This window comes from Pimephales promelas, chromosome 6, assembly GCF_988280905.1.
Source record: "Pimephales promelas chromosome 6, fPimPro1.hap1.1, whole genome shotgun sequence".
NCBI lineage: Eukaryota > Metazoa > Chordata > Actinopteri > Cypriniformes > Leuciscidae > Pimephales > Pimephales promelas.
This window is the reverse complement of record NC_142774.1, coordinates 15086767-15158855: the sequence shown is the minus strand read 5'-3', so window position 1 is coordinate 15158855 and position 72089 is coordinate 15086767. Positions and strand designations below refer to the sequence as shown.

At 37.5% G+C, this 72089-nt stretch overlaps 1 protein-coding gene across 1 annotated transcript; it reads left to right on the top strand.

Annotated features, from left to right (window-relative positions):
- Positions 1–28453: 28453 nt before the first annotated feature.
- Positions 28454–30087, top strand: pou4f2 (POU class 4 homeobox 2). Its single transcript, XM_039668893.2, has 2 exons — positions 28454–28753; positions 29060–30087. The coding sequence occupies exons 1-2, from the start codon at positions 28541–28543 to the stop codon at positions 29993–29995; spliced, it is 1149 nt and encodes a 382-aa protein (XP_039524827.1). The 5' UTR covers positions 28454–28540; the 3' UTR covers positions 29996–30087.
- Positions 30088–72089: the final 42002 nt, after the last annotated feature.

The following is a 72089-nucleotide window of genomic DNA, read 5'->3' as shown; positions in this document are numbered from 1 at the left end:
TGTGTGTGTGTTGCACATCCATAATTTCAAAGAGTGATTACGCGATTACAACTCTATAAGTACATAAATGTATCAAATAACCATACCAAGATGTCCTGGTCCATTCTCATTTGTGTTTATTTTGCCGGAGTCTCTTCGTCATCTGGGTCTGATCAGAGACTATTTATATATTCCAATTCAAACATGTACGGCTGAATGACATTCAAAACAGCGGGTCTCTTACTCTCAGCCATTCTGCTTAGACCGACTGCCATAGGTATGCAAGTGACGCCCAGCATCTTTCAGTCCCTGGCAGCTTCCAGTTGTCCTGGGCGAGAATTGGTGTTAACACCTTTTCTTGGTGGTTGCTCGCCTGGGCGGAGTAATATTGTCTTCTGCGTGTAGAAGTTTTGCTAGAACAGGCGGCAAAATGAACAACATTTTATGAAATCAATTCAGCAAATGCATCAACTATTATAGAAAGTTTATTACACATTTGAGTGATTCTGAGTTGGTAAAGTTGATGAGAAATGAAAAAAAAAATCCAGTTAGCTCTAAACATTTGTGTTCAAAACTATACAACCAAAAGTCAATTTTTTTGCAGTATCTCTTCTTCTTTATAACCTCCAATAAACACTGCCTGTAAGTGCTTAAGCTTTGGTCACCGCTATACAGAAATCTAGGCCCATTCCTCACTTGAAAAAAAGCTTCCAGATGACTGAGAATCTTTGGTTTTCACATTACCGATACTTTCTTCAAATTCCACCAAACTTTTCAATGAGATTTAAATCTGAAGACTCTACAGGCCACTCAAGAACATTCTGTCTATTTACGATCCCTGAAACAGGCTTACAATGTTATGTAGAAAAGGAAATCCAAGGCACTCTTCTTTGGAAAGTTAAAAAGCCTTTATTAGACTGGCTATATCATGATAGAAAAAAAAAATGGTTAAAACATGTGGGGGGAAATACAACCCACACGTAGCGGCACAAACAGCCTTCTTCAGGGTACCAGGGAAATTTCCTTTTCTACATGACATTGAACTCCCGACCCCAAAGACCCGACTCCCGACCTTCTAATACCTTTTTGAACTCCCTGAGCACCCTGGACATTTTGTCTCTTTCCAGGCTTAAAAGGTTATTTCACCCAACAAGGAAAATTATGATATGATAAACTTAAGATTGAGCCACTGTCACTTGGACTATTTTAACAATGTCTTTAATAGCTTTTCTGGGTCGGCAAGTTTCAATCCCTTAGAAGCCTATGGTGATCCAGCTCTCAGATTTAATCAAAAATATCTTGATTCGTGTTCCGAAGATGAATGAAAGTCTTACGGGGTTGGAACAACATGAAGGTGAGTAAATACTGACAGAATTTTCATTTTTGGGTGAATGAACCATTTAAGTAGATTTGGATGAGGGAATGGCTATCCTGATGTCCTTCACAGTCAATATTACCACTTCCTGCAAAAGCAAAGCACCCCTATAAGACTATACTGCCTCCACTTTCTTCTGCTCATAAAAACTTTTTTTATAAAAGTACCAGTTTCGTGCCATCACCCAAAAACATTTTTCCAGAACTCAACAGGTCTATCCAAATTAATTTTAGTACATTCAAGTCAGCCTTTGGTGCTTGCCGGCGCTTGCACAGACAGAAGCACCCTCACCCTCAGAGTACGTGATTACAAGAGGTAAATACATTATAAGTACTGTTCGTTTTCTCACACAAACCTCTCGTTTCGTGTCTTAGGCCATTGATGTGTGTACTTACATTTACGAGTCATTAAATCATGTTTAATTTGGACTTCTCTGTGCATGCTCTTTGAGGAGGACCCCATATCCCTCCATTATATGACTGACAGACAAGAACAGTTTGACCTAAAAATATCAAAATTGAAAATACTGTGGAAACAAAGACACCTACATCTTGAATGCCCTTGAGGTAAGCTAAAACATATCACATAATTTAATTTCAAACATAATTTCAAAGTGAACTATCCCTTTAATGATACTGTTAATGATATTCTTCAATGGCCTCAAATATTTTTTGGTACAACAATTGTTTTTTATTTTGTTTTTTTTACTTATGAATAAGGCTGCCAGCTTGGTCTCTAGGAACATTTAGTGTTTTGGAAATCTTGTAGCCTTGGACTTTCTAATGTAATAAAACAATTTGTACAGCTTTTGTAAGGGCTCTTTTGACTTGGCCATATGTGTTACTCAACTTGAGCACAATAATTTTATTCATGTGTAACTGCACAAGCTAATTCAGTTTAAGGCTTAATTGTGTTTTAACAAAATTGTGTACCATATTACAAATACGTGGCTTAAAAACAGCAGCGCTGAATAGGGGTTGAAATATTATGAGATAACTGTATTACAAAAAAAAAAAAATCCTATAATAGAAAAGCATAACATTGTATACTGACATTATCACTTTTACTTTGCCACTAAATGGTTATAAATACAATTTTTAATGTATCTTTAGGAAAACTCTCCAGGGGTTGAGTAATTTTGATTGCAACTTTTTTTATATATATTTTACATTTATAAATAACTACCTCGTTGTAGTATTATTTATGTATTTTTTACTCTGGGGTGAAAACTGAATTCTATAATGTAATGGTACAATTTAACTCACACCTCACTGTGAAGGTCAGGAAAAATAGAGTCATGTGACATTTCTAATTCCATTAACACACTTCCAGGTTCCTATGTGTGTTTGTCTCCTCAATTTACTCTCAAAATGGACATTCATAAACACCTGTGTCAAAATGTCATTCGATGGACTTTTTTTAAGAGCATCATGTGATGTGAAAGGGTTACTTTTTGGGACCACAATTCCATGAATGTTTGAAACACACAGGAGGAGTGATCAGAGTGCAGACCATTCAGTCGTACCAACTGAAATGTACTGTGACATACTGTATATTAAATATTATATATTGCATCACTCCTACGCCACTTTAGAACAATCATTTTTGACTACTGAATTTTTTTACAGCTCCTATACAACTCTATAATTTACACCAATCCCGTCAGAAGCGCAAGAATCATAACCACTAAAAAGAACATGTGGCCCACCCTTGAGATTCAGAGTAGAACAAGCTGTGGTTTGATGTCACTACCAACTTAGTGAGGAACTGGCAACGGCTATTAATAACCATGATGGGGATCAATGAGAGGAACATCTCAAGATGATCAGAGGAGCATCCCAGAATGAACAAGCAGGGCTGGCCTGAGCTGACTGGAAGCTGCTACATGTATGCCCTTTAATAAAGCAGTAAGACATATGGAGCTGCATGGAACTTGGCTCTGCAGTGGTCAAGCTATGTAACAAAGATGACTGTGTGTGGAGCCGAGGACCCTCTCTTACCTCTCTTCCTCTATCCCAATTGGATTGCACTCATTATGAATTATTGACCCTGTAGCCCGGACCCTCTTGATTACTGGGGAGAATGTCAGGCCTGGTTTGCAGATACGTTGGGCTGGGTTGGCCGACCATGTCGACGTGCTCTATCTTTAATGCCCTGAGCAAACCGGGCGGTCTCCGCGTTTCATCAGGCTAGCCGTCAGGAAGCATGTTCATGTCCAAGTCTGAGTCCAGAAGCTTGGAGAGCACCACCTGGGAGCCGACTGTGCCTCATGTTGTTTTAAAGTTCTGGATAGCTGTGTTTGCAGAAGAGGAGATAGATGTAAAGTTCCCCCAAAACTTTTTTCCACATTTTCACAGCATTTTGACAAGAAACTGTCAAGTCTCATTGGAAGAAAGTGCAACTACCCATATTTTTGCAAAATTGTACCTACAGTATGCATACAATTCACAGCACTGTCCAGAAGAAATGAACATTAGTGGCAGTAAAACACCAACAACTTTTATTTCTTTTCACACAAATTATACTCACGGGGCATGTTATTGATTAAAGGAATAGTTCACTTAAAAATTAAAGTCTGTCATCATTTACACACCCTCAAATTGTTTCAAACCTTTATTAACTTATTTCTTTTGCTGCACAAAAGAATATATTTTGAAGAATGTCAGTAACCAAACAGTTGATGGACCCCATTGACTTCAAATTATTTATTTATTTATTTATTTTTCTGTTTGATTACCGACATTCTTTTTAATATTTTGTTTTATATTCAACAGAAGAAAGAAACTCATACAAGTTTGGAACAACATAAGAATGAGAAAATGATGACAATATTTTCATTTTTTGGTGAACTATTTCTGAAATAAAGGCTTATTTTTGCGCAGTTCCTTGTACAATACCTCAAAATGCTTACAAACAAATACATTTTTGATGTTTGTATCACATAACCAGTTCAAGATGAATGGCTTTTGTAATAATTTTGTAATAATTGTGTAGTAAACTTACTCAGTAGAAGCACAGCCTTGCACTTAGCAAAGTGGAGTGCTCAGGTACGAGTCCCTTCACATTATGAAAGAGCTCAAAGAGAAGCAAACTAATGGCATGGCTGCTTCAGCAAATACATTTTATCTCACGTTTGTTTTTTTGTTAACACTGTCAGTTTGGTTTGGAATAGGTGCTATGATATTTTCAAATGCAATAGAGCATTAACTTTTTAGTGCCACTTCCTGCTGCTATACATCCAACAATCAACATTATAAAACATTTCCAGATTCATGTTCATCTGTTTCGGTTAAATCTTAACATGCTTTTAGAACAGTTCCCAGGACATTTCACTGATAAAGTGATCCAAAACATGCAAGAAGCAATGTAATATCATTTTGCAATAATGTCACCACGGGTATGTTTACCAATGAGCCTGGTTTGCATTTCAGGTTATTGAGTTATAGTGATATTAACAACCTTAAAGGGTTGATCTTATTTTCTAGAATGTCAATCTTCAATCACAATAAAGCAATGACCACTGGACTCATATTATAACGCTTACATGGATGGTTGTAAAATAATAAATTCTGCATTCCAGCTAAGGAATCATTTCGACCTGTCTTGTGCTCCCCACTTTATTGAGCTCTGTTAGTGGGTTTGTCAGGAATAATACTGAGCTGAGCTGTCAGACATCCTCATCTCTGAAACAAGCTCCTGTCTGAATTGAAAGTGAATTGTAAAAAGAAAAGAAAAAGTTTTAAAATATCTATATATCTATATATAAATATCTAGCAGTATTTCTAGTCTGACTTCGTCATACTCATATTCTAGTCAGAATGTGAGTCTGATACTGCTCCATAGGAACCAGGAAAAAAAAAAAAACAACAACAACAACAACAACAAAACCTTTGCACTCATTTGGATAGCCCTACAACCAATCAGAGCAACACAGTAAGTGACCTATGTTGAGCTACACATACTGTAGTTGTCAACAGAACCAGAACTCAACTACACGCTTGCTGGAAGAAGTAGTAAAATAATGAGTGTTGCTTCTTTTACTTGGTCCTCCATGAGTGTGACCAAAGGAGAAACCACAACGACCACAGGGTTTTCATTGCATCCAATCTTCTTCGAGACCATCGGAGCCACCCAGACAAGCAAAATAGTGTTGGTCCACATCTGGGCCATGTGGAAACAGTGTGTACCGGATATGGGCCGGATCTGGGCTGACACTATGTTGCTGTCTGGGCAGCTGATAAATTAAAATTTTGCCGAATCCCGTAGGAAGGATGGCAAACACATCTTTCCGATCGAAAAAAAATTGCCTTTGATTGCAGTTCTCTGTTCATCTTTAAAATTTATGAGCTGTCTATTTTTTTTTTTTTACATCAGACGCGATAGATGAATCTATACATCTCAATTCTCCAGGTGCAGTCATCTTTGAGGGAAACCAGTTCAACCCAAGCGCTCTTTGATAACGTGATGATTACGTAACTGCAGATCATCTGTCCATCATTGTAGAAAGTCTGTCCTGGCAATTTGATTGGCCCAACGATTTCTGAACCGATCATAATTACTCCTCAATGGATCTAGTCCAGACTGAACTTCCCGACCAAAAAAAAAATGTTGTTCGGGCTGGCATCCAGGCTACACTATTACAGTTGTAAAACTAAAGAGAAACATTTTAGTTCAATTCAGCTTAATTTATTTTTAAAGCACATTTTACAATAAATATTGTTAAAAAGCAAATCAAGTTAACACTTTAACAGCCCTAAAATAACTTTTCAAAAAACTCTTATATTTTCCTTAAATATGAGGTGAATAAACTTTTTTGAAAGTCTCCATATCCATTTTTCATGTCGCTATTTTTTGTGCTATCAATGGGGTCCTTGATTTTAAAGTCATGATAAAACAAGCACAAGATGTTTACTTCCGTATTATGTAACACAGTCTCATCCCAAGTCGTCATATAACTGACGTCTTGGGACGTCTTTTGACCATACGTCAACATCCGCCTTTTTAGGGTACCCTTAAACGTCGATTAACGTTGACGATCCCGGGCCATCATACAACTGACGCTTTACCTTTTAACGTCAGTTAGGTGATGGGGTAGGTTTAGGGGTGGGTTTAGGTCTGGGGTCCAACTTCATCTAACCGACGTTTAAGGGTACCCTAAAAAGGCGGATGTTGACGTATGGTCAAAAGACCTCCCAAGGCGTCAGTTTTATGTGACGTCTTTTATGACATACAAGAAGTGTAATGGATTATCAAAAAAAAAAAAAAAAAGTGGGACTAGGGACTTGGTTCTATGCATCAGTTGTTGATTAGATTTTGAGATGGCATTTTTGGGATCTGAAATTAAAAAGTTGCAGACGAACATAAAGTTGTCAGGCATACATAACCACAATCTAAATCGACATCTATAACATGCCTTTAGAAAAAATAGTTTCAATTTAACATTATGAGAACATTAAAACTTGATTCTGTCACAGTCTTTTTTGTGGACTCTGTAAAAATGATAAAATCGGAGTAAGCAAATATTTAAATGCACAACAATTATTTGCCTGCAGGACAACACATAAGTGCCTGTGGTTTCTGCATTATCTTGCTAGCAGCTTTTAGATGGTGCATCAGACCTACTTTGCCACAGGAAAAAAATAAATAAATAAATAAAAATCACTAAATGCAACTGCGCCTTTTGAGCACCACAACCTACTTGCAGCCTTTTGTTTTTATTTTATTTTTCCTGACAGTCACGGCTAAGTATTTACCTCAGCAATTACCCACTGACATCCTTCATCTCTTTAGCAGTGGTGTACAGTCACCCTGAAAAATAGTGAGATGCTATAAACATGCTTGCATTCCCACAGAAAAAGCTTACTGTGATTCAAACATGAAAAAGGAAGCGTACTTGGGCCTATAAAAAACAGAGAAAACAGAGAAAATCGATTAAAAAAGTAAACAAACCAAAAAAGAACACCAGCAGCATAAATGCATGATAAAATGTGTAGATATAATGCCGGCGTGTTTGCTTCTGATGAGGGGAGATGAAAAGACATGCATTTTAAAAGGAGACAAGAAGATGTCATATTCTGTTTGTCTGACATATTTACACAATTACTGCACTATAAGGCTGAGCTTCCTGGATCTCTGTGCTTAAAGGTTTGAAGTTTTTTGAGGGGGACTTTTTTTTTCTTCCTATTTCTTTGGTGTCAGCGAGATTAGTCTGCAGTGTGGGCAAGGTACAGTATGTTAATAAAACAATTCGATTTTGTGGGAAGTGTTCAACCACGTAAAATACAGAACAAAATGGGCAAAACAATCACATAGACATTCACAGTCTGCCCGACATTTCAATGGCATGGGTAATTAAAACCTATCCTACCTCACCTTACACCCTAATACATATTCACTTACCCCAAATCTACAGGAACTACAGAATCTGTCCGGCTCTCTGAGGTATCGGCACACAATGGTGCTTTTATCATATGCTTATCAGCATGACCTCTTTCTCTCTTTTTAATGCTCAATCTTTTGCCCTTTCAATCAGGAAGCATATTACTCCTCTGTCAGAGCAAAGCACTTCCTAACGACAGCAGAGCCAGCTGGGATAGAGGGCGAGGGCAGGAGGCCTTCGCATTAACATAATAATCCAGCCATGCTCCCACAGGCCCTGGGGCCAGACAGCATATTAGCTGGGTCCCCTTTGTGAGGGTCCTTGCAAAGGAGAAAGAGCCGTCTTATTACTTGCCTGTCAACCTGTGGAACCTTGAATTCTGCCTTTTGGAGTCACTGTTGTTGGTTGTGAGGACAATTGGGTGGATTTTATTTTTTTTTAAATTTTGTATATATTTGTAGACACATTCATGCTAAATTTACATCTCAATTTGGAAGAGGTAGACCTATGAAAATACCTACTGTCTGAATTGAAACTTCCATGCATCTTCCTAATGACAAAATCACCTGAAGGATGGAACAATGAGCAATGGATACTTGGAGAACATACAATAAATAAACATCACATGCCATTTAGTCTGAAAAAGGCTACCCCAGGCTAAGAGATTTTTAAAATCCTATCCAAATTTTCAAAACGTGACCACAAAAAAAAAAAAAAAAATAGATTTAACAGTTTTGTACCTATAGTGTGTGGAGTGCCGTGATATGACCAAGACAGCACACTGCCACACACTATTTCAAGAGTTCACACTCACATACAATTAAAGGGAATAAAGTATAATGCGTGTTTGGCGTGCTGTCCCGGGGGAGGGCTCCGACCTCTGAATTCGTCTCTAACCCAGAGTGTGTGTGTAAAGTGGTTTAGGACTAGAAGAGTGGAGAAGGGGTGGTAGAGGGACGCTGCTAAACTGTCAGAGAAATGAGGTGAGACTGCTGAGTCTATATACACACGCTTTAATCGTGATTGCTGAGTGCTCTCCACCCTTGTTAATTATCTGAATGTTCTTCTCCCGAACTTTGTTAATAAAACATCATTTCATTTAATTCACAAACAACCAAAGTCCAGACTGTGAACACAAGAAATCTCTCAAAATCTCTCGTGGTCAAACGTGCATTTAGAGTAAACAAACATGTTGGACGACGGAAAAGAACGTAATACTATGTCGGGAGTGCTTTTTAGAGAAAATTTGCGGGGGAGAAAAAAGAAAAACATTTGGATCAAGTCGTTGTTTTGCTTCCGTCTTGCGTCAGCACGCTTTCTGATTGGATTTCATTTCGGTCCACGAGACAATCTACAGTGTGCACGCATTTGTCTTCGGGGTTCTTCCCACTCAACAGGATTTCTGATCGCAAACATGTTGGATGTTTATGATTTGAGATATGTGCTTCTTGCAAGCAGATTCAATTGCTCTAAACGCCACAGGAAAATCTGATAAAATAATCTGTAGAACTAACAAGATAATTGAGACTTTACCGAAGAATGTCGGAAAGGGAGAATTGGTCCGATTATCTTATAGTGTGTGTGTGTGCTTAGATATGTTGTAAGTGGTGTGCATGGACACATCTGCTATGGATATTGTCTCGGTTATGTATGTAAACCTTGTTCCCTTTCAGTTCGTTCACATTCGATGTAGTCAGACGTACCGTACTGATTGGGAACAACAGTGTTTTTGACAGTCTGATATTTTCTCCAATACCCTTCTCACCAAATGTTGGAAAAATAGTTTTTCCAAATGTTGCTGCATTCTTTACATTTCTCCTCTTGCCCCAATTTGGGAAGAATAAAGTCACATTGATCTGAAACAACATGAGGGTAAGTAAATAATCATTTTCATTTTTTTTGGAGGGGGTGAATGAATACAAATATTCTCTGAATTGTAGTTTAAAATAAAATACAAGTAAACGTTACCCAATCATACAAATGCACAAGAAAAGGATTACCTTTCCATTCCCTGTTTTTATTTCTTTCCAAAAGCTTTCACTGACCACTGTTATGGCGCTTTTCCACCACACAGTACCAGCTCGACTCGGCTCGGCTCGCCTTTGTTTGGTTTTCCACTGTGTAAAAGTTGTACCTGTTCCTGCTTTCGGGTACTTTTTAGTACCACCGCTAAGACGAGCTAAGATGATACTAAAATGTCACGTGAGAACAATGCCGACTCCTGATTGGTCAGAGAGAATCGTCACCAACCCCGCTATTTTTTCAAATAGTTTTGCCAAAGATAGTTACTAAACTAACTACTATTATTATGGCAACTCGGAAGACTACGCCGTGGTCAAATGAGGAGGTGCAGACTTTCCTTTGTTTGGTGGCCGAAGAGAGGATCCTGCGAGAGATTGATAGGGCAACGAGGAACGAAAGGTGTCGCTATGACGACCGGGTACTATCTGTGGCGGTACTGTCTGCAATGGAAAACGAAACGAAAAGCGAGCTGAGTCGAGCCGAGTGGAGTCGAGTCGAGCTGGTACTGGCAATGGAAAAGTGCCATTAGAAATATGCACCTGTAACCCTGACTTAATTTCAGGATTAGTTTAAATCAATTATAAGGCTAATGCTAACTAATACCGACAGTTCATTTTGAATCATGTAATTGATGTCACCCGCTACACACCGGATATGTGATCTTATTCACCAATCTCCATGCACACAAATTGTGAATAAACGTTAATTTTCTCAAGAGGCCCTTGTGTGACAAGTGGCTCTTCACACAAGCTTTTTGAAGTGCCTGAGTGCTTGAAGCTCTTCAAAAACACAAGCACTATGCATGTAACAAAGTACACAAGAACAAACCCTCCCATTGTCCTTCTCACTATAAAGACTCCTTAATTCAAGTTTCATCAGTAGTGTTGAATTTAAATGGGCTTTAAGCCCAACAGTCAATGAGGAAACATCCATGTAAGGCTGCTGGAGAGAGAGAGAGAGAGAGAGAGAGAAAGAGAGCAACGGGGAGTCTGTCGGGTGGTTTAGTTTTAAAGGACCTCAGATAGTGGATGTGATAGTGTGCACTGACAGCTCAAGAGCAGAGGAACAGATAGACAGAGGAGGTGGCGTAGAGGTCTCGTACTGAAGTCTCCCAACTTTGAGATGTCAGAGGAGGAAGCAACTCCACAAACAACCGGATCAAGCCACACCATAGGCCCCCCTCAGTCAATGCCCCCTTGGGGGCAGCGCTCTAATTGGTGGAAAGGGCAGCCCGTCGCTCTCAAACTCAGATCTCTCTGAGGACATCCGAGGCAACGTGCCAATTACTGCCAATTGTTGGCCTCGTCATTGAGATGTGGACAGTTGTCCACATGGAATATGACTGGGGTCGGAGAATATTCCAGTTTTTTTTTTTTTTCTGAGGGAGGGCGGACAGATTCACATTTGCTGAAAAAACAAACTCACGCTTATGACCCTTACTAGATAGTGCTCATTCATGTTAAATCCACTGAGAATGCATTCTCTGTTATGAATATTTATGGCATACAATAAGAAAAAATCTAAAACTTTTGCTTTCTTTTCTTACATATTAAGATCTGGTAAAATGACAGTTTCATATAGACTGGGTGAGTTAATGTGAAGTGATTCTAACTGACAAACCTTGTACTTTTCAAACCCACAAGTTCAGGCAATGTTTAAAGAGGGAATAGCCCATTATGGACTGCTTGGAGGGAGTTCAGCACACATAGTGGTTCATCCATTATCCATAAGCTGTTCATCATGGTTAGGGTCAGGGGAAGACCACAACCCTTCCCAGCAGGCAAAGAGCATACCGGGGAAGAGGAACTCCAATCTCTGGGGTGTGTACACTGTAAGAAAGAGATAACAAGGATGATGAAGAAATCTTAAAATTTCAAAACAATACTTTGCACAGCTGAAATATATGTAATCCATTTTAATTGTTAGCAAAGATCTTGGCAAAAAGAGACCATGGTAATTTTATTCTGATAAATTATTCAGCACACATTAATAACAGTCCACGTCCAAGCAGCAGAAGAGGAAGCTGTTTTAAGAGTGATGAACGGGTGGTGTTTCCAGAGTTTCTGCATGGCAGTAATTCTTTGTTTTTTTATTTATTAATTTTTTTTTTTAAATTACATGAGAACTTTAAAAAGTTCAAAGCATGTTTCTAATGCACATAAATGCTATGGTTCCAAACTAGAGCAGGCTATATGTTAATACATTTGTGCATTGACAAAGCAGTGCTATGGCCAATAAAAGGTTCAACGTAATAATATGCGAAACCTTACGTATCCTCATGTTATTTGACAGTAACATTACCTGCGACAACTGTGTTTTGCATTTGCTTATGAGCAAAGTTAAATCAATGATTCAATGAACCATCCTCAATAAGAATGTCACATATCAACAATGGGTTGTTAGTAAATGTGCCTAGAAATACTCTTCATGTTTGCTGTCAGTCACTCTGAGGTTTATGTTTTCCAATGGAAGATGACTGTTGGGTTCAAGGCTTAACGCACTCCTTGATATGCATTTCATGTCTAATCAATCACTTCAACAATCTATTCGCCATCTATGTTCTCCATCGGTTTTGATCTCACCTATAGAATTGAACGGTATTAATATTTAAAGCCTGCTAACTAGATCTAATCAAGAGAGCCAACCCTCACTACTTCCTCACTGAGCAAAGACAGCATGTCAAGAGATGCCTTGCTCATCTAGATGGGAACCTGCATGATTCGCACATCAACACAGCCACTTAGTTATTCTTTTTCTTATTCATAACTAGGAGGGAGGAGGGACTCCCTCCCATCAGCCATGGACATGAAGCAATACTTTCGATGCTCAATAATTAATAAATTACCGAGTGCATGTGGTACATCACCTCCAAATGCATAACATCTGTACATTAAACAATGGACTTAAAAGTAGACAGAGAAATATGCATGAGATTCTTGGAGATAAAATAGGCCGCATACTTCTGTGAGCGAAAAAGGAAGCAACAATTGCCTTCCCAAAACATGATGCAGAGCCGGTTTTGTTTCTCTTCCTTAAAGGCAGTGCTCTATTCTAAATATTTACAAACTGAATAGTGCACATGAGATGGAATAAGTGGATGAACTCAATAAAAGTAGTCCAGGGCCTAAAGGAGAAAACAACAACTTCTTAGAGCTGGTTGAAAGAAACACTGACAATGGAAGAAAAACAAATGTTCAACTTCAAAATAATTCAGAAGCGACTGGAGAACTGAACGTTCTGGCATAGATGTACCCATAGCAGTATAAGAGAAGTGTGTTCATTTACATAGACTGTATATGTGGAGAGCAAAGATTATTTTATTCAAATCTTTGAAATGTTGTCCTCAAACATCTCATCTCAAACATCATATATACATGATACATTTAATAGTGATACAAACAAACTTTGTTCAAACAAGTTTTAAACCCCAAATAAACACTTGCAATTTTTCAATGAATCAATAATTGATTTATTGAATTTATACTTGCAATAAATCATTGCAATTTTTATAACAGGCCCAACAACACCACAAACGAATTTATGTAATTTTTGGTTATGAGATTTAATTGGTTGAAATAATTGTTTAGTAAATTGATTTATACAAACTTTTTAACATTTTGTTTTTAATCTTTAAGATAAGTTAGGACTTTTATAGTTGTTATCTATGTACAGTAAGTAAATGTATCAATGTACAATGTATTTGTCACAGTCCTCGTCTGCACCAGTCTGTCTTGTCATCAGCACTACACTTCCCATGATCCTCTCGTCTGCACACCTGAACTCATTCCCATCCTGTTTCATCTGTCTCACCTGTTTGCACCTCGTTATGTTTGATTCATCTATGTATTTAGTTCCCTCTGTTTTATCCAGTCCTGGTCGGTCGATGTTAAATGTTACTCTGTGAAACCCTGTCTTCCTGCCTGTATTTTGAAATAAATTAGTATCTTCGTGTTCATCTGGACTCCTCCTGTTCCTTCTGCCTGCACTCCTGTACCAAACCGTGACAGTATTTTACTTCCAAACTATTTTGTAAACTTGTGCAAAAGTTGTGAACCCAGAAGTTCCCTCAAAAAAATCCATTGCCTGTTGGGTTATTGCAGAAAGCAATCTCTGTGACCAACAAAAGTTTATGATTTTTACACATTATAATCATCATACTAATTTTCGCTAATTTGATTTTTGAAGCCAAATACAATTGACATAAGAAAAGCTAAACAGTCTCTGACAGCTCTTTAACTTTGTAAATTAAAATATGTTCCCTGGAAGTTTGTGATCATGAACATATGATTATGAGCACAATAAGGTTATAAAAACAAACTGGTGACAAGTCAACCTATTTAAAGGGATGACTTTTAATATCCTTCTGTAGTCCCATTTAGCCTCTTGTTAGCAACTGCCTTTTTCAAGACAAGAAAAATTTATTAAAAAATTACTGCTGTATTTTATGTCATAGAATGAAACATGAAACACTTATTTCAAGCATTAAGAGAGGAAAAAAAACAAAAAAAAAACAAAAAAAAACATTGACTTCAGGACAATTAAAAGTATATAATTGTAAATGTCCATTCGTCATTTAAATCACTGAATGATTTATAAACAAGACATTATGAGATGATATTGTGAACATTTCCGATGAAATACTGCTGAATATTGTTAGTGAGAAACTAAGCAGTGAGACTAAGCAGTGAAAAGTGTATTTCTATGAGTGTACATTTAAAGTCAACAGGGCCAAAAGTGCTCATAGTTTGAAGAATAGGCATTTTATCACTCTTCCGCATTCGAAAATCAGAAGCTCCAAACAGTAGCTTAACGTCCGTTGTAGACCGTATACATGGAATCGTTGTGTTTTATTGATGGACAGTTAATATCTGATACTTCACCTAAATAGATCAACCCGTTTACAATCATTAATCAGGTATTATGAAAATTTGTAACATGTTACTCCAATATTTCATGGCTTAAAAGTGAACGCACAAGCCTACTGTATGTGTATGCACAGCACTTCAGTTATAAAAGAAATGTAACAACATAAAACAAACAACATAAAGAGCATTAGAATTAGACTAGGATATCTCTTAAAATATTAAGAACTGATACAGTCATAAATGATTAAAAAAAATATTTCCAGCACAAAGTTGATCAATCAAAAATAACTGGTCTGATCTTCTTAATTCTCTGGTTCTGAGTGCAATGATAGGATAGTATTATATTCCAGACAAGATTGGAGATTACTCATGAAATATGCCGCAACATTAAAAACAAATTAAAAATAAAATTCCCATTGTATTACAGTAACACACCGGCAACATTGACAATTGCCTCGCTCACATAATGTTGCATATTAAAATGTAAAAAATGACACATATATGGGATGTTACATGTATATGTTCTGTTTTCCCTATGTTTGTCATTTGACCCAGTTTCTCAGTTTGTTTGATTAATAATCCCGTTCACCTGTGTTCTCATATTATCTTGTCAGCTCTTTTGATTTAAGCCCTCAGTTTGAGTAAGTTCCCTGTAGTTTTGACTATTTATCTCCGTTTGCATTATAAAGACCTTTATTCTTTCCCTGACTTGTGCGTGTATTACTGTGACTAGGGTATCATGAAAGACTAAATAAAACTTTTGAAATATATATATATATATATATATATATATATATATTGTACAAGTTCAACAAAGTTAGTTTATCCATTGACAATAATGCAACTTCGATTACGGATTTATTAGAGCTGCATGGGTGAGATGACACGCAGACTGTGATTGAGGCCTAATATATATATATATATATATATATATATATATATGTATATATATATACAGCCCATTCTCACTCCCAAGGCGTCACCTAACTGACGCCTTGGGAAGCATTTGGACATGCTTCAATATCTGACGCTTTAGGCGCCCTTTAGCGTCAGTTAGATGACGCCCTAGGATCGCGTGTACCCTACCCCCACCCCACACCTAAACCTAACCGCGTCCTCTAACTGACGCTTTCCTTTAGCGTGAGTTAGATGACGCCGTAGGATCGCGTCATGTAAGTGACGCTAAAGGGCGCCTAAAACGTCAAATATTGAAGCATGGTCAAAGGTGACGCCTTGGGGTGAGAATGCGTTGATATATATATATATATATTTAATACAATAGACATTGAAGTTGACTGAAACAAACATATAAAATCACTGCTGAAACTATCAGCATCTATCTATTAGACATTAATATTTTAAGGTGAATATATTAGCAGGGCAAATAAAATGAAAACATGGTGTCATTAATAATCAGGGTTGTTTGATCTCTGTTTTGTTTGTTTGTTGTTTAAAACAGGGGAGAAAAAAAATGCACCATCGGCTGATGTTGCTTCTTCAGAAAGTGCAACATCCGACTTCTGGGTCTTCCTGCTTTTTGCTCACATTGTGGAAAAAAAAAAAAAGAAGAAAAATCTGTGGAGGCCCTGATAAACCTACAGCACTTCTGCACCCAAAAGAAAGAGTTAATTAGAAATACAAATTCGCCCAGATTGTTATTAATGGGAGCTGTAGAATAAGCAACACATATTTTGTGCCCATAAGTAATCTCAGGTAGCTTTGATCTCGGGCCCATGGCGGATGCTGCCGCGTACCGCTGCCTGGCTTCTGGGACTGTGCCAGCACTAGACATCTGGCTACTTTGTTATCATTGGCTGATCGGATCTCGTGAGACCACTCTTGTGACACCAGGCAAGAGAGAAGAGTGGCCTGGCAACGAGAATTATCAGCACATTTGGAGTGGATTAAAGCTCCAAAGTGGTCCTCAAAGCGCGACGGGGTCTCGCGAGCTGCCCTCCGCTGGGGGTTGGCGAAGGGGCTTTCAGAACAGACTTAAACAAGCCCGTTACGGAGATGCGCTATGCCAAATAGTCTCGCAGAGCCCCAACAGAAAAGAGTCATGGAGAGGGAGAGTCGCTAATTATCTCATCTCGTCAATTCTGCTGCCAGATTGGGAGACGACCAGATCTGGGAGTTGACAGAACCTTTTACACAGGTTCATTACGCGCAGGCGCAAGCACGTTTTGGAAGCCTTGTTGATGTTTTTCAGATTTAGCTGTTCATATGTATTAGGTACTTAGAATTGAAAGAGAATTATGTCATTTCTATGCTATAAAGTCTTATCAGTTATTCCATGCACTCTTAGAAGAAAAGGTTCTATATAGGTTCTGTCAGCGCTACGTATTTGGAACCCCTAAAAGGTTCTATTCACTCTTAAAAAAGGGTTCATCTGGGTTCTATATATAACCCTGGGGTTCCATACTTGGCCAATAGAACCTTTTACCAAAAAAATGGTTCTATATAGAACCATTTTGGAGTGGGCTCACCCCAAAAGGAAAAATATGTCATCATTTACTCACCTTCGTGTCATTTCAAACCTGTATTACTTTCTTCTTCCGAACACAAAAGCCAATATTCTGAAAGTGATTTACATGACATATATACATTTGGCAGATGCTTACTTCCATTGGATTAAAGTACACATTTGATCAGTTTAAGCAAGGGAATCAAACCCTTGACCTTGGCTAGTGCCACACACTGCTCTTTGAGCTACAGGGAAGTTAGTATATTATGAATTAAATACTTCCATTGCATGCACTATCACTACATCAATCAATCAATCAACCAATCAATCAATCAATCAATCAATCAAATCAATTACATCACATCAAGATATCCTCTTTCAAAATATCTTATTTTGTGTAAACCAATTACTACTTGCATAGCTCATATTTGTTTGTATTAATGCTCAGTTCCTCTCTCGAGTTTCCTATAATCCTTGCCAAATATATGTATTTTTTAAATAATTCAAACATTTGTTCAGAGAATCCTTGAGTCAAAATCTCCTCTGTCGTTTCTCTGTCCGTCTCTTTATCCCGACAGACACACTGTGACCCCTAAATGTTACATAAGCAAAAGCTCATGTTATATTCATGTTTATTCAGTATGTGGTACTGATGGCAGCCCTCCACGGATTGTGTAGCTGATGACAAGCTGGATATGTAATACAAACTCCTCTCCTCACTGTACACACACTGTCCACGTGGACCTTGGCTGGGAAAGGTTACTCCCTCCCCCTGCTCTCTCTCTCTCTCTTTATCTCCAAATGAATCGAGGGTAAGGACACCATCTCCAGGTTTAAAGTGATGCTAGCTATCAGATGCTCGTTATCGTTAATCTCCTATTCACCACTACACTGGATGCCAGCCCATGAGATTCAGACCAGCTGTGGTAAGGCTTTGAAGAAATGTGCAGCAGACAGTGTTGGTCTTTCGAACACATCACACTGTGCCTTGTTATCTGTATATATTTAATCACTATACAGTTACAAGAACCTTTGTCATTTCAGATATTTTATGTGTAGGGATGCACACTATATTGGTAACCCAATACAACATACAATATATAATTATTTTTACATTTACCTTTGCTGAAAAAAAGAAAGAAAAATAGAGAAACAAAAAACACAGACATTTTTATTACGATATTAATGCAAACTATAATAGTATTTAAATTATAATAATGCTCACTTAAAGTTCAACTTTAAAAATATTAATATTTTAAGAACAGTTAAACTTTTTGCCTCAAAATGAATATTTTTGTATGAATGAATTTAGACATACCGAACATCATAATATACAGTAATAAAACATACTGTGCATTATAATTATGTGAATTCTAAATTAGGTATTTAAAACAACTGATTTTTTTTTTTTTTTTTTTTTGAAAAATATAGATTATTGAATTTGAAAATCAGCCATTTTTTTCAGTCATCAGCCATAACATCGAAAGAAAGAAAAACTACACCGCTTTACAACTAGGACAGGAAGAGCTAAATAAACTTATCATTGCATCTAAACCAGCAACATGTTTATTAGATTACCACTAAACTACTGAAAGAACTGTTACCTGTAGTGGGAGAGCCTCTTCTCAATATTATTAACTCGTCTTTATTTTTAGGTCATGTTCCAAGAATATTCAAGCTATAGGCAGTAATAAAATCTCCCATTATGAAACCACAATTAGATCCAAATAAACTAGCAAATACAGACCCATTTCAAATCTTCCATTTATGTCTAAAATATTAGAAAACGTGTCTGCTCAATTGTGCTCTTTCTTGCAAGAAAATTACATCTATAAAAAATTTAAGTCAGGATTTCAGTTAAAATTACAAATGATTTACTTTTAGCTTCTGACCAAGGCTTTATCTCAATACTTAGTTCTACTCGATCTTAGCGTTGCGTTCGACACTATAGATCATAAAATACTCTTGGATCGCTACAAAATTACACGGGTGTTCAAGGACAGGTATTAAGATCACACTCACTGTATCAGACTGTTACCATTTTGTCTGTTTAAATCGTGAAAAATAGAAGATAATGTCAGTAGACTATGGAGTGCCACAAGGATCGGTGTTAGGCCCTCTGCTATTCTCAATATGCTGCCACTTGGTGATATTATAAGAAGACATGGAATTAATTTCCACTGTTATGCCAATGACACTCAATTATATATTTCATCACGACCAGATAAAAACACTAACTTATAACTGACAGAGTGCCTTAAAGATATAAAATGCTGGATGACGTGTAATTTCCTGCTATTAAATTCAGCATAAAATAACACAATCTTTTGACCATACGTCAACATCAACCGTTTTATGGTACCCTTTAACGTTAGTTAGGTGACGGGGTAGGTTTCTGGGGCAGGGTTAGGATCCGATAAAGTCATCTGACCGACGTTAAAGGGTACCCTAAAATGGCGGATGTTGACGTAGCGTCAAAAGACGTCCCAAGACGTCAGTTACATGACGTCTTGGGATGAGACTGCGCTGGATAAAACGGAGGTATTACTTGGTCCAAAAAAACTGCCAACAAAACCTTTTACAATACAACTTTAATTCAGAAGGATGTCCTGTTACTTTATCCACTGCAGTAAAAGACCTGGGTGTTATACTAGACCGCAACTTATCTTTCGAAAATCATATTTCATATGTTACAAGAGCAGCCTTTTTCCATCTTAAAAACATAACTGAGCTACATAACATGCTATCTGTTTCTGATGCAGAAAAGTTGTTTCATGCATGACGTCGGGACTAGATTACTGTAATGCTTTATTAGCTGGTTGTCCTGCATCTGCAATAAACAAGTAGAGTAAATAAACTGAGTTCTTACTAGGTCAAGAAAATATGATCATATAACATCAATTTTATCATCTCTACACTGGTTACCTATTAACTTCCGTATCAATTAAAAAAGTACTACTACTGACCTTTAAAGCTCTAAATGGTTTAGCTCCTGTGTATTCAATGGACCTTCTATCACCCTACAATCTATTGCGTTCTTTAAGATCACCAAATTCAAGGCTTCTAGTCAATCCTAGGATATCTAAGTCCATTAAAGGAGGGAGAGCGTTCTCACATTTAGCTCCTAAACTATGGAATAGCCTTCCTGATATTGTTCGCTGCCCCAGGTTACAACTAGATTAAAGACGCATCTCTTTAACCAAGCATTCACATAATGCTTACCTTTTATACTACTGCTGACTCAGATCCAACCCGATCCCATGAGAATTTGTACGAATTTTACGAGGTGGCTAATTCGTAACAATTCGTATGACCTACGTTTTTGCTAAATCGTACATATTTTACGAATTGGACAATTCGTATAAATTCGTACGAATGACCTACCCCTGACCCCGACCCTAAACCTACCCTTCACGTGGGTTTGGACAAATCGTACAAATTCGTACGAGTGAGGTCGTACGAATTAGTACGAATTAGCCACTTTTTAATCACTTGGTCGTGAGATAGCGTAGCTCAGATCGAATGCGTTAATATTATGAACAGCAGCTATGCTAATTATTACCCATCTGCTTTTCTGCTGTTTTCTCCGAACGTTAGTCTCGAGGTAAATAGCGTTCATCAGCTCCGGTTTGTTTCCAGCCTCTCACGGAGACTTCAGATGCCCCAACACCTGCGATTAGATGACTAAACGCCTGTGAAGAGACGATTCAACGGCGACGATAGGTTATGCCTTAAATTAATACATAATTAACTAACTTAATTTTTTCTATGTAGGCCTACATTTCTGAAATGCACTTTCTATAAAGCTGAAACAATATGTATTGTGAAAAGCGCTATGCAAATAATTTTGAATTGAAATTTGAATAATATTATCATGCTAATAATGAGCTTATGGAGGGATGCAAAAGACTCGGCCCTCTGTTCAGAGGGATGAGCTGGATGAGGAGGGGGCCCTCTGACACCTGTCACCCCACAAGCCAAGCACAATTAAGGCTTCTCTTGGGGGTGGAGGGGGGACTTGCCTGGAAGTCATGCAGCTCTTGGTGCAATGGGGAAGCGTTTGAAGATCATTAGTGTTACAGACCCTGTCTTCATGGCCGTGACAAATCCACTGAATACTGTGCTTTGATCAGGCCCAGGCATTTTTGTCAATAGCAAGGGTACAGTGCATACATTAGAAAGTTGCTCACACAAAGTCAGCAGGTAAAGTGTCACGTATAATAAGAGTCCATGCATTGTTATGATTGGGCCTAATTAGCATCTCTGTTTGGACATCCTGGGCAATGAACAAACTCACACGTCGTTGAGTATCAATGCACGAACTCAACAATTACTTGCTTATCCAACACACATGAACTTGAGGAAAATTCTCCATTTATTGACTATGATGACAATAATAAAGTACTGCATCTGAAATAAAGTATGACCTTAAATCATTAATACCGCATCACATTCATTGAGGTTGACCCTGTTGGTGAGTGCGCTGTATTGTAAAACAAGCTGTTAAAGTTTTTATCTTATGAAATCCTACTCTCTGTCCCAACAATGAAACAGGCTCAATGCATTTTTGTATAGTTCTGCTCACCTAACTGGCATCTTAATAAATGTTTAATTTTCATTTTCCGAGAAGTAGTATGGGAGGGGAACTGTCAGAATGCACACTGTTGTCTGATGTTTCAATGACTAAGAAACCAAGCACTTTGTTACAAAGATGAGGTTTATCACACATAATGAGATGTGAGGGAGAAACATACTGTAAGTGAGTCATATGACTAGCAAAAATTAACAACAACAACAAAAAGACCTGTAATTGACCAGTAAACTTGTGTGCAAAATGTATCACCTGAATTTGAATATTTTCAAGCATAAAAATATTAAAAGATATACAACCCTACCACGATCAGCTATAACCAAAGATATCAAAATATTGGGTCCTACCTGATTTTGACATCCATTACATACTGTAGATGTCAGGAACTTGAATGTTTTAATTTACACGCTAGAAACAGTTAGACACCCCTTAAAAAGTCAGAATCTCTGCAAATTCTCAGATACCATAACATAAGGTACTTCTCAAAATCATGTCACACAAATACAGGCATGTTGCTCCTCAGTGTAAGTTTAAATAGCGTGTTTGGCAGGCGATTGGATGAAGAGGGGGAAATGATAATTATGGCTGATGAGTGGGAGCCTGCATGCAGTGACAGTGTGACAAGTGAGAGCTCTTTAATTTGTAGGATCAGATAGTGACACGCTCCATAAGAGGATGGGGAAAACCTTTTCATTCGTGTGAAAGAGAGGCGGAAAGGGGGTCAATTAGCATCATACATTAGACAACCCATGACATGCTATATGTTTTTACCTGGTACACTCAGATTAATGAGAGAGGAAGAGAGAACTTTCAGCTGTATTGGATTGAATTCAGAAGCATCCATGAGCAATCATAAGGAAAACAGCTGACATACCTGCACATTCATGATACCAGATATATATTCACCTGAAGGATTTTTTCGGAACACCATTGACCCCCTTTCACCTTCAGAACTGCCTTAATTCTATGTGTCATTGATTTAACAAGGTGCTGAAAGCAATTTTTAAAAATGTTGGCCCAGATTGATAGGATAGCATTTTGCAGTTGATGGATGTGTGTGGGATGCACATCCAGGGCACGAAGCTCCCGTTCCACCACATCCCAAAGATGCTCTATTGGGTTGAGATCTGGTGACTGTGGGGGCCATTTTAGTACAGTGAACTCTTTGCCATGTTCAAGAAACCAATTTGAAATGATTCGACCATCATCCTGCTGGAAGTAGCCATCATAGGATGGATACATGGTGGCCCAACCCGATCTCACGGGAATTCGTACGAATTTTACGAGGTGGCTAATTCGTAACAATTCATACGACCTCAGTCGTACAAATTAGTACGATTTTTGCTAAATCGTACATATTTTACGAATTGGCCAATTCGTATGAATTCGTACGAATGACCTACCCCTGACCCCGCCCCTAAACATAACTGTCACGTGGGTTTAGACAAATCGTATGAATTCGTACGAGTGAGGTCGTACGAATTCGTACGAATTAGCCACTTTTTAATCACTCGTACGAATTCGTACGAATTGGTCGTGAGATAGGGTAGGGTGGCCATAAAGGGATGGACATGGTCAGAAACAATACTCAGGTAGGCTGTGGCATTTAAACGATGCCCAACTGGCACTAAGGGGGCTAAAGTGTGCCAAGAAAACATCCCCCACACCATTACACCACCACCAGCAGCCTGCACAGTGGTAACAAGGCATTATGGATCCATGTTCTCATTCTGTTTACACCAAATTCTGACTCTACCATCTGAATGTCTCAACAGAAATCGAGACTCATCAGACCAGGCAACATTTTTCCAATCTTCAACTGTACAATTTTGATGAGCTCTTGCAAATTTAGCTTCTTTTTTCTATTTGTAGTGGAGACAAGTGGTACCCGGTGGGGTCTTTTGCTGTTGTAGCCCATTCGCCTCAATGGGTGCATGCTGTGGCTTCACAAGTGCTTTGCTGCATACTTTGGTTGTAACGAGTGGCTAATTAGTCAAAGTTGCTCTTCTATCAGCTTGAATCAGTCGGCTCATTCTTCTCTGACCTTTAGCATCAACAAGGCATTTTCGCATACTGGACTGCCACATACTGGATGTTTTTCCCTTTTCATACCATTCTTTGTAAACCCTAGAAATGGTTGTGCGTGAAAATCCCAGTAACAGAGCAGATTGTGAAATACTCAAACCGGCCCATCTGGCACCAACAACCACACCACGCTCAAATTTGCTTAAATCACCTTTCTTTCCCATTCTGACATTCAGTTTGGAGTTCAGGAGATTGTCTTGACCAGGACCACACCCCTAAATGCATTGAAGCAACTGCCGTGTGATTGGTTGATTAGATAATTGCATTAATGAGAAATTTAACAGGTGTTCCTAATAATCCTTTAGGTGAGTGTATAATAATAAATAATAATAAAAAAATGAAGAATACAGAAATTACATACATGTATCTCATCGATTTATTTATCATGGTATTAGGTGGCTTGAACTCCTAGATTTACAATTAAATAATGAATAATGCCAAAAGGGAAGATGATATTTTTCATATCATCCAGTGAGACCAATACAAAGCCAATTCTTTACCAGTGCCTTATTTGATGCAATGACAGGTGCAGTGAACCCCTCTACAGTATATTGATTTGGAGGACCTAGAGGTATGTGACATCATTATGAGGATTGACCTTCTCCTGCTCTGCCCTGAAGTCTTAGAGTAGATGAACATTACAGAAATCGAGACTCTGGCTTTGCTAGACTGGTAGTTACAGGCGTCAAAGGAACATTTTTTAGGCATGTAATCTTAGATGACGTCCTGTCTCTCAAACTCAAACTACCTGGTTTTACTTACATTTGAGGAAGTAATATATCGTTCTCAAAGCCTCCAGTTTGTGTGGAAATGTATTACCATTGCCTTTTCCGTTTCAAATATTAAAAATATGTGGTAAAAAAGGACAGAGGTAGGTCTAATGTTTGCTTTTTTTTGGAGATAATTACTAAAGCCATGCCCTTTTTGCATCCCCCTAGTGAGTGTCAACAGCAATACTGAGAAAGGTTGCTGCGAATTTAACTCCAGCTACCGAGAAGAGAAAATAACAAGAGAATTGTCTCTCTTTCTTACTCTCTCACACACAAAAACACATTCTCTGAGTGTTCTCCTCATGCACACATTCTTGATCCCCCCCACCACCACCTCTCTCTCTCTCTCTCTCTCTCTCTCTCTCTCTCTCTAAATATCCTGCACACTGCCACATGCATGGCGCATACCCAATGTTTCTTTTTACTCTTTATCTCCCCTTTACTTTATCTCAAGCTTTCTCTTTCCCTCTTACATTCCGGTGATGCATCCTTTGTCCCTGTGTTCTTCGAGCAAGCTGCAGTGACTGTGTTGGTGGCACAAAGGAGCGGTGGGTATTAAAACAGCTGTCTCTGGTGGTCCGGATGTAATTGGGATTGTTAACGTGATCGGCTCCTGAGGGATGCTCATGAGAATGTCTTTGTGTAAAGCACACAAGCTCCACAGCGGCATACCTTGATTTTGATGAACGTCAAAAAAAGCAAACAAGTCACCTGAGCTACTGTACATCAAGTCTGGCTGTTATTTTTTTTTTCCCCCTCCTCCTGTTTTGGGTTGTTGCTACTGGTGCACTGTTATTTATATGTAAAAGAAAATGTCTATGAAGCTCAATTTTAGTCAGAATTCCTATGAGAGCACCCTTTCTTAGTGTGGAAAATAAAATTTATGAGAATGCGGACACTTGCTTTTGAAGGAGGAGAAAAATCTTTACAAACCTAGCTGCTAAAAGCACCTGTCTGGTAATACAAATTGAAGCACAATATCATCAAAGAGACAAAAAAAAGGAAGGTGGTTGAAGAAATTCCTAAAATAAATAAATAAATAAATAAATAAAAGTGATATGTATATTTTTATGTTAAAAGGCTAAACGTCAATGATTACTTGTATGCAATGGAATTTCAAATCGATTTATTATTGTAGATTGTTTACAGAGGGCGCACTGCACGCGCATGTCCAAACAACGCACATGTGGCGACTGGTAGGCTACTGAAGTTATGTTTTATTAAAATGCTGTTGCCGGTTGCATAAACTGTTTGGTCTAGAAGTTAGTCATCTCATTTAAAAAAAAAAAAAATATTCCAGACTCATTATTATTATTTTAAGTCAATTAGATAAAAAGGTAGATTTGTCCACTAAATAGTTCTTAAGACACAATCTTTAACTTACCGGCAATGTTTGTAACTGGCCGTATAGATTCAACCTGATTTATTAAAGCTGAGCACTTAAATCGCCCTGATAAATACTCTACAGTGAGCAAAAACTACTCCTCAAACTCAATCGCCTCAGAGCGTAGCCCAATTGATTTATTTGACGTTAGATATACTTTTGTGTGCTTCATTGTGGATGAAAATTTCATTTGCCGATTTAGGGGTGGTGAAATATAAATGATTTCGTTAAAGTTTCATCATAAATCAGTCTTTGGGTATATACAAGGAGACATTGATTGGGCCTTGAAGTCTCCTGAGCAAGCGCGTGGGGTGGCCCTCCCTTTGGAGAGGTATCCTACCGTAATTCTGAGTGCTGCACCGGCTATTTTGTCATTGCCAGGGGACAAATTTCACGTTGACAAACTTCATGTCGACACACATACTGTACATAAGAATCCGTGACATATATATATATATATATATATATATATATATATATATATATATATATATATATATATATATATATATATATATATATATATGAGACTTTTCTCTTCCTTACATTGTCCTCTGATATATTAATTCTAGTCTGATTTATTGAGAACGACTTAAGTTATTGTCATAAGTTATTTATTGTTATAGGCAACGTGTAACGGTGCGTTTTCCCCAACGAGACCAGATGCAGCGCATTCTTTAATTTAATTTCCAAATTACTATAAATGTAATGAAATACAACCCTTTAAGCCATTTCTAAGGATTCATACTGGCATATTCACTATGGGCTACACTTACGTAAACAACTCAAAGAATCTCCACATAATAATGCATTTGCGTAATTATTTTAAGGTTGCGCATGTGGCATATATGCGACATATATTAACTCATTATTGTTAAACTATGCATTGTCATTTATACAAATTTTGAAAATAAGAAATGATAATTGCATGCATTAAAATATGTTTAGTTTAAATTGAAATTTGGATCTGGTGTTAGCTGTGCACTTTTACACGGGAGGCTATCGGTCGCTGTGATGCATCAATTACCCCATCCAGTGGAGTGGACTCGAATAGATTAAACAAATTAGACTTGCCTTGTTAATTAGAACATGATTAAAGGTTTTTAATTAAATCACTGATGAAGTAGTCTAATTAGAACGAAGATATGATAATAGCCCGCTGCGACGAGTATATAATTGTATTGGGTTTGCAATTAAATCCTAAAGAGTTGTAAAAAATCTGCTTTTTAGTGTCATTAATGAAATACTTCATATTCTGTTGAGACATCATATTCATAATACACGCTCGATAGTAACTCAGATGGTTTTCATATTTATTATTTCAATAACCAGGAAAACTAATAAATTCGTCAGCAGTATATTTTCTAAATAAAATCAAAGCAGGTTAATTAGTGAATGGTTCTCGAACAAATACACAAATTAAATTTAAATTCAATATTTCTAAATCCGATCATTTGTTTAATGGTTGTCGGTATTAAATTACCTCGCTATAATAGAATGATAGTCGTGCGTTTTACTTTGATTTATTTCACCCAACAGGGACAGCAGATGATGAGGCTGTCTGTGGTGATTTCTTCATATTCACCCACGTTTCTCTGAGATCAAAGCGGCTACTTGCGTAATAAAATAATAATAATAATAATAATAATAATAATAATATATAATCTTTCGAATAATTTGATTCACAGTGAAAGTTAATTACACACGCAAGTCTGTGCAACATAAAGGACAACGTGCAGATACATTTCTTAATATACTTGGTCTTATTGTTGAACATGGACGTTGAAATATAAAATGTTTGATTTTAGAATACAGTTCTGAATTTATTAATTTTACCATTGTGGTTTCCACAATAACTTTATTGGAGAATCATACAATACCAGCTTCAGTCATTGCAACTGCCCATGCGCAGAGTCCCCAGCGGCGCTGTGGCTAATGAAGAATAATAAATCATGAAAGGTTTTTCAGGTACAGCCGAGAGAGTGTGTGAGAGGAGAGGGAGTGAGAGAATGGGCGAGCGAGCGAGAGAGAGAGAGGCAGAGAGAGAGAGACTCAGCCTGCCCTTCGCCTTGGAGCACAGACAGATCGAGTCCCCGCAGCATTGAATGTAGTCGACTGTCACCTTTATCCCATAATCAAATTCAACAAGATTCGGGATAAAGGTTAACGAGCGATATTGTTTTGAGCAACGTCGTTTTGGAGATTTGTGCGAAGAGAAAAGAGGAGAAACTTTTTTGCACTCGTTCTAAAAACGTGAGTAAAGACAAACTCACCAAAGGCATCAGATTCCGCTGTGACAAATGTACGATATTTTGTGAGGGCGGAGGAAAATTCTGTGGAGCGTTTTAATAGAGTTGACGTGATCTGATCTTTGAAGGAGTTTACCGACAGGTTGCATGGCTTACTGGTGCTCGCGACACATCTCAAGCCACGGCACGCAACGGAGCGACCAGGAGAGCGTTCTCTGAGAGCATTAGGCATCACTAGATGAGCTATCTAGAGACTTGGTGCATCATCCTCTCCACGTTCGTTGCAGGCTTCCGCGCAGTGACTGGGCTTGAACTCCAGTCGAAGAAGGCGGAGTCTTAACTTATTAAAAGGAACTCGCCAAGACTCGATCGCAAATATGATGATGATGTCTCTGAACAGCAAGCAGGCTTTCGCCATGACCCACACCAGTTTGGCCGAGGCCAAATACTCCAGTTTGCATTCCTCGTCCTCTTCCACTTTGACTTCCAACGCAACCTCGTCCTGTTCGTCGTCCAGACACAGCAACACGATCAGCAGCGGCGGCGGCAGCTCCGAGGCGATGCGCCGAGCATGTCTCCCAACCCCACCGGTACGTATTCTGCATAATCACCGCTTAAAGGCACATTTTGACAGCCCACTTTTTCTGCTTGATGTTTTTTTCATGCCTGCACAGCAAATCACCCAACACCTCCATTTTCCCCCCCAACTTATGTATTCAGCCGGGTTTGCCTTCGGTATTAATTTTTATGACCTGGGATGTTGCATGTGTCTTGTTTTGTGTGTTCTTTTTTAGGATTTTTTTTTTTTTTTTTAATGCTGGAAATGTTTTAAAAGCTCGGAGTGGAGCGCAAATTCCCTGCTGACAGTTATGTGTGCATTCTATTTGCAATTGCAGAGCAATATATTCGGCGGATTGGATGAGAGTTTGTTGGCCCGCGCGGAAGCTCTGGCGGCGGTGGATATAGTCTCGCAGACCAAAAGCCATCATCACCCTCCTCATCACAGCCCCTACAAGCCGGACGCAACCTACCACACCATGAACACGCTTCCGTGCACCTCCTCGTCTTCCTCGTCGTCCGTGCCCATCTCGCACCCGTCAGCTCTCGGAAGCCATCACCACCACCACCACCACCACCACCATCACCAGCCGCATCAGGGACTGGAGGGCGACCTGCTGGACCACATCACCCCGGGACTGGCACTTGCTGGAGCCATGGCCGGGCCAGACGGCTCGGTGGTCTCCACGCCTGCGCACCCTGCCCACATGGCAGGCATGAACCACATGCACCAAGCTGCCATCAACATGGCTCACGCCCATGGGCTGCAATCCCACATGGGCTGCATGAGCGACGTGGATGCAGATCCCAGAGACTTGGAGGCATTCGCTGAGCGCTTTAAACAGCGTCGGATCAAACTCGGCGTGACCCAAGCGGATGTAGGGTCAGCGCTGGCCAACCTGAAGATTCCTGGCGTAGGCTCTTTAAGCCAGAGTACCATCTGCCGGTTTGAATCTCTCACGTTGTCCCACAACAACATGATCGCCCTGAAGCCCATCCTGCAAGCCTGGCTGGAGGAGGCGGAAAAGTCTCACCGGGAGAAGCTGAACAAACCCGAGCTCTTCAATGGGGCCGAGAAGAAGAGGAAGCGGACCTCCATCGCGGCCCCCGAGAAAAGGTCCCTCGAAGCTTATTTCGCTATTCAGCCTCGTCCATCCTCAGAGAAAATCGCAGCAATCGCAGAGAAGCTGGATCTCAAAAAGAACGTTGTGCGAGTTTGGTTTTGCAACCAGAGGCAGAAACAAAAACGCATGAAATACTCGGCCTGCGTCTAGCTCGAGCAGAAGACCAGCGCGACGACGTGTCGAGAGACTCCTAGAACTGTTTAGAGACGATTTGTAAAATATTTCTTATCTCACACCTTTTTCAATCATCAATAACTTGTGCATTGAACCATGACATTCAAAAGAGACATTTGAAAATACCAAATCACTGTCACGTATTACGCAAAGGGGATGTGGAATCATTTAAAGGATCGTTTGACTGATCAAGTAAGACCATTCGTTTTTCCTCACTTATTCCAGCACACTTTCTATAGCAGAGGAGCGTGACTCTTTAAGCCTCAATCAGACAGACTGCCTGAAGCGAAATAGTGAAATATTTTAGTCATTTACCAGAAAGTGTTCTGTATCAAGCTACACACAACACCAGTAATTATAAACTGATCAACCCTAAGGGGGGAAAACTTCAGGTCAAAAGGTTGACAGTGTCTTGTCAATGCTTTTTCATTTGAAATATTTATTTCTCAGTATGTCACGCTTCAAATTGGTGTTAATTCAGGGTTCATTCATTAGAAAAAAAAAGGAATTATGAATCAATTCCACGAACGATTCTGCAACATTATTAGATAATAACCAACAGCTCCTTGTAAATGATTGATTTAGCTGTTACATGCATAATTTTGTCTGTCGTCTTCTTAATTCCACTTCTGTGATTTTAATAATGATAAACATAGCCTACAAGTAGGCAATTGGCGATGAGAATATCCATATATTTTATATTTTAAAAAGACGTCTATTTGCTACAACTGACCTCTTAGTTATTAAAATAGAAAATACTGGATATACTGAACACGAGGTGAGGCTCAATTGTTTTTAGGAATGGGATTTGTTCCGCCAAATATCTGTTGCAATACGCCTGCGCTCTGGCTATGTTTCTTATGAACTATTTATCATGTGAGGTAATGTTTACTTCATTACATATTTATTGGGATTCCCTCCACGTTTTTGCTTGAGAAAATCATATTGAGACAACAAGGAAAACGTGGCCCTCTGCAAATGGGGAAACTGCTTGAAACAGGCCACTTTTAATTTGTTTCTTTCGTTGTTTCGAGAAGGCACAATCGAGAGATATATGAGAACATTTTCTTTGAAATTATTTTCATGTATGTTATCTGCTTATTTATTTGTATAAATATACGCGTACTGTTATGGAGTCGTTGCTTGTTAAATTCACCATGTTTACTAATGTTTTCTTAATGAAAAAGATGAGTTTCCTGGAAGCATTCACTTAAAAAAATGTAAATATCTCATTTGGACATACACATGACATATCCGTACAGGTATTTGCTGTATTGCTGTTTTAGCTGCGGTAACTGTAATGTCTGTTGCTTTAGGTTTAATTGTCGGATTAATTTATTACATCAATGTATATTTAAGTTAGTATTTGATAATTGAATTGAACTATGTGTTTCATTAAAGAACAAAATTTTAACATTTTATGGAACGTTCTCAATGGGTTCATTTATATTCAAAGGCCTAAACGCTTTCAACTTACACACGTGGACTATGTGTTAGAAATAATATGTAAATGTTTGCCGATCAATATGTGGATTACACGTGTCTTTTTTTCTTATTTCTGTTGCGAGACAGGTTAGTTTATATTCTTGCTGTTTGCTTTAAAAAGACGTCTTGACATCTTGAGCTGTAGAGCTACGCTTGGTGTACTATTCACGAACGCCTTGCTGCTGCTGCTAGCATTCACAACCCTTAGAAGCCTACCTGAGAGCAAATGCTAATATTCTATTAGAGTCTAATCATGAAGTCTATAGAGATCTGGGGAGGTCCCTCGAGCACAGCGCTGCCAGATGTCAGGCCGCCAGAAAAACACCTCGCCTGCCAACGTGCCGGGCTCCATTTAAATCCACAGTCGATGGTTCTCGTTCTTCTGCCGACATAGGCAGCCCTTTGAAGACTGACTCAGTTCACTGTTAGGCCGTATGAAAAAGGAAAATAAATAAATAAATAAAACACAGACGGGAGTGTCATCTCAGTAGCGCCGCTCATGTCATGGCATTCTAGGCGTAGCAATTGCTTTCAGCACCACGGACAGCCGCCTGAATAGAGGAGGCTTCGCCATTGATGTTTCCTGACGATTTTCAAAGGGATTTAACAGATGACGAACGCAATTTGCATTTCGTTTTGTTCTTTTAAAAAAACATGAACGTAATATATTTTAGCAGAATTGTATTTTTTGGTAGATTTAATTATTTTTTAAATAACATTCAACACATTTGAACCATGAGCAAGTTTGACTTAATATGACTTTTTTAAGCTAATAATCGTTGAACTAAAATTCGTATTTCTTTGCCAAAACCTCCATAATGTTACGTAGACTATTATAGAGTTATTTTCAAAAATATTTCATTAAATCCGCAATTATTTTTATGAAAGCCTTATGACAATCATAACAGCATTCAATTTGTGCCATGGATATTTTTTTTTTACCCTCTGACTAAATAGACCCAACAGTTATCATCAATTCTAACCTGCTTCAAAGGAAAAAAAAATCAGTTATCCTAAACGAGCTGATCGCTTAACACGATGATACGAACGAATTATTAAATTACACATGGAATTATGAAAATCAGATAATTACTACTAAGTAAGTAATCATTAACTGGAGCTGTTAATTACAGTCGGTCATGGAGGGCTGCACGTGGAGAGGCTTGTCGGGAATGGAAATGATTCCAAGCAATCAGATTCACTTGCTCTTGAACTTTTAGATAGGTGCGAAAAATATCGATCGGATTTTATTCCTTTTTTAACCAAATCAGTCTGGGAGGTACGGGTGCGCTTAAATTTATATTGTCATTATATTGTCATTTTATTCTACCTTCCTTTAATAGACTGATCCAAGATGGGACACTGACCTGTTAGCGGTGGTATCGCATACATGTGATTCTCATGCTTTAGAAACCATGGTGGTCACACTCAGAAACGAAAGGGCAGCGCTGTTTTCCTTTGTTATAATTAGGTCTTCTGTTTTCTATCTCTTTCCCCTGAACATTTCCCCCCTTTCATAGGGATAGTGATGAAATTTTAATGAAGCCAGGGACTGTCGGTGCTCCGCCTGGGGACCTGCGAATAGAATATTTTAACTGTACATTTACCCCAAGTGTTTGCCATCAAAGCACGTTAAGACAAACCACAGGCCTCTGACGTGCTGGAGCCCCTTATTTAGCGCTTGAACATTTATTCTATTGTCACTGATGTCCATTGCATTTTTCTTTTCTTTTCTTTCTTTTTTTTTTCAAGGGCAGTATGGATATTAGTGGCATAATTCTAAGAATTTCGTTCATTTAACTGGGGGAAATATAAGGAATTACATTTTCAATTACATAGTTTGGCTAAATGCCCCCACATTTTTCACAGAGGTGTAATAATCGTAAAACACCTCCAACAAAACAAATTGCAAGTAAAGGCTATTTAAGTTCACCATGTCTTGAACTATTCTCTCACACACACTCGTGCCAAAGGCGACATATAGTTGTGCGCATAGTTAATTAAATGTGGGAAAACAATAATTGTCATGATGATAATACGAATACTAAATCTAGAATTGTAAAACTATAGTTCAGACCTTTGAAATGATTAAATGATTAAAAATAAAAATAACAACAATACAAAAATGATAAATAACAGATACATGGTCATTTATTAAAAGGTTGTCTTGTCTCACAATATTTAGCCTAACTGTTTTCATAATTATAAATTTTTCTCTGAAAAAAACAACAACGAAACGTTGTCAATTATTTCCAGACTTGCAGAATTTAAGTTTTTACCTGTCTTTACGTTAACTTGTGTTCATTATAAAGCGTATTATATTTTAACACATGCTAAACAATTAAAAGAGATGTCCAAATAAATATTTAAGCACACAAGCTATTACAAGAAAACTATAGGCTATAGGCTGTTATAATAGAAATGTAATAAACGTGATAAACGCCAAAATCGCTAATAGTAGTTCTACAATATAAATCTTGTTCTATCAAACAACTCAATAACTTCAGCTGGCAGATGCTATATATATGTGAATGTATATATTATAGTATGTAGATAATGGCAGATCTGCCAATCTGCCAGCTATAGCCTTTATCCAATTTTCCAAGATGACTAACGAAGAAATGCACACAACAATTGAACATCATTCTTACTTTCCTGCAAACTCAGTTTAGTATTATTACGCTGTAAGTAGAGATTGTGACATATACTATTGAAATTTGTGTCTTCAAAAGAGGCCTATGGTGATTAAATATTTAAGACCCTTGGATGAGCCTGTATGTTTCTCGCCCAGTTCTGGGTTTCTTCCTGCACGTCATGAAATTCATTTCGGCGTTAACGCACAGCACGTTGCGCTCTCTTATTCTCAGACACTGTTGCGCCGTTCCAAATGAGCAAGTCGCAGTTAGATCGCGCATTTGGCAATAATGAGAAGGTGGTAGAGCTGACTGCTGGATGTGTGTGTTCATTGAGGTTTGACAGCCGTGCTCCGCTGCAGATCTATTCATCATACCCGCAAGGACTGCCCCCCCCCCCCCCCTCTCTCTCTCTCTCTCTCTCTCTCTCTCTCTCTCTCTCTCTCTCTCTCTCTCTCTCTCTCTCCTCAGTTTATACAGAACAGAATCATTTACATAAAGTCCTTAAGGCAAATAACTGTTGGGGGCTCTAATTTATATCTGATCGAAAATTAGCCGTCATTATGCGCCCCATTAGCCGCGTCTTTAATGTGCTTCTAAGCACCATTTGTCAAGCAGCTTGTTAATATCCTTCAAGTCTTTAAAGTTGAGAGCTCATTAAAAGACTCTGCGCCCTGGTATTGATGCTATTTTATAAAATTCTGCAAAGCGTGAAGGACCGTTTAAAAGTTTTCTCTTCCTCTTAACTAAATGATGTATGGTTTCCTGAGCAGCAGGATGGATGCACCATTGTTTCCAATTTGAAAGTTATGTTAGTGTAGGTCTTCCGCGAGATAGTGACGGGAAATAACCTAATCTAGCCTATAATGTTAAGCAAAATAATGAGGAGATCACAAAATCATAGGGTAATTAGGTTCAGGCAGGTGAATTAAGTTACATGCAATAAAACCGACATGCTGGTTTGACAAAAAAAAATATTTTGAATCTAAATCACGAATTGCATTCATTTTTTATAGGCTAATTCGTGGTGGTTGATGAGAGGATGTTCTAACAAATTGTAGATTTGTGTGCCTATGAAAACCAAAAAAATATAGCATTTTAAACCGCTGATAAACACAATAACGCGATTTCTGTTCGCTATTTGTAAGACATTGTCATATATAACACGTATTTCACTAAAACTTTTAAAAGCCCTCAAATTTTTTCTTTTTATAATCAGCTTTAGATTTCCCTTATAAATAGGTTGACCCACTGAAAGTCCCAGTAATACTCGCACTTTGTCAATACTATTAGGTAATGTGATTCTTATCACTATATGTCCTCCATAATTAGGTATGTGCTGTCAGCCCGTGGGTGGGACTTATTATTAGTTAAAAACTCAAACGTCCCGTCGTTGCTTCCGTGGACTCCTCCGGGCTAAAGCAATAAAGTGCGTAATTAGAATGCTAAAGACAGATGTAAATAAAAGCAATGAGACAGTGGTGAGAGATGAGGCGCTGGGGTCAGGTTCTCATCAAAAACCCAGTTGGTGTGATGACACGACGGCCGGCCAAGCGCCAGAGGCCCGGGGCTACAGCGACAGACCAAGGCAGAATGTGCTAAATGACTTCGATGGAGTGCCATAAAAACCTAAAACGTGTTTAAAGCATTTATGGCTATATTGCATTATGCATGCATGCAATGCGCCGCGCGAATGAAACATTTTATAGGGTGAATTCTGGTTGACTGGGACACCCACCGCCACCCCCCCATCTCAATGACAAAAAAATGTCCCAATCAACATGGAACCGTTTTAATCAAACTAAAATTATGCTTTGTCACATTGAAAGTGTTCATCTAATTTTTGTGTCAACCTTTCATCGCCTTATTGTTTCCCCCTCAAAATAATTAGGCTATTTTGCACACAGTTAGTCTACTTTTAAATATAATTCAACACCGTTTACTGATGAAATGTGACCATTTTTTGTTTATTTAAATGACATTTACAATGCTTAAAATCTGTTAACAACAACTTTGGGACCTTCACCTCTGTTTTTTTACGACGCTTTAATGACTGAATTGTGTGGATAAGTTATATTGGCCTATATTTGCATTCTGTTTAATATCTGTAAATAAATAATAATAAATATATACAAAACAATTTGGCCACTTTTTTATTTAGTTATATTTAGTGGGTAATTCCTTCGCAATATAGAGCCTCATTGTAATGTCACACCCTCAAGTGATGTAATTGTTTAAGACACTGGGGTTGTGTTTTATTCAAGCTCAGAGTGAAGAGATCTAGGCCAATGAAAAAGACACAGAGAAAGAAACACAGAAAGGGAGAGAGTGTGTGTAAGAGCTGCCCTGTTTAAAGAGCTTTCACTTCTCTGTCTGATCCCTCTCTTCACTAATGAGATGTTCAGTAGAGGTTTACCTGGCTCCCCATTAGCAGGGCTTTATTGTACCCCAGCCGCCGCTCCCCTTGTTTTCTTTCACTGCTCACATCACTAATCACAGATGCTGGAAATGCTGACTACAGAATACGGAAGGAAAACATGCCACCATTCACTAACTATGGCCTAAGGTACAATGTTGTAGCTCTTTGTGAAAACTGTAAACATCTCACTTATTAACAGAGGTGTATATTGTTATTATTATTATTAATTATAGGCTACTAATAAAGCAGAATAGTACACTCTTGAGAAAAAAAAGTGTTTTTTTATGCTAAATATTACCCTTTTTATTAGTACCATAAAGAACAATGCTTTGAAAATCTAGATTTTTTAAAAAAAGTTTATTATTATTAGGGCTGTCAAGTGATTAATCGCGATTAATCGCATCCAAAATAAAAGTTTGTGTTTACATAATATATGTGGGTGCATTGTGTATAATTATTTTGTATATATATAAATACACACACATGGATGTATGTTTAAGAAAAAAAAATATTAATAATATATAAAATACTTATATATATATATATATATATATATGAAGAGTTCAGATGCAAAAGCCTCTAAATGCCATTTGAAATTTTCTTCTTTAATGATGATTTTTATCAAACTTGTATATTTAAGTTCAGTAATTTCACTTAAATGACAATGATAATTACCTATTAATTGTTATTTAAGTGAAATTACTGAACTTAAATATACAAGTTTGATAAAAATCATCATTAAAGAAGAAAATTTCAAATGGCATTTAGAGGCTTTTGCATCTGAACCCTTCATATATATATATATATATATATATATATATATATATATATATATATATATACAGTATATACATGAAAATATTTCTTAAATATATTCAAGCATGTGTGTGTATTTATGCATAAAAATAATTAGTGCACCCACATATAAACACAAACTTTTATTTTGGTCGCGATTAATCGTTTGACACATTATTATTTATTACTATTATAAGGTAGTCTCTAGTGGTGTTGTTAAATAAATAAATATTTATTGCAACTCATGTGAATAAATACATATGTACCTTTATATATGTACCATGTAAATAAATAAATATGTACCTATATGTACCTTTTTTATTGATGGGAAATTAACAAATTTCTTTTACATTTATAACTGATAATTGACATTGAACATGACTAAATACACAAAGAAATAAAATATAATATAGAAAAACTAAAAAAAATCAGTGTAACAGAGTTGTGGGGTATGACACTCACCGTGTATTTCTTCCATTTGTTTATGTGAAATAATTTAAGTTAAATAAATTTAAGTTAATTTAAGTTTAAGAAACGTATACCTGACTATTGAGATTGTGCTGACAATCTGTGTAGTTCCAGAAACATCAACAAAAAGGTGACTTTGAAAGGATTTTTTTGCCAATTCCAGATGGCGGGAATAAATAACCCTAAAACACAAAGAACCATTTTAGAATAAAAGCGTTCTACAGGACAATATGAACAGAACTGTTATTATAGAACCTTTAAAGCATTCTTTATGATAATGAAGAGCTCATATAGGGCTCAATGCACTTTGACATGTGCTGGAAAAAAGGCTTACAATGTAATTAAAAATAAACTAATCTCTATACTTGAGGCAGCCGATTATTACGCTGGAATGCAGTTTGTTTACTTCAACACACAATTACATGAAACACAACAAGGATCTGCCTGCATTTTACATTCAACAGGTTTATTTATAAATAAACAGGTCTAAAATGCTTTGCCCCTTGTGGTAAAAGCAGGATGTGTTCTAATGCGACATTTGAAAGTTATTAACACTTAATAAATTTGAATCGAAGATGAATAGCTTAATTACTAAAGCATACAATAATTATGTAAAGCATTATTTTGAATGTATTACAACACATACTACAGTTAAATGCAAACTAAGCAAACAATTCCATTTCTCAATTCCACAAATCCACCCAATATTGATAGACAACGCATTCTCACCCCAAGGCGTCACCTTTGACCATGCTTCAATATTTGACGTTTTAGGCGCCCTTTAGCGTCACTTACATGACGCGATCCTACGGCGTCATCTAACTGACGCTAAAGGAAAGCGTCAGTTAGAGGACGCGGTTAGGTTTAGGTGTGGGGTGGGGGTAGGGTACACGCGATCCTAGGGCGTCATCTAACTGACGCTAAAGGGCGCCTAAAGCGTCAGATATTGAAGCATGTCCAAATGCTTCCCGAGGCGTCAGTTAGGTGACGCCTTGGGAGTGAGAATGGGCTGTGATAGATTACAATAGATGGCTTCTATTCTCCTCATTTGTAAGTCGCTTTGGATAAAAGTGTCTGCTACATGATTAAATGTAATATGTACTCAAATGCATTAAAATGTTAGCCTTTTAGCCCACACTAAGATATTTTAGAAATAAATAAATAAATAAATGGAGTGTTTTATACTAAACTACATCCGTGTAGCAGCAAGAGTCTCCAAAGTGTAAAAGGTTGATTACTGTTGTAATACATCAACTGATGGCTGCGGGCTAGCAAACCTAGTGCTGCTGACTTGTAGTCAAGGAGATTTTTGCAGTATCATATTTTGGAGCAATTCACAATCATGATGATTGTTATTCCTTGAAAATGAATCACAGACATTTGTCATTTTCGGTCATGTCGAAGGTCTCTGAGAATTATAGTGTCACTTTAATGCCAGTTTATCTGCAGCGATACCACACTAACAATCTTCAAATGAAAAAGACCATTTTGCCAAAGGTCCATTACAGTTTGGAGCACTTGGCCCACTTCATAATGGGGGCCACAAATAATTTTTGCACTTGGGTGCAACATTGCCTTGTTTTGCTGCTCGTTTGAGTCACATGAAGGGACACAAACAGCTGTAAACAACAGAGCAATCAGTGTCCCATCTGCTACTATGGCCCACTTACATGAACGTATGTCGCCACTTCTTTTACCCTGTGCCAAGCAAGTGCCTGAGGACACGAGTCCCCGAGAAAAGGACCCATTTTCCGAGGAAGAAAAATGAAGAGAGAGAAAAGTTGTTACGGCAAGAACATGGCATGGTAGGCTATCTCAAAGCCACGCTAGTTTAGAATTCTGTCTCATTGCCTCACATACAATTAATGCGTTACACAGAGAAGTAAGTTGAAATGAGAACATCTTCTGTATTATTAAAATCCACATGAAGATATAGGCTACATACTTTGATGTCTTTGGCACTGTAAAATCATATCTTTCTTTAAGGAAAACTGTTAACAGGGGAAGCATTGGTTAGCAGTCAACAAGTAAGATTGAATGATACCGTTTCTAGTGGGCAAAGATATACAAGATATCCACAAGGTGCTCCAGAGAGTCACTTTGAATATAGTATCTGCCAAAGGATACATGAGCAAACCATCATCCAAAGACACAATAAATTGTTCTTATGAACATAATTAAGCACCACTTTGTTATTGGTCCTCAAAATCAACAGTACTTAATTTCAGGACCGAAAAAGCGAAATGAGAACAAACAGAAACCATTAATTGTGAATTGGCAGGATTATACAATGAGCAACCAAAGGAGAGGTAAGCTCTGCTTTCTATGACTTAAACAGCAGCGGGATCCACTGGGAGAGGAGAGGAGCTCATGAGGGCAAAGATGTACTGTAATGCTGCATCTGCTCTGTTTGACACTATTCATTGACATTTGGCATGTTTGTCACTGATAATCAAGTGCTAACTCTAAATCACTAAGGTATCAGACACTTGGCATGCTAACAAATGACCTGTATCTATAAAGTCCCATAGTTAGTTAAAGCTTAACTACATTTATGCATTTCACTTTTATCCAAAGCGACTTACATTGCATTTCAAGGTAAACATTTACATTCTTATCAGTTCTTGCTTTCCCTGGGAATCGAACCCATGACCTTAGCTTTACAAGCACCAACGCTCTACTGTTTAAGTTCCAGGAAAGTCTTTTTACTTAGTCAAGCATTAGTAAAGAGTTATTTTATTAATCATGTACTTACACTTTCTAAAATGATCTAATGAACTGACAACTATAAATAACTGGTTTGTAAATAATATAATACTAATTAGTCTTATATTTATAAATGATAAGTTGATAAGTGAAAATACAATTATTAAACACACAGATATTGCTTATAAATCAAGAATACAACATGTAGCTATATTTATAAATGTAGTATTAATCTCTATTAATGTAGGGACAATGATTTATAAATGATGAATTATCAATTTACAAATGCATAAGTTGGCAGCTATTATAAAGTTTTACCTACATTGGCAATACACATTAATCTTTGTTAATGTAATACAAATACAACTGTTCAGATCAGCTCAAGTCAATTAAATAATATTAATAAGAAATAACTTTGGATTTTAATTATGTATTAGTAAACATTAAAATGACCATTAACTAAGATTAAAAAAAAAACCTTACTTAAAAACGTAATAAATACTTTAGAAGTATTTGTCATTGTTAGTTCATTTTAAATAACTATTAACAAATGAAACCTTAAAGTAGAACTCCGGCGCAAAATGAACCTTTGGTCTAATTACACATTGGTACCTAGTCGACCGTTTCGACCGATTGGTACCTAGTAGACCGTAAAGAGTTTTATCTCTAAAAATTGTTTAGTGTATGCTATATGGGGGCATACAGTATATTAAGTAAAGAGAAATCGCTAGGTTTAAAATAGCCCCACACTAACACAGTAACATAATGGTCCCTACATACTTGAGAACTTTGTAACAGTACAGACCGTTTAATAAGAAGATACTTTATAAAGACAGTCCACTTCGTGTATACAGACAGCGCCATCTTTGGAAAACAGTCTCGACAATTCGAACAACGAACGACGTGCTGAGTGAGCTGAACTGTATGAAGTTCAGCGAACTTCTGAACTGTATGAACGGCGTTCGTGGTTCAACTTGTCGAGACTGTTTTTCAAAGATGGCTCTCAATGCTTCGTTTTGCATAACTGTGTTAGTGTGGGGCTATTATGAACCATGTTAGTGGTATTAACTAGCGATTTCTTTTTACTTATTAAATGCCCTCATAAACTAGCGTATACGCTAAACAGTTTTTAGAGATAAAACTCTTTACATTCGATTATCATGAAAACAAATATCAGAGAATGGTCGACTAGGTACCAATGTTTTATTAGACCAAAGGTTCATTTTTGCGTTCAACTTTAATTGTAAAGTGTTACCAAATTACCCGTTTAAGTTTAATCCATGCTATAGGTTAATCTTCTTTTATAACGTGGTTGAAAAAAGCGACATCTGTTCAAATGAACAGAGATATGAAATTTAAAAAAATGCTTAGGTTGCAATGAAATGGAAGAATCATCAGAGCTTATCTTCTGTATTTTGATGTACTAAAGAACTAAGTGTATAATAATAGTATAGAAATTAAACATATGCACCGATGAGTTGTGGTACTTGATAATGGACTGTTTTCCCTACAAAATTTCACTTATGTGACTACACCTTAAGAGTGTAATAGATCTGGAAAAATTTAATTAAAAACTGTCAAGCCACCATTGGGGTGCCTTGAAACCAATAAGCCACTGCTTAAATAATTGTTGCTTCCTGACTGAAGGACGGCCAGCCTGCGCAGTAGTGGTGGCGATTTTTAAGTGACTCTAACATAGATAAATCGGTAGATGGCAACAAGTGACTATCTTTATGAGTGGGTCATTGAATCATTCACTCAACTGATTCGTTCAAAACTGTGATTCATTCCGGAATGAAACTGAGCCAATAAATAATTTACTCTAAAGATTGGTTCAAAAACATCGATTCATTTATTTGCATTTATTTGCCTGCAATATGAGCATGTGATTAACTGCGCATTATTACTTATCTGCTAACTGCTTATCTATATATAGAATATAATTCCTTGATTTTTTTTAAAATTAAAAACTTAATTGAAAACATCACAAAACAATCAATCAATCTGTTCATAATATTTTTTGAAGAAAACCCTGAAATCCATCAACCTCATTAGGTCCACCATCAAATTAGCCAAATCTGTCTGGCGACCAATAGGCTCCACACTGTATCACTAATAACCATAAAACCATTAAATGGATCCCACTTCACAGGTGAAGTATTATTAAAGCAGAGAAATAGTTGAGTAAGCCTAAGGTTTAAAATGAATTGTGGCTTAAGAGTCTGTGCTCATAATGACAGCTCCAATACGCTTAGTGCCTAAAAAACCATCTGGTGCCATTATTTGAGCAGGGGTCAAAGGGACTTGTAGTCCTTTGGGTGGAATGCTGGGAATTGTGGGATATTAGAATCAGGTAATATCCCCTTTTTTTCGCAAGGGCCTCAAAGACTCTTGTCTGTTATTCTCGCTCTCTCATTTACTTCACTGCCGCAACAATGTAATATACATAATTCAAACAACCAGGGAATGGCTGTGGGCTCCCAACCACCTGCTGGCTTTTATTAGCTAATTAATGGTGATTTATCGTAGTTGCTAATTCGAGTGTAGCCGATTGCCTTCAGGAGTCTTTGAACACCATGTGAATTCTGATGGTAATTATGCTTATTTGATGGGCAGTCTACTAAAACAAAAAGTTCTGTCTCTCGCACCCCACAGCAATGAAATTTTTGACTCTCACGAAGACGACCTTGTGTGTTTTTATTTATTTATTTAGTCTCATTAGCACTTTTAATACCTATATAGGTATTAAAATATATACATATACCTACCACAATTTCTATTTTCCGGTTTGCCCGTGATCCTGCTATATAGTTTCCATGGTTTTATATAAGCCGTTCACCTGTTTTTGTTCTTGTTAATTGTCTAGTATGTGTATTTATAGCCTTAGTTTCCTCAGTTCATTATTCCGTGTCATCAATGTTAAATGTGGTTGTGTTGTCCTGAGTGTTTCCGTGGATATGTGATTAAATACCGTTTGTTTATCCTTACACTGTAAAAAAATGTATATAAATGATCATGATGATCACATTTTTTTTCTTTTGTCAAATCGACTTAGATAATTTGTGTTGTTCTGATAACATAATATTTTGAGTTTCTGTTGATTAAACCAATCTCCTTCATTGTATTGGCTCAATTTTTTTATGTCCTGACAACGAGGTTACTTCCAACAATCATTTTTTTTTTTTTTTTTACAGTTTTACTAATATTACACTCTTAGAAAAAAGGGTTCACTGGGGTTCTATATATGAAGCATAGAGTTCTTTACTCAACTCCAAAGAACCTTTTATGATAAAAAAAGGTTCTATAATGAAAAGAAAGAACCATTTTGGCACAAAGGTTCTTTATAGGGTATTATTCATTACATTATTCTGCAACATTTTGTAGTTGTAATTAAATTATTGTCAATTAAACTGTTGTGGTAAATTAATATGACATTTTAATCATGATGATTTTTGGAGGAGAAAAACTGAAATGGCACTCTTCATGTGATATAGATTAACTACATAAAATTATATAAATATATACATTTTCTAACCCCCATATCTTGAATTTTGTGATCATTCACATGCATTCACAAATATGTTTTAGGGTCTTGATGTTTGTCAATAATATGAAATATTTAATCTGGAAAGGACAAAACAAATGATAATGAATGAACCCAACAGGTTCCATATAGAACCTTTTTCCTGGTTACAAAGAACCCTAAATGGTTCATATTAATGAACCCTTAAATGGTGATGAACTGAGAAATCCTTGAGCTTTTGACATCTAAGAGGTCATCATATTACAAGAATATCCTGTAAGTTTCAGAACTGAAAACGTCCTTTTTATTGACACCAGGATCAGCAAACGACTCGTTTTTCAAATCGGGAACTATGACGTCAAAACACCACCCCCGCAGGAGAAGATCAATGCCTACTTCAACATGGCCGGTTTAGCCCCGCCCACCGATTCATACTTTACAAGCATAGCTAAATAACATAGGCTGACCTCGTGATGACAAACCGTATCGAGCTACCGAGCAATACAAAATATTGTGCAGTGCCAGCTTGTGGAAGAAGACAGTCGCTGCATATTCTTCCTCTGGATTCCAATAGGGTTGCATGGATAATCGTTATTTTTAATGACGTTCCAGCTGATGAGGTAAAACATTGTCCATCTGTTCGCTTCATTTCACTGGATTTGCAGACCGATTAAGATTAAAGAACGGTGCTGTGCCATCTATATTGGATCTGACAGGAATTGTGCAACACACGGACTCTGGGTCGAACATGTATGGGCGAATCACTCCGGTTGCCATTTTACAACATTGGACGGTTTCAAAACATTTTCTCCCAAGTGCATCGACGGGTGAGTTGAAACTCATTATAATATGCAAACCTGTTCTCCACTCACAGCAATGGGCATTTACTTCCAAGTCTTCAGTGCGAGACGCCCATAAAACCCAGCGTTTTTCAGCTAGGCTCAAAACTAGGTTACAAAATAGCCAATTACTTAATAATTTTGATGTTTTGAATGCAAAAACCAAACGAACGCCTTAAGTTGACCTCAGACAACAATATAATAAAATTTATAAAGCCAGTTCATGACCCCTTTAAAAAGGGTTCTGTTTAGAACCTTTTAAGGTTCTACATAGAACATTTTCTTCTAAGAGTGTAGATTTAAAAGTATTCAAACGGCAATACAGTTATACCAAACACTTAATTGTGATTTCAATCTCATGTCTTCTGAGAGATCTATTCTGCAAGACATACATATAAAATGAGACAAATGTCTTCAGGCTGCCCCTATGAGTCCTTTTGTTGTTTTGGTGAGCTCAAGCACAATCAGTAGAAATATGTACTCAAACATCCCCTCCCTAATGTTCACAAGACTCAATGCTTTCAACAGGGATAAACGTGGGGGGACTTTATAAAATAGCCTGAAGGGACAGGACTGGTTTCCTCTCAACTAAGGAATAAAGGCACAGTTTTCAAACAAGACATATATTTCATAGATTATAATTTAAAGGGGTGGTTGATTGTGATTTCATTTTTTTTTTTTAAATAGTGTGTAATGTTGCTGTTGGTGCATGAACAGAATCAATGTCGCTGCGCTGAAAGTTCGACGTAACCAGAGATATCTTTTGAAAATTATGACGTTTAATGTCTACAAAAACGACTCGAATGGGACTACGACGAGATACTTACCCGGGTTTTATATGTAACTAACCCATACATTTACATCAACCCTCCTTCCGGAATATGCAAAAAAGGGGGGCATGGCCATATTTCATTGGCTTTGCTGAAGAGGAAGAGTTCTAGTGAAGAGCTGTAGCTATGCGGTCGAAAGTACGTTATTTTAACCCAGCTGTCAAGTCTTCTGTGTTCAGGCTTCCTACGAATGCTGTAGTTCGTCAACAATGGCTAAAAGTTATGTTTGATTATGTTCCTGAAAATTACAATCGTAATTTAGCTCTCTGTGCTACGCATTTCACATGTCTAACAATAGTTCAACACTATCTCATGTCTAATTCATATGTATTTTAAGAGGTGCTTAATTTGTAAGACCTCACTCGTACAATTTTTCTAAACCCCAGTGACGGGTATGTTTAGGGTAGGTATAGGGGCGGGGTCACGGGTTTATACGAAATAGCCATCTCGTAAAATAAGACAGCCCGTTCTCATCCTTTAACGTCATATAGACCGCTACATGCAAAAACAGCGCTATACTACGCACATGGCACCCTTTATCGTTAATATAACGCGCGAACCCAAGACGTTATAAATCCTTTAGCGTGAATATGACACGCACACCCTACCCCACACCTAAACTTAGCCCTCACAGCGTGTGTTATATTAACGATGTGCCATGTGCGTAGTATAGCGCCGTTTTGTCACATAGCGTTCTATATGACATTAAAGGATGAGAATGCGTTGAATAAGAACGAATTGCAGTGAGATCGGGTTGGAATATTCCATTAAGAATCACGAACTTCCTCATCACGGTCCTCACTGCTGGTGTTATCCTATGTTTTTAGTCCATATTTGTCTTTAAACATGATGTAGTACAACGCATTCTCACCCCAAGGCGTCACCTTTGACCATGCTTCAATATTTGACGTTTTAGGCGCCCTTTAGCGTCACTTACATGACGCGATCCTACGGCGTCATCTAACTGACGCTAAAGGAAAGCGTCAGTTAGAGGACGCGGTTAGGTTTAGGTGTGGGGTGGGGGTAGGGTACACGCGATCCTAGGGCGTCATCTAACTGACGCTAAAGGGCACCTAAAGCGTCAGATATTGAAGCATGTCCAAATGCTTCCCAAGGCGTCAGTTAAGTGACGCCTTGGGGGTGAGAATGGGCTGTGTAGTACTAAAGCAATTCTAAATCCGTTTTTTTTTTTTAAAAGTCAACGCTTTTAAAACTCACGAAACACAAACTGATCTGTGTACAGTAAAATTCACCTACACCAGCCCAGGCTTCTGACATCAAATCCACAATGCCATTTGACATCAGATCCTCAAAGGCCTGGGATCTGAATGTTCAAAGTTGGCCTCTTGATGTTTTCCACCTACTTGCATGCATATCCTTGGGGAAAACACTTTTTTATACATCCTGGCACAGGTTTTCTCCCAAAAGGCTTTCGTGTAGTATAAAGCACCGTGTCAAGTCATCTGGCAGCTCTCAAAAGAGAATGTTAGTCGAGGAAACCTGGGGTTAAACAATGACTGCACACTGACTGATCCTTTTCCTCATAATTCAAATTGAAATTCCAAACCATGTGGGGGAAGAAATCTCACAATATCACAATTTTAAGACAGTGCCTCCAGCGTTGCACACTGTTAACAGAATGTTTTTCACAAGACACCTCTGTTCTTTCAAATCATCGTGGGTGATGTTTACACATGGGGAATTGAATTCACCTTCATGTCTGCATTTAAAGGTGTATGCGATGCTTTTTCTCTGATTTTCACTTGACAGAACATTAAGATAAACAAATATATTTTCTGACACCGATATATCCCATTATGTAAATGACACTGTACACGCAACCAAACCATAAACACTCAACAGCCATCCTTATGAGCATATCTACGCAGATACAGTACAAACCGCCAACACAAGTGGATAGTTAAAACCAAAGCTTTTAAGGTTAATTAAGATGTTAACCCAGAAACAGACATGAATGGATCTACTTTGATTCAAGCAGAGAGAGGTCAGTATGTTTACACATCAGGACAATAGAAGGGAAGTAGCATTTATTCCCTCAAGGGCCTGTGTATGCTCAACAGATCTCATGCTCAAATGGAAACCGCCACCTAGACAGCGCTGAATATATCCACGATCCCTTTTTGGTCAAAGTAAGACCAAGTCTGATGAGGAAATGGATATCTAAGAGTTATTGTCCCCTGAAATGCAGTTATCATTGTGTAGTCTTTGATTGCTCCAGGGAACCCTGAAACGAATAGGCGCAATAAGTTCACTTTTCAGAATTAATGCAGTAATTCTTTACCGTGGGCAAGAGACAGAGAAAGTGAGAGTATTACCTTGGATTTGGAGTTTAATGCAAATGGTGTGAGGCTGATCCTTTTTTTTCCCCTTCTGTCTCTTTCCTCCTTTTTAATGATGGCCCTAATTTGTTAGCTCCTTCTAAATTATTAATCTCTTTTATATTCATGTAGTTATTACATGTCATAACTGTGTATCTATGGGGTGAAATTTAATAGCATCTGCTGGACCTTCGGAGAGGGCCCAGTGTTAGGAAACGGCATTAAAAATGGATAATTAGCTAAATATTTGCCTTAGCACATTTTCTTAGCAGCTCCTCTAATTAGCGGGTTTGCAGCTGCTGTGGTCACTTAGCGCAGGCAATATGGTATTTGCATTGAAATACAAGGACAGGGCTGTTTAATTCAATTATGTAAAAGGATGCTGACATCATACAGTCAAATTATGAAATTATGAGCATTGCGAAGAGACAATGCATGAGCAAATCAAACATGGAGGTAATGTAGACAGGGAGGAAAGAGGTGGAAGGAAAAGGTACCAGGACAGGGCACATAAATGTCAGATGAGGTGATGTGTTAACTCGGCTGCAAAGCACTGACCCTTGAAGTGGTACTGTTGGAGGGGGCAGGGCAACTCCACTGAGTCAGCCCCCACAGACAGTCTCATGAGTGGGCCATCTGCCAGCCAGCTCTCTCACTTTCTCTCTGGGCTTGGAGCCACCACCAACCAACAGGCTCCTAATATTAATAAGGAGGGTGTGTGTGGAGATTACTCAGTAATGATAGCTGGTATTGAAACATATAATTATGTGCCTCAAAATTACCTCAAGACATTCAGACTTGCAGCATTCAGACAACAATATTACACCCTCTTTTTCATGAGGCATTATTTTCCAACGCTATCTAATGCTAAATTCTAAAGGGTGGCTAAATCGTACGATTTGTTTAAACCCCAGTGATAGGGGAAGGGTCATGGGTAGGTCATTCGTACCAATTCATACGAATTGGGCAACTTGTAAAATATGAACGATTTTGCAAAAATCTTATGAATCCGTACAAATTAGCATCCTTTGTCAATTGTCAAAAAATACTGTGGCAAATACTTCATATGAAGGGGCTTAAAGGGATAGTTCACTTTGAAATTAATTTTTGATATGTTTTAGATTACCTCAAGGGCATCCAAGATGTAGGTGTCTTTGTTTCCACAGTATTTTCAATTTTGATATTTTTAGGTCAAACCGTTGTTGTCTGTCAGTCATACAATGCATGTATACAGGGTCCACCATGGGTTCACTTCAAAGAGCATGCACAGAGAAGTCAAAATTAAACATGATTTAATGACTTGTAAATGTAAGTTCACATTGATGGTCTAAGACACGAAACGAGCGGTTTGTGTGAGAAAACGAACAGTATTTATATCGTCCTTACCTCTTTTAATCACATGCTGCGTTCACGTGCTATGGAAAGTAGGATATTTTCCACTTGTGAACTGGTATTTACCAGTGTGTTGCGTTCAAGTGCTTTTGTTGGAAGTGATCTTTTGCAGGAAGTGATCTTTCGCGCGTGTACGTCACTCATTGTTTATAGAGATTTCTGAAGAATTACCTTTCACTGTGAAGGTCTAAACTTATTTAGATATACAGGAAATCGCAGTGGACGACGATTTCGATTTTTAGATCTTCACAGTGAAAGGTAAAACTTCCGAAATCTCTGTGTAAATAAATATAAATATATTCAATAAATAAACAAGTTAGTATTTCAATTTAATTATAAGTTCTATAATTTTTTAACAAACTTCAATATCAAGAAAATTCAGAAGCTAGAATTTTGTCCAGGGCTATAGGTCTGTTGACCATTAACCCTGTTTTGGCATTGTTGCATTGGCTACCAGTAAGATTCTGTGTTGGTTTTAAAATCCTTATGTTAACATATAAGACATTGCATGGTCTGGATCCTCGGTACTTGTCTGAGCTTTTAACACCTTTCAAACCTAGTCGCGAACACGTCTTTGCTCTGGAGGGACAGGGCGATCTCATCTTATGCCCCCAAATTGTGGAATTCTCTCCCGTCTGATATCAGGGAAGCAAATTCATTAGTAATTCTTAAGTACTTTTTATTAGGATTGCTTTTAATTGACTTATTTTGTTGTATATTTATTCATATTTATTATATTTATTATATCTTTGTATGCTCTCTACTTTGTGTTTTAATTTCTATTATTGTGCTTGCTTATAAAGCACTTTGAGAATGCAATTTTAAAGACGCCATACAATATAAAATGTATTATTATTATAAAATAATATGTTGGACTTTCAAAAAATGTCCTCTGGTCATTCTAACTTAATAGTTTAATGACCACGGTGCCTAACAAGATGGAAACAAAAATCAAATCTTTATAAGTTAGATTCCATGAGGATGCCAACTTTTTTTCTTTTTTCTTTTTTTTTTTTTACCAGGTAAAATAGCGCAAAAGGAATTTCAAAATTTTAAAATTTCAAAATGTTGATACTATCATTATGAAAGTTAATTATTTAAGCAAATTTATCAAAATTTACAGAATGTTTAAAGTGAGTGTATCACCAATTTATTCTAAAAAAAACAATTTACCAAAAAAGAAAAAAAAAGAATAACACTGCTATACGTTCTGATGTTGTGTGGTTGTTTCCCTTAAAAAAAAAAAAAAAAAAAAAAAAAAAAAAAAAACATCACCTCTGGGGGATGATGTGGTTGATGTTGATTTGAAAGGGACTTTACAAAATAATTAAATATTGTAAAAAAAAATATATATATTTCAGTATTTTTATCATTTAAAGTTCACCCCATCCTCTTTTCACTTAATTGTGTTATAAAATAAACAAACTTGTATGATTTCCCTTAAAAAGGTTTGATATTATTAATTTCAATATTAAGATATTATTTGATGGATATATGAAATGTATAACATGATTGACCCACATGTCAATAGATAACAGATCCGATGATCTAAACCTTATTACTCACATCTATTGCTTCGAACATTCAATTAGCGCTTCCTCTAGCTGTAATCTGGTCTTCAGAGATCCCGAAGAGGTACCGGCAGGAGCATATTGATTGGGAGGTGTCATGTGCGAAAGCGTAGGAGAGGGGTGGGCTCTGTCTGCTTAATGGACTGAAATAAAATAGGTGGGAATGGACTTTAATTAGGGAACAGTAACTCTGTACCCTGCTTCCTCTGCTCCGGCACCACACACGTTCGAACACAAACAGTTATCTACACTTCATCTTATAGGCCACCAGCTGTTGGACTGTCTGCATTTGCAAATCATTTGCAGCACTGTGTCTAAAAAGAAAAAAAAAAACAAAGGAAAGAGAGAAGAGAGTGAGTGAGTCTGTGTGCGAAAGAGAAGAGGGGGGAGAAAAGAGAGCAACTGGGGCTCCGGGGTCTCAGCTGCTAGGGTACTGCTTGCTCCTTGCAATGAGTTGCAACTGTCAGGTTGTTTTATCTCTGGCTTTTCATCATGATGCAGAGCCCGGCTCGGAGGAAGCCACCTGAGAGTGCAAGGAATTTGTAGGCTACAAGTCATTAGCAAGGCCTGCTGAGAAATCGAGGCCAGAGATCCACTGAATATTGCTTCAGACAAAGTACATCTTAACCCTTGACGGTCTGACAGGTAAGGTGGTTTCTCAGAAGTGGCGGATTTCATATATGCTGGTTGCTGTAATACATACTGTATGATGCTAGGAAAGACCACAACACCTATTGATAGATCTCACAAAAGCTAGAACAGGTTGCAAGGTAGTGAAGAATACCAGGCTTTGATTTACGAGAAGGGAAAAACAGAGGAACAACAGTCTGATGAAGAATTTCTAATGGGGGAAAGAGTTTTAGCGAGTTGTTTGATACTTAGTGGCTACCACTTTTTAAAGACGGAATGCATCTTTGAATGAGACTTTTAAATATCTATTTATAGTATGCCAAACTTTAAATATAATGAGGTAACCCCTGTAAAATATCCCCGAATAATCTTGAAACTTACCCAACAATGAGAATTTTACAGAGCTCATGAGAGCTCATTTAGTGGACGAGAATCTGCAATTCTGTTGATCCTAATATAAAGATATAACTAAAACCGAAATAAAACTAAAGCTTTTTTTCGTAGATATCCCAATCAGATAAACTAATCTAAAAGTCATGCATAACATTAGTATTTACTGCAGTTGCTGAAAGACATCAATGAAAGCAAATGATTCAATTCAGTGAATCAGATGTTGATTCGGTGAGCGCTCTGAAGAAGTCTTTTCGTGAGATTCCAATCAGTACCTTAGAAGTCATTTTTGAAAGACTCATAAGAATCACTTGTTCATGAACCGCATACCACACACTACAATGTTTGCTCGGTATTTTCTCAAGAATCGTTCGACTGCAAATCTACTAAGTTTGCTATACTGTCTGACAGTGTTGTAGTCGAGACCACCTCACTCGAGTCCGAGTCGACACCGAGACCAGAGAGAGTCGAGTCCGAGTCAAGACCGAGTCCATAGAGAGTCGAGTCCGAGTCGAGTCCGAGACCAGAGACGGTCGAGTCCGAGTGAGGGTTGATTACCTAATTTACTTTTATTTACTTAGAGAAATTCTTTTTTTTTTATTTTTTTTTTTTTACTGAATTTACTTAGAGTTTAAAAAATATGATCAGTTTAGGGTAAAAAGGCCACATAGTAGGTGGTGTTAAAAGTAATTGTATTACAATTTGTCATGTGCAGTTGTGCACTAGAAAATCACCAATCACTGGGCGTGTCAATCAATTTAAAGAAATATTTTATTAACATACATTAATAATCATGAAAAATATTTTGAATTGAACTCGAGTGGACTCGGGAATAATTCCGAGTCCTAAAAAAAAAAAATGTTTGAGTACGAGTCAATTCCGAGTCCAAATGGACACGAGTCCATGACAAGACCAAGACCATTAAAATATGGTCTCGAGACCGAGTCCGAGACGAGTCCGAGTCTCGAGTACTACAACACTGATGTCTGATTTATTTAAAAGAATTCTTCACACAGCCGGACTGGACTAGCTGTTTAAGACTCACCTAAAATTGAGAGAAATGTCTCAATACAGACTTTATGACTTTCTATTGTGAGTTTATATCTCACATATGTTTCTTATTTTCAAAACCAACCACCTGACAGTTTAATGTAATTTTAACCAATAAAGCTAAGTGGTTTCTTAAGTTTGATAATTAATCTTCTATGTCATGTTTATGACAGGTTGTGTTGTCTTAGTAATGTCAAATTGTTATGACATGTATTGTGTATTATGATGTATTGATTTATGTCAAGGTGTCTTAAAGACATCTCAAACAATGTCATATTTGCATTAAAAATGTCATAACTGAGCGAATGACACTTAATGACAGTTGTCATAAACATGCATAAAACTTGTCATGTTAGTCTTATGCACACCTTATTTAGTCTTATTCAAGTAAAGTGTTATTATAACGTGCAACTTTGAATTCAGAATTCTGTGATAATTGCCAAATTAATTACCTTTCTAATTTGTTATTCTGTGGGGGAAACAAACTTCCATAGCAAACTCTCTTTTCCCATGGCACTGTCGATTTAAACGGTGGAGGAAGGGACATACTGCATGAGTAACAATGTTCATGCGCGTGAACTTTAAAGCGTGACCATGGGACAGAGCGAGCAGGAAGACAAGTGTGCATTCTGCACTTGTGCAGTGTTGAGGAAAAAAATGGGTTGTTTCTTGTTTGACAGCATTTCCCTTTTTAAGGTCACTGCATTATATTGTGGCCAATCAATATTATAAAGTAACTGTAATCTGTATGGTGACTGAAAACAAAGGTTGAATACAGTTACTTTATTTTCTGAATACATTTAAATACCATATTATGGGGAAGTTTTCAATTGTCAAAAAACAAAACAAAAACAAAAAAACCTTTTAGCTCAGGACTAGGCCTCTCTACACCAACAAACTTGGCTATATATGTAGCAAAGTAATATTGCTATTTGACACACGGGCATACCTTTTAAAGTTAGATATCAACTTTTTTAGTATTCCTCAATCAATTCGTTATAAAAAAAAATATATAACAAGAAAAAAATATTTTATAAAATTGCAATTTTATTATAAATAAATATAAATAATGACCTGTTTTCTCATTAATTTTTTTGTAAAAATGGTATAGGGTCGCTAATGACCCGAGGTGTGTTGGTAAGTGAATTTTTTCTACACAACTACATTTTTTCTACATTTCTACCTATTTTCTACATTTTAGATGATTGAATAAGTGCAATTCACCTTTATTCCGCAAGGAGGCAATGTCTGATACACAATGATGAAGTGACAGTTCACTCATAGTTTCTAAAGGCAGAAAACAAAAGAATATGAAGCATCATCAGCAAAACTTGAGATGGCTCAGCGATTTATTGCAGAGCAAGTACTCAACCACATAAGGTAATCCGATATTAGTGTCACTTGATGGTGGATCCAGTGAAGAAGTCATCAGCCTTGATTTTGAAGATGTTTAAAATGATAGTTTTGAGAATATGTTTGAGATGGTGAATATGAGCCAGATGTTGAATGTACTGGGAAATGAGACATAGTGATAATGGTATAAAACATCTGGTCAAACCAACGCATTCTGATCCTTTAACGTCATATAGAACGCTAGTGACAAAACGGCGCTATACTACGCACATGGCACCCGTTATCGTTAATATAACACGTGCTGTGAGGGCTAAGTTTAGGTGTGGGGTAGGGTGTACGTGTCATATTCACGCTAAAGGATTTATAACGTCTTGGGTTCGCGTGTTATATTAACGATAAAGGGAGCCATGTGCGTAGTATAGCGCCGTTTTTGCATGTAGCGTTCTATATGACGTTAAAGGATGAGAACGGGCTGGTCAAACTGAACCCTTCCAAGCTCCAAAGGGTGACAAAATATGAATTATTCTTCTGTAATTGTTACTCTAATATCAGGAGAGTTTCACATCATCGTGACAGGTAGAGAACCACCCGTGTTAGATATAGATCTTGCTAAAGACACAAATATGTAATAATGATTGGTGAAACATTCATGCATTTAAGAGCTAAACTGCCCACCAGATTTAAATTATCCATACCATTCAGGACAACCATTCATTAGATCTGCAAAGCACAGTGCAGTTGTGGCAAGGGCCTAAAAGAGAAAATAATCGGCAACATTGGCAAATGTTCTGCACTAATGTGTGCTGTGAACAGTGACTTGAGGTCTACATTTGGATCAGTGCACATGTCATTCCCAGTCTTCTTCCATGCCACTGACTGCTGCTTATTGACATGTCCAGGTTTGCCTGTACGAACACTTCACCATGCACACATTCACAACTCGAACCAGCGGTCTCTATCTGTCGGGGATTTCTGTTTTCACATTCACTAACTGAATCCCTTCCAAAAACCCATCACTGTTTAAGCTCACTAGTATTTGACCACTCTCTGCTATTGATCTGTTTCAATGTCTTGTTGAGTACAGGCATTAAGAATAGATGTTGTTTAGGGTCAGGATTGTGGCAGCTCCAGCCCTCCCTTTTTCTCCGAGCCTGGCTGGCCAATGGTGTATTTGCATTGCGCTGCAGGAGCGTGCACCTTAAGTGAATGTTTTTTTTTTTTGTTGTTGTTTTTTTGTAATGGGAAAGCCCAGGAGTGGAGGCAAGGGTTAGTAAGCGAAGCTGCTGTTTGATTGCCCGAGGAGAGAAAACAGGAAAGCGACCCAGTATGCTTTGGGAATAGCTATAAACAAGCACAACTGTGGGTGTGTGTGTGGGAATCTGGTATTCCAGGTCAGATCTCCGTGTTTGCCAAAAGCCGTGTCAACAGAGAAGACGTGCGTTTATAGAGATATTACACATTGTCAGTGTCTGTTCCCTGGCGTTCCTGTTTGACTGAATGGGATTTTAGGAATGCAGAAGCATAACCGCCGGTCCTGTCCACACATCTCATCAGAGAGCTGATCCAGTGTCAGGTCAGCTCCACACACGTGTTTGTTTTTCATCATTAGAAAGCAAACCAAGGAGATTCTTGGCTTCTATATTAGCAGTGCAAAGTTTGCCTTTGCTTGATTAGAGCCCCAGAAGAAAAGCAGCACCATGAATAGCAGCTGTGATGGTCCTGGAACATGCCCGTGAGATACCGACATGATAAAACACTGCAATATTTCCTATAGTGCAATCTGGGCCTAAAAGGAGCAATGTTTTGTCCTTAACCTGTTGTCTCTATTCTATTGCACAAAAAAAGAGTCATGTGTATCTGCAGTGTCCGCAGTTGTTCTTTTCCCCTGACAACTGCCCAATTATGTATCACACTGGTCTACTGTTTGCATTCGGAGTAATCAATACAGGACGTGCTTGAGCGCACCCAGATTTTGGTCGAACAAATGCGTGAAAACTTAATCGTGTGCTGCTGCTGAAAGCAGAGACTTGCGTGTTTGTGTTTTGTAAGTGCGTCTGAATGTGTGCTTATGGATATCTTGTCAGGATGGGGTTTACTTCATTGTGAAAAGTGCCAAGAAATGTATAGCTAAATATGATTACAAATCAAAATATTAGATCAGTAAGATTTAAAAAATAATAATAATACCCAACGCATTCTCATCCTTTAGCGTCATATAGAACGCTATATGACAAAACGGCGCTATACTACGCACATGGCACTCGTTATCGTTAATAACACGCACTGTGATGGTTAGGTTTAGGTGTGGGGTAGGGTAGGGTAGTCTCATATTACACTAAAGGATTTATGACGCCTTGGGTTCGCGTGAATATTAACGATAAAGGGTGCCATGTGCGTAGTATAGCGCCGTTTTGTCATATAGCGTTCTATGTGACGCTAAAGGATGAGAACGGGCTGTGATACCTTAATAAACAAGGATTTGTTAAATTGATCAAGTGACAATTACACACTTTTATATTGGTACATACAATTAAGCTGTGGTTTTGAACATGATTTTCTGTATGAATTGCATTTATTTTAGTGCTGTCAAACGATTAAAATATTTAATCGCGATTAATCGCATTAATGTCGTAGTTAACTCGCGATTAATCGCACTTTTATCTATTTTAAATGTCTCTTGACTTCTTTTTCTCACATTATTTTTTTTTTCCATTTTAATGCTCTTATCAACATGGAAATGTGGATCGGCTTGCTTTGTGCATGTTTTTTTATTAAAAACAACATTGGCATATACTATGTTCAATTTCACACTAACATTCTCACTCGGAGCAAATAATCTCTCAATGTATCACTGTCCATCAATAGAAGGGTGAAAGAAATACTGATGAGGTCCTGATATTGATGACGGGGCGGAGAATTTGTATCAGCTGTGTGTGTGTGTGTGTGTTGCTTGGCAATCACGTGGTATTTAAGACTGGACGTGTTGCGATGATGATAGCTCAGTTCACAATGACAAAACACACAAATCACTTTGGTCTTGTCAATTGAACCATTTGGCAACTTTTTAGTAAAGTAAAGTTTCCATTCAGAATCTTATTGGCATCCATTTCGGCTTCTCGCGCTCGTCATCCACTCAAAACATGACGTTAACCAACTATTTGGCCGGCTCATAAGCCCAAATGAGTGTGTGCGGCGTGCCTGTTGTTTTGTTTCCGGTCTAGCTAGATCAGCTTGCGCTTTGGTCGACGAAGCAACAAAACGTCCTCGTGCAGCGCAGGCCATTGAAATGAATGGGTTTCATAGCGCAGCGCCGCGCATGCTGCGTCCTTTTGCAAAAGCACGTGAAACAAAACATACAAAGTTTGCTAGGCCAAAAAGGCCGTTAATCCCGCGATAAAAAAAAAAAAATTATGCCGTTAAAATGTGTTTGCATTAACGCCGTTAATAACGCGTTTAACTGACAGTCCTAATTTATATACATTGTTGAATAAAGGTTCACACTTTGGATTAACGATGACTTTTGCCTCAAAAAACACACTACTGTTTTTTAAAAGTTAGTAAGGTACTTGTCAAGTTTAGGTACTGGCGAGGCCAGGATTAAGGGATGTAGAATATGGTCATGCAGAATAAGGCATTAATATGTGCTTTATAAGGACTAATAAAGAGCCAATATCCTAGTAATATGCATAATAATAAGCAACTAGTTAATGGTGAGAGTTAGATCCTAAACTAAACTAATAAATCTACATGAAAAACATGACTATCATACCTCAATGGCCCATGTGTCACCACTGACTCCATCTTCAGTGTGTGCAGTGCTGGGCTGCTATCTTGTCAATCGAAAAGGCGACAGGTGGAAGTCTGGCGCGTGGTCTGCTTTTCATGAATGAATATAAACACAATCCATGCAATTACAATGCTGGTCATTTTTAGGGGCCTCCTTCCCCAACCAGACACTCACAGGTCCAATCAAATGAAAACGCTGAACTTACTGGTGCGTTTAATTGTATATATGGGGAAGCCAAATGCTTTGGCTTCGGATGTGGGGGCATGACGAGACGAAGGCCGCTGGAGGGATGCAGCAAGGGAATGAAAGCAAGCCTGGCCCTACAAGTGGAAAATTTGATTCAGTTTAAACATAGCATTTCATTTATTGATCCATTGTAGAGGAGGGGAACACGGGGAGAGAAGACAAGGAGAGCAGATGGATTCATCTGAACATGTTATGAGGGAACAGGAGTTTGGGGGAGGATATTGAATTGGAAAACCCCAAAATGGCGTAACAGATCGAATGGAAATGGTACTTAAAGTATGATTACATTTCCTGAATGCCACAGGATCTGTCTGTCCACACGTGTCTGCTCACATATTTAAAGCTGCCGGGGAGATCGTGGGTAATATTAGAATGAAACCGAGATGATGACATATTCATTGGGCTTCATTTCACTGTGGATTTAAATAGCAGCAGATATGCAAATAAATAAACTCTACATCAAAAATTTATAAAGCACTTTTTCCATAGGGCTTGTAAGTGTAGAAAATTCCCAGAGGAATAGATTCGCACACTTTTTGCAAAGTAAGCGATTTGAGATTTAAACATGCCTAGGGAATTCAATTCACTCCAAATGTAACGCAGTGTCACTTTCTGAAAACATCATCTGCATACAATTCTCCATATTCCTCATATTATTTACCCGAATTGTCCAACCCGATCTCACGACCAAGTCGTACGAATTCGACGAATGATTAAAAAGTGGCTAATTCGTAACAATTCATACGACCTCACTCGTACGAATTAATACGATTTTGCTAAATCGTACATATTTTACGAATTGGCCAATTCGTATGAATTCATACGAATGACCTACCCCTTACCCCGCCCCTAAACTTAACCATCACGTGGGTTTAGACAAATCGTACGAATTAGTACGAGTGAGGTCGTACGAATTAGTACGAATTAGACACTTTTTAATCATGCGTCGAATTCGTACGAATTGGTCGTGAGATAGTGTTGGAATTGTCATATACATATTTATCCAAGATTTAGAGAGCCACGCTTAATACCCATATATGATATGGGCATATAGCTGAAGAGATATGACATATCTCTTTCTATTATCACAGCAAATCAATAATTCATATGTCTTTACACCAGACACAGAGGAGCGGGAGGAGCCATGCAAACACACACACAGGAAGCTGAAATCAAGCCCACGATGCAGCAGCAGCAGAACTACCAGCGGCTTTGGATGAGAAAACAGACAGAATGTGAAAGAGAGAGAGAGAGAGAGAGAGGCAAGGGAAGGCAAGAAAAAGAGGGGGAGAAAGGGAGGGTAATAACATGACGGGCATATTCATTATTCCAGTGACATTCTCATGTTGCTCCTCTGTGAGAGGATAACCTTTCTCTCCTGCAGTCCCAGAGTGCTATTCACACAATCACTTACAACATTAATCAAAGCGTGCCGTCTAATGGATTTTGACGTGCAGACCCACTTTATGGGCTGAAGTCCAACCCGCGCCCACTGATGCATCTGTTAACGCTACTCTAGCAGCACTTGGCTAATGCTAATGGCAGCACAGACGCTCAGCCATCAAGCACTTAAGGACATGGATGCCATTGTGTGATGCATGAAGAAAGCCATCTTTGATGGCATGCAAATGCAAGACGGCATTACTTGAGGAGGATTTCAGTGGTTACACTGTAGAGGCTCCACCATGTTATTATAGCTCACGTGATTTGCAAACATGAGGTAATTATAATATTCTCTTGACTTTTTGTTTTCATTGTGGATCCTGAACAATATCTGAAAGAAATAGTTCACACAAAACTGAACATTCAGTCATTATTTAAAGACCATCACGTTGTTCTAAAACAGGGTCAATTTTGAAGATTCTTCTGGTGCGATTCAAATAAAATGGATGGACTCTTTTCACATTTCCAAGGATAGTTGGGACTTGGCGGTAAACTGAAACTGGAACAGATATAATTTGCTGTTCCTATTTACCCCAATACCAAAAGAAGAAAATCCACCCCGTGCTTTTATAACTTTATAAAAGTGTGTGTGTGTGTGTGTCAGGGAGGGGATACTTTGAGATCGATAAGGATGGTATGGTATGGTATTTATTTATATAGCACAATTAAATACAATTTATATTGTCAAATGTGCTTTACAATATTAATAAAAATCATAAAAACAAACAATAATACAACAATAGTACATGTAAGTGGAATAATGCTTTATCATGTGTTAAATGCCTTATCCAATAAAAGTGTTTTTAGCTTGGATTTAAAGACAAATAACGAAGAGGCTACTCGAATTGAAATGGGCAACTGGGGCCAACTACAGAAAAGACACTGTCCCCCCTAGACCTTAGTTTTGACTTAGAGATAGATAGGAGTCTCTGCTTTGATGACCGTAGTGATCTAGATGGATGATGCTCAGTCAAATATGGTGGAGCCAGACTATTCAGAGATTTACACACAACAATTAAACGTTTATACTCCACTCTATAACGCATTGGAAACCAGTGTAAGGAGCGTAAAATTGAAATACTCAGGATGGTCAGAAGATAATGATAAAAATATAAATTACTTTGCTAGATTCACAAATTATGTTATTAACTATGGAAATGCAGTTACATTGCGTGAAGAGAGTCCAATGTATTTGTCTAGCTTCAAAATATGACTTGTGTGATAAAGTTATACACTGTTTGTTTGAGCAACAGACTGTAAATTAAATCGTCGTTCCATGAATTGTAACATTCAACTGACTCAAAAGTATTTATTTAAACTACTACTCCTGAACCATGATAGCTCCAGTCCCATTTCATTGAAATTTGCATTGATTTTTGTGCCTGCTATTTTTAAAATGAATGTGTTTTCTCTGTTGTCATCTGTTCACTCAAGATACACGTTTTGTAGATGAATACTGTGTGCAAGATAAGTACTCTTGATGAGATTACACTGGAAAGTGACTCATTTATTTCCCATTTGTTTGTAAACTTCAGGCAATATAATTGAAAGACTAAACATCATTAAGAAAATATAATATACAGTTTGAATTCCCATGAAATTAATAGTCTATGAAATTTGGACATGTTTCTTTAGATTACTCAACCTTGTTGTTGAATCTTATTAGCAGCGTTAGTGTCCTTCTCCTTTTCTGATCACAACCTTTTTCCCCCTAAAACTGCAACAAATTTGCATCTATACTTGATTTCAACATCTCTGTTTCCTTTATCTCTCTTACAGAAGGCTTCGATGGGCAAAAACGTAAGCTCAACCATATTAATAATGCAGTATGGTGATACTGACCTTACACTAAGCCTTTCAACCTCAGCTGGTACCTCACCGAGTGACATCCGACTGATACGCTGCACACTGCACGTCACAGCAACTGCTTTAGTCCTGCAACTGGACAAAAGGAGAATACTGTCTGAGTATTTCATAAAAAATGAAACAGAACTTCATATATATATATATAAAAAAAACAAAAAAAACAAATGTAACATGGAGGGCTCTCAACTTTTTTCAACAAATACAGAGATTCTAAGCAATTTCTTTCATAAATGAACATTTTGTGTTTTTTAATAATTTCAAATATTTTAATAACTCCAACAGCCCTTAATATATCTGAGCATTCTGTAAAACTCTGTACGTATGCTAGACATATTGACAGTTTATTGAAGCTTTAGAAAACTGCATGACTTTGCACATTGAGTCACGGCTTCTCTAAATCATCTCATAAATACCCAATGAACACACACATACTGTACACAGAACCAAGAGTGCACTCATTAGGCTGTGTGAGCACAAACAGCCTTGAAATTATGATGTGATTTTTGATTATTTTTATCTAAAGATGGAAATATGATGTAGATGAGCTTATGTGTTGATTAATGGTGTTAAATAAATGTGTTTGCATAAAGACATGCTTAATGCTGTGTTGTCTTGCATTGATTTTCCTGTTAAAATGTAATTATGAGGAATGCTGCTGACAAATAAAAGTTTTATTTAAGGCACACATTTGAATTTTCTATTCATCAAAGAATCCTCAAAAAATATAAAATTACTACTACTACAAAAAAATGCATATATATATATATATATATATATATATATATATATATGAAGAGTTCAGATGCAAAAGCCTCTAAATGCCATTTTAAATGTTCTTCTTTAATGTTGATTTTTTTATCAAACTTGTATATTTAAGTTCAGTAATTTCACTTAAATAACAATTAATAGGTAATTATCAATTAATAGGTAATATGCCATTTAAGTGAAATCACTGAACTTAAATATACAAGCTTGATAAAAATGATCATTCTAGAAGAAAATTTCAAATGACACTTAGAGGCTTTTGCATCTGAACTCTTCATATATATATATATATATATATATATATATATATATATATATGTGTGTGTGTGTGTGTGTGTGTGTGTGTGTGTGTGTGTGTGTGTGTGTGTGTGTGTGTGTGTGTGTGTGTGTGAGTGAGAGTGAGTGAGTGAGTGAGTGAGTGAGTGAGTGAGTGAGTGAGTGAGTGAGTGAGTGAGTGTGTATGTGTATGTGCAGCAGCACAAACACTTTCCACATTAATAATAATAAAAAAGCACCTAATCTTTTAAATATGATTTCTGAAGGATTATGTGACACTGAAGACTGGAATAATGATGCTGAAAATTAAGTTTTGCCTCAACTGGAATAAATTATACTTTAAATATATTAAATTGTAATACTATTTCACATGCTGTTTTTACTGTAGATTTGATCAAATAAAAAAGCTTTGGTGATAATAAGAGACTTCTTTCAAAAACATTTAAAATATCGTACCAACTATATATTCTTTTTAGAGCAGTTCAAATTTACTTCAAATCAAAATAGCTGGAACTGACACAATTTAACATCTGCTAGTTTATGTCAGTCTTTACCCACTTAATGCCCCTAGTTACTTCATTAATTAATGTAGGCCAATATGTGCAACCTAAAATGTTACAGTCCCCTGTCAAAAGTAGCAAATGCCCTCTGGTTTATTTTAAGCTCAGGCAGCAGGGCCCAGTTCTTTTTTGGAGGGGCCACTGCTGGACTGAAGTCCTGGATTGAAGTTCCAAGGAGTTGGTTGCTGCTGGCAAAAGTCGTACGCCTCCATCTGTTCCTCCCAGAATCATGTGAAAGGGTTGCAGCAGCATCAAGCGTACCCTGCTCATGCATTTTCAACTCAACAAAACAATAACTAACCGTCACACGTCTGCCAAAAGCCCTGATCATGAGCTTTATCACAAGCAGTAATACCTGTGAATAATACATGGCCACACGCTTACAGGGGACCTCGGCGGCGCTGCTAAACAATTTAAGGTGCTTGTTGATGGGTGTTGTATTTTCTTTAAGAGGAATTCCCCCATGACTCTTCCCAGTCGAGTTTTTTGGCCTGACGATAAACAACAGTTTAATACTTGATCTAATCCCAGCCACGAGGTGAGTCCAAACTGCGCGCGCTGCTGCTTGTGCAGATGTTCACATCCAATAATCTATCCATAATTGATGAAACAGGGAGGTCAGATGTAATGGCTTCTGCCGTTGCGGCAACAAATAAATGATTATTGACAAAACGCAGGCAGTGCGGCACTGAGCGCCTGGGAGACAACAAGCTCGGAAGAGAGCGCCGTCGTGTAAGGGACTTCCATCGGTCACTGCACAGGACGAAGCTTAAAGTCTAGGATGTGAGAACTGCGCTGTAAAGAGGGTGTTCCCTTTAAAAGTGTCTAAAGGAAGGAGGCAGAGGACACTCGGAGACGAGAGGTGAGTGAGCTACCGAGAGTGCACCAGGCCAGCTCTGTCTTTTCAGCTTTTATCTGCAGGATGGATGTTGAATGTAGAATGCATGACATATATGACAGACAGTCAGACTGAATGTGTGATTAATGCATCCTCCGTCCAGAGCTGTCAGACATCGCTGCATGAGACAGAGCTCGACTATGATGATCCACAGCTGAAGGAATGCAGTGGTCTGCAGAATAGATTACTTTCATAGTAGGTAGTGTTTTCTGTTTGTTAGTTGACAAGCAGGTGAATGAAAATTCTGGGTTCGTATGCTATTGGAGAGGGTTACGCAAATGTAAAATGTCAGTCAATAATAAATTCATTCAGTCAACTAGGTTTTCATTTTGTATAAAGTCTTTATTTACTTTAAACTTGCAAACACACATTATAGTGTGTACAGTAGGCTATATTCTATATATATATATACACACACACACATTATGTTTTTTGGAATGTCCCCATAAAACATGAAAACCCACTGTGTGTGCGTGTGTAGATCAACTCAAATGTCCATCAGCTCAATTTTAATAATGTAGTTTTTGAATGTAAATATTAAATGTATTAAACTATTAAATATTATACATTTAATTTAGAAGACGATATAAATATTTCATCAATCATCAATTTTTTGTTCAGTCACTCATCCACTCATGTTCATACATTCATCCACTCTGTGATGACACAAATATTGCCATATTCTAGATTCTGTATTCAATAACTCTGCTTAATCTGCTTTTGATTGGGTTTTTACATAATATATATAATATCAGATTAAATATGAGTAAAGCTCTATCGATGGCATGCTGTTTATCATTACAGAAAATGATTGAAACTTGTCTCAGTTTGTAAAAAAAATAAATAAATAAATAAAGGAAAAGGAAAAGAAAGAGCACTTGTCACATATAAACTTCTATTGTAAGTGAGCTTCTGTCAAAATATTTGTGCCGAGTCCAAATTATTTTCTGTGGTAAACAGATTCCACTTCATTCAGAATATTTCTTTCAATTTCCCAATAAAGTGGGTGTCTCAGCGCGTCTGTTTTTTTAGTTTTTTTTTTAAAGGGAACGGTTGCCTGTTTCAGCCCATTCTGCCTCTGTTTGACTCGCTCTCTCACTGAGTGGCCTGTTAGCTCTTAATTACTGGATGAGATCATAAATATTTTAAGCATATGTTTTCCCGCTTTGTCACTGGAGCTCACAACTAAGAAAAACAAGTTCATCTGCATATTAATTGGGAGAGCGGGGCGGCGGATAGTGTCTGCGTGTGTGAATTAGGGGGGTCTGGTAACCAGAGTGTTGACAGCAGGAGGAAATGGCACTCTTTCACAGCAGCTGCTCTTTTAGACACCCACCCACTTCTCGCTTTTTGGAGGAGGAGGAGGAGGTTAGCCCTGAGGAGACTGGCCCGTGCCACAAAGGGATAAAGGAGAAATTCGGAGGGGTGCGTGAGACTGGGGGACTCGGTCTGGCCTCCCAACAACACCCACCCTGCATCATCTGAGACCCAGAGGAGCCCCTAACGTGTGTCAGGACCTTCACGGCATTCACCGTGCCTGCCACTAAACTGGAGCATTAGCGCCGAGAGGCCAAGGGGAGGCTGTTATGGGGACTATACGGGTGTGGATCTGTTCACGGGACGCCCCCTTCTCAGCTATTTCTAATGACTAGTGGATGTCCTGTGGGAGAAGTCTACTGTGATTGCAGTCCTGTAAGCATCTGTGGCCCTTACGCTTGAGAAAGGTGCCATTGAACTGACACTATATATGGAAATCCCAGGCAATGTTTCTTCAAAAAGTCCACAAACCTCAGGCTCCCTCCCATCACATGGATCAGTGAATATCACATTAGAGAACAGGATTAAATAGTGTCTAATTGAATTTATGGACCCTTAAACTACCACTTAGAGCTCTTAGCGCTCTGTAATGACATGCTTTACTTAACTCATCTAAACAAAAACACTTATGATTCACTGAAGGCCTAATGGCGTTTGTTCATGCCTGAATTCACAGAGTACGACACTTAACGCTTTCAAGGGCCACGGAGCTGGCAATTATTTCATTAATATTACTCGCTCAGTGCAAAAGAAATTGATCAAAATGGGACATAATGAAAAAACACTCATTTAGCTTTTTTTTTGTACATTCAAGTTCAAAAGCAGAGCTAATTAGTTTGACCTCCTCTGTTATAATTAGCATGTGTTTGGCAGGAAAACGAGAGGCAGCTCGGCTTCTCCAAATATCTATTATCATGCAAAACCAGGTCACTGAGAGGTTGTGCAGCTTTGTTTGCTATTCCTATACATTTAATGAGTGAAATGAAGTATATCTTTAAGATCAAGTGGTTTTGTAAACAAGTTTAGTTGAAAGGAACTAATATATTCAGAGCCAGATTCACTTTTATGGACCTATTGAAAAGAATTTACTCTTTAAAGAGATTTATTAAAAGTAATTGAACCCCCCCCCCCAAAAAAAAAAAAAATAAAATAAAATAAATAAATAAATAAATAAATAAATAAAACAAAAAAACAGTTACTTAAACTTGTGTTGTTCCAAAACTGCACGACTTACTTTATTATGTGGAACACACTTGTTTTATATACAATTAAAAGTCAATGAGATTCTAGGTTATTTGTACCCCAATGTTCTTCCAAAAACTTTTTTTCCTTTTAACAAGATTTACATATTATATAGTATGTCTAATATATTCAGCTACCAATAATATATTTTAAATGGTTTGTAATATAGTTTAAAATTATAAGGTAAAATATATATATATCAACAACTTTTAGTAGACACTCATTTGTCATCGATACATATACTGTGATTAATCATGTATTTCCATAATCTAGATCTGTACTATTTAAGTATTTCAAAACTCATATGCTTTTGAATTTCTTGTTAAGTAATGCTATTGATTTCTCACAGCTTGTAAAAAAATACATTTTTAAGTATTAACCATATATCAACTTTTGTTGCAAGTACACTTCAGTCAACAACAGAACTTTTTTTTTCTGTTTATAATCTGTTGTGTAACCAAACAATACACTTTGTTATTAACATCTATTACAGAAAAAAGGCTTTGTGATAGAGTTCAGAAAAAAATTATATATATATATATATATATATATATATATATATATATATATATATATATATATATTACATAAACTACAACTGCTTGAATTGAAGGGATTTAATGATATCTGAGAAATAATTCCTCCCAGCATGCAATTGGATGGAGATGGCACACATTCATTGTTTGGCCTTATTGTGATCTCCAACTCATTTGAAGAACCAAGCCCTATTGATGTATGTTTCCAAACAGAATTCACTCTCAGAAATCCTGTGCTTAAAAGACTAAAGGGGCAATTAGAGAAGGTACTGTTGTTGTGCATTAAAGGCTCTGTCCTCTCTTGCTGTCTGCTTGTGGTTGGATTATTACACTTTCAGTGAAGGATTTAACCAGAGGCCAGTTGGGCCATTGCCTGAGGGAGGCCCCCCCTGTTCAATGCACTCGAGATGCACTCCCCCCTTCTTTGCTTTTATTGCCTGCCTTTCATTCTGCCAGGCAATCCCTCTGCAGTCAGTAGGCTCACAGGATAACCTGCCTCAGGCGGTCCCCAAAAACCCTAAATCAGCCCGTCTTATATGTATGCAAGCCCAAAATGTGCCTTGCTGCCACCTGAAATAACTCATGCTACAAAGAAACGAGAGCTTGTGTCAGCAAGTGATGTCTACTGTTCTAGTGGCATAGAAGGAAGTTCAGTGGTTTGGTAAAGGATTATAAATGTTAGCATGGGACATGACATGTAGTCAAAGAGGTTTTGGGGAGCTTTTAAATAAAATATTTGGTGAAATATTCCTGTAATGTTAAGCTACAATACAAAACCAATATGTTTTAATTTGACGTAGTGCCTAAAAAAAAAAAAAAAAAAAAAAAAAAAGATGAAGGTTTTGAACTCAGAACTGTGATGAATGATTTCAAACATATTGGTCCATGCCTCTGCATAACAGAGTTGTGCACAATTCAGAACTAAGAATTTCAGTTAATGAACTGAGGTAAAATAAATAAATAAATAAATAAAAAATAAAAATAAAAATAAAAAACTGGATGCACAATTTCCATTTGAATTTTAACATAAGGAAGTAGAATTCAAATGAATTGGCATAATTGTAATATTTAACTGGCAATGGTTGAATGGTTGGACATGAGCTCGGGTTGGACAAAACTTTTTGGGAGTTTTGAAAAAAAAACCTTAAAGGTTTGAAGGTTTATAAACCTTACAATAGATGGATGGATGGACGGACTATCAGATAGATTGTTTGGAAAACTTATTGAACCCAAACTGAATTTTACACAACTCTGCTGCTAAACAAATATAGTAATTCAAAAAGGAGTAGTTCAAAACTTAAAAAAAAAAACTTCACTGTGTGCCAAATGGTTCAAGGTCCAAATGAGAGTTTCACTGCAGGTTCAAAGGGCTTTGAACGACACCAGACGATGAATAAGGGTCTTATCTAGTGAAACGGTCATTTAAAAAATAAACCTTTAAGTTTTAAAAACTTTAAGTTTTATAAGCACAAATGATCGCGTTTGTGACTCCCCTGTTCGAACTTGTTCATCAAAATGATCAAATCTTTTTTTCCAGTCATTTGGTTCATTCAACGAACGAAATTAACGAAATGACTCGAAAAAAAGATTTGTTCATTTTGATGAACAAGTTCGAACAGGAGAGTCACTAACGCGAGCATTTGTGCTTATAAAACGTAAAGTTTTTTATTTATTTTTTAAATGACCGCTAGATAATTTCGTTTTACTAGATTTTATTTATTTTTATTTTTTTGACTGAAGAAAGAAACACGTGGACATCTTGGATAACATAGGGGTGAGTAAATTATCAGCATTTTTTTTAAGTGAACTAGTCCTTTAAAAAACCTTGCTTCAGCTGTTGATTTGAAACATGAAACCGCGATTTAACAATGATAATTTCAGAATTTCAGAATTACTGAATGAGAAATAGAGAGAGAGAGATATTGAAATGGTTCTCATCTATAAATAGACATAGAGATCTTAAATGGTAAATACTAGTCTAAACAAAGGGACTTTTCCAGAAGTTTTTTTCAAGAGAAAAGTTGTAATTCAGTCTTTATCCTGCTCTTAAACTTATAGCAGAAGTTCCTCAAAACCCCAAACTGCACCCTTTCTCATGCATATCAAATGAACATAATATATTCATATGTTAAACTTTTAAAATTCACCGACTATTTCCCCTTTCTTGGGCTTGCGAAAACATCTCTTGTCTGTAAATCTGTAGTACAAGATGGATTGTCAAATCCCCATGTGTTGGAATGGCTGATTTGGGTTGATGGTTCTATTAAAAGCAGTTTTCCAGAGCTGTTGAGTGACAGGTCTCTGCCAAGCTGGCTCGTGTAGAGGCTAAATATTGCAGGAGGCCAGAGTCTCAGGAGCATGTGTGGTCGGGAGCTGTGATCTCTGATCTCAGGGATAGCACACAGCAGGACGTGATTGCTCGCCTCTGCTCAGTCCGACACTCAACACGCGCGTATCACACTCTCTCTGCAACCCCAAACCTCTCCAGCTCAGCTTTGAATGTCAGAAACATACTCCAGGCTCCCGTTCATAGCAGCACATCACAGCTTTTAGCTCAAACAAGTGCTTGTTGCTGATCGCTCAACTCTCCCTGGGCTGCAGGTGAAAGTTTCCAGTGGCATGGAGTGCTGCAGTGTATAGCTGGTAATTTGGGGCTTCGTAAGGCAGATAGCTGTTAGAATACTAAATAATGTGTTGGCGTGCGAGATGTTCGTGAGTCGCTAAGCACATTAGTTCCATTTGAGGGATGTATATTGCTGATACTGAAAGTTCATTGTGAGCCACGTTTCATAATTTGAGATATGTATATTTGCTGATATCGAAAGCTAATTTTGAGCCACGTTTCATAATTGTGGGATCTATATTGCTGACATTACAATGACTTACAAACAAAATCAAAATCATATGCACTACTGATCGAAAGTGAGTAAAGGTCCTTGCACACAGAAATTATCATCCAAAATTTACACACGTTAAAAAAGAAATACAACCTCACATTGTCTCAATCATGTTCACCGACTGCCTCCGAAACTTTTGTCCATCATAAAAAAAAAAAATTGGATCGGATTAGATTTTCTGCGTTTTTCGCATTTGTAAAAATCATTTTGTGAGGTGTTTTGACAATTCAGAGCAAATGATGAATGCGAGAAGAAAGATCCAGAATAAAGGCCCTTGCACACTGAGTCCAAAATTTCCGTGTGCGTTTTTTCGTATTCATGATTTAGTGGCTCAGAATTGTCAAAACACCATTCAAACTGCTTGCTACGTATGCGAAAGAAACGCAGAAAGTCAAACCCGATCCAATTTTTTTATGATGAAAGTTTCAGAGGCAGTGTGCAAGCGTGATTGACACAACGTGAGGTCGTATTTATTTTTTAACGTGTAAAATTTTCGGATTCAGTGAGCTGCAGTCCGCAGTTTTTCGTCTTTGTCGCCATCTCTGTTTGAAATATGCAACTGCAGTCATTCGCGAAATTATCAACTTTACGTTGAGTTGTAGTTTGACACGGCACAGCGTGGATGAACACAATGTTTGAGGAGAGTGTGCAGCTGTCAATCACCATGCCAGTATCGAGACTGGCATTCAGAATTGCAGATTATTCTTTTTGGAAGTATGACAAACATAAATAGAATAAATAATACATTTATAAATTGATTGGCAAATTCATAAATAAATTGGCAGAAAATGTCATCTGAACAAGTAAGAAACATCCACTTTTGTTCTGATTCTGACATTGCAATAAATCGCGCTGATTAAATCTAAAGATAGCTTATCATCACGCAAAACTGTGCAAATTTTGATCTCAAATTGTTAATGTTAACAACATAAGCATTGCGTGACGACATGTAATGTCCTTCCGTTATGTATCCTTGTTTTCGCATGTGTCCTGTTGCAGTCTCTTTTTTCTGTCCGAACAAAGTCTTTTGCATTTTACAATGGGTGAGACTCCAGTTGTCACTGGTGATTGTCGTTTGAACCTTTCTGGATCCGCCATCAAATTGATAAGTTTAATCATCAAGTGCTGTGAGAAAATGCTATAAATCTCCACCTCCAGCATCCTCACACGAAATATAGCCTACTAGCCGAGACTCCTCTTTTATGTACAGATGTGACGTAATAAAACAGAGACATGATCGAATCTCCCGCGGAAATCCATCAGTACCACTGGAACTAAAAACATTATTACAAGCTTATCGATTTGAATAGAGCTAAGGCAAGCAGATAGTGTTGAACACTGGTTGGTTATGTATTTTCTCAAACATGTATTTTGGATAATTTTTACCGTAATATACCGTAAATAATTTGTTTACCGTTTAATTTGTTTGTTTAAATAAACATACATACATATATACATTTTAAAATGCAATTTATTCATGTGATTTCAAGCAATTATACTTTAAAAAAAATAAATCTAATTAATTATGAAGTGCTGATTAATTTGTCAAATCAATATCAAAGTAATCACACATTAATTCTGGCTGAGAAATTACCCCCTAACTGAGACTGTCGACAGTTTCTTTTAATGCATCATTTAATTATATCCATGTATGTGTCAAATCATATAAAACAGTGAAATTGCCCTCGAACTCTTCTGTCTTGACTGCACTCCAGTGAAAGCTCCAGTGAAAGTCTTATTTCCTATTGGTTGTCGCTCTCGAAAATCGCTTCTCATTTGCATAAAGTTGAAATTTCTGAACTTTTGTGTCTCAC

What these genes read in the sequence shown, in the direction of transcription:
- pou4f2 (XM_039668893.2), top strand. Translation starts at nt 28,541, where the DNA reads ATGATGATGATGTCTCTGAACAGCAAGCAGGCTTTCGCCATGACCCAC. An exon ending in CATGTCTCCCAACCCCACCG is followed by an intron (nt 28,754 to 29,059) that starts GTACGTATTCTG and finishes TTGCAATTGCAG; the next exon opens with AGCAATATATTCGGCGGATT.